General features: G+C 50.9%; 2 protein-coding genes across 3 annotated transcripts; both read right to left on the reverse strand.

Annotated features, from left to right (window-relative positions):
• Window positions 1-21157: 21157 nt before the first annotated feature.
• On the reverse strand, window positions 21158-32876 carry LOC140902221 (epididymal sperm-binding protein 1-like). 2 transcript variants are annotated; one of them, XM_073322074.1, is made up of 9 exons: window positions 32699-32876; window positions 30610-30756; window positions 29905-30069; window positions 29396-29551; window positions 27122-27286; window positions 26534-26698; window positions 24648-24812; window positions 23584-23733; window positions 21158-21365 (listed from the first exon to the last, which is right to left on the reverse strand). In XM_073322074.1, exons 1-8 carry the CDS (start codon window positions 32805-32807, stop codon window positions 23585-23587), a joined length of 1221 nt encoding a protein of 406 aa, XP_073178175.1. In that variant the 5' UTR covers window positions 32808-32876; the 3' UTR covers window positions 21158-21365; window position 23584. The 2 variants fall into 2 exon arrangements, with proteins under 2 accessions (XP_073178175.1, XP_073178174.1); XM_073322073.1 differs by having other exon boundaries at window positions 23580-23733; window positions 32699-32875.
• A 9637-nt stretch (window positions 32877-42513) lies between these two features.
• On the reverse strand, window positions 42514-51586 carry LOC140902208 (T-cell-interacting, activating receptor on myeloid cells protein 1-like). Its single transcript, XM_073322052.1, is given in 11 exon segments — window positions 42514-43687; window positions 43689-43844; window positions 44489-44526; window positions 44893-44918; window positions 45082-45109; window positions 46242-46361; window positions 47388-47453; window positions 49665-49955; window positions 50503-50775; window positions 51304-51339; window positions 51511-51586. Coding segments are annotated over 11 exon segments (1431 nt in total). The 5' UTR covers window positions 51542-51586; the 3' UTR covers window positions 42514-43321.
• Between the last annotated feature and the right edge of the window lie 19411 nt (window positions 51587-70997).

Here is a 70997-nt window from a genome sequence, read left to right on the forward strand (position 1 = left end):
CAATCAGTTTATCACCAGGAGCCACTCCTTCTTGGATCACGCCCATTACACAAGTTCCTTGCCAGAATTTGGGGCCTTGGTGCAGTTGGCACCATTCCATGGCAAACAGGCAATTCTGAGGAACATGAGCATTACCTAGGTCTGTTTACATGCCCACCCACTAATTCCTGAGTATATTTCCTTTCCACCAAGCAAACCTGGCAGCTGGTGTCTGGCAGCTGGTCCTTAGGAGGAAAGCATCTGTCACAATGAATTCATCACAGTGTATGGTTCCTGCCACCAAGGGCTGGGAAAAACAGTGCGAGGGGGCTGTGGGTCGGGATTGAGGAGCACCGATGGAGTCGGGGGAGAGGAAGGAGACCAGGACCAGGTTACCAGGGGGGTTACAAGATATAAGGAGAGACATTGCAACAGCTGGGGGTGTGGGGAGCAAGGCTAGGATAGCAGAGGCTGTAGGTTGGGATTGAAGGGCACTGGTTGTAGAGATGGCAGGGAGGAAGCAGCCCAGACACAGAGTCACCGAGATCAGGGCCCCCTCACACTGGGTGCTGCCCAGACACAGAGTCACTGAGATTAGGGCCCCCTCGCACTGGGTGTTGCCCAGACAAAGAGTCACTGAGATCGGGGCCCCGTCATGCCGGGCGCTGCCCAGACACAGAGTCACCGAGATCGGGGCCCCCTCGCACTGGGTGTGGCCCAGACACAGTCACTGAGATCGGGGCCCCGTCGTGCCGGGCGCTGCCCAGACACAGAGTCACCGAGATCGGGGCCTCATCACACTAAGTGCTGTACAGACACAGAATAAGAGACAGTCCCTGACCCCAGAATTTCACAGTTTTAATGGGCAGCACATAGGATGAAAGGAAAACTCTCCTCCCCCTACTACAGTTGAAGAACAGAGGCTATGGGGACGCAGAGGGACTTGTTCAGGTCTTGTGGTGCTGGGAGCTGAGCCCTGATCTTCTACATCACAAACCAAGAAACCAATTCTTCCTGTGGGGAAAACTGAGGCACACTGCAACCTCAAACCTCAAAGGCACTTAGGAATCTAAATCCCATTGGTTTCCATGCAATCCAGGTGCCTAATTCCCTTTGGGGATCTACAGTCTGCTCACGGTCAGACAGTGACTTGCTAGAAGAGTAGAATCAGCTGTCTTAAAGCCCACCCACATGGGGGAGCACTGCAGAGGCTGATGGGATATATATATACTGCCCCCACCTGAAGAACCTGACAGAGAACCCAGCCGGATCCATTCGGGAGGGATGGGGGGTGATGAAGTGGGGATTTCTTGTAATATTTTGTATGAATAGCCTATCTGTCTCAGTTTCCCCTGTATGCAGCATTATCTAGGTGGTGGGAAAAGGTTGGTTACTCTCTGCAGAGACCCAGGTGTGCTGGACGCCCAGGTGGCCAGGGCCTGGGCCCTGGGTCATGGAGAGTAAGCAAAGACAATGGTCAGGCCAATTGTCCAGACATTTGGTACCTAGCAACTAAGGACCATGGCCCATCCCGCTGCAGGAAGCTGGACAGGTTTCCCCGGAAGACCAAAGGACTGAGGAGGGATCAGGTGGCGGCTGTTACATGTGGGGCAGCTGGCAGATGGAAACTTTCCTGAACTTTGAGTTCGCTTGCCTATTTGATTTTTCACATGCTTACTAATATATGCAAACAAAGGACAAAGAGACTGTGTATGTTGCTTCTGCCTGGCTAGCTGGGTTTGTTACAGATAAGAGCAGTTAAAGAGTTACTGGACATGGTGGGAGTGTAATATATGAGTACACACTTGCAGATTGCCTCAGCTCTTATCTCAAGGCAAGATTAGAAAGGCCAAGGCACAAAACGAGATTAAACTATCTAGGGACATAAAGGGTAACAAGAAAACAGCCTACAAATACATTAGAAGCAAGAGGAAATCCAAGGACAGAGTTATTCAATGAGGGCAGAAAGACAATAACAGAAAATGTGGAAATGGCAGAGGTGATTAATGACTTCTTTGTTTTGGTTTTCACCAAGAAGGTTGGTGGTGATTGGACATCTAACATAGTGAATGCCAGTGAAAATGAGGTAGGATCAGAGTCTAAAATAGGGAAAGAACAAATCAAAAATTACTTATCCAAGTTAGATGTCTTCAAATCACCAGGGTCTGATGAAATGCATCCTAGAATCCTCAAGGAGCTGACTGAGGAGATATCTGAGCCATTAGCAATTATCTTTCAAAAGTCATGGAAGATGGGAGACATTCCAGAAGACTGGGAAAGGGCAAATATAGTGCCCATCTATAACAAGGGAAATAAGGACAACCTGGGGAATTACAGACCAGTCAGCTTAACTTCTGTACCTGGAAAGATAATGGGGCAAATAATCAAGAAATCAATTTGCAAACACCTGGAAGATAATGAGGTGATAAGTAACTGTCAGCTTGGATTTGTCAAGAACAAATCATGTCAGACCAACCTGATAGCTTTCTTTGACAGGGTAACCAGCCTTGTGGATGCGGGGAAGCAGTAGATGTGGTATATCTTGACTTTAGTAGGGCTTTTGATATTCTCTCACATGACCATCTCATAAACAAACTAGGGAAATACAACCTAGATGGAGCTACTATAGGGTGGGTGCATAACTAGTTGGAAAATCATTCCCAGAGAGTAGTTATCAATGGTTCACAGTCGTGCTGGAAGGACATAACGAGTGGGGTCCCACAGGGATTGGTTCTGAGTCCAGTTCTGTTCAATATTTTCATCAATGATTTAGATAATGGCATAGAGTACACTTATAAAGTTTGTGGATGATACCAAGCTGGGAGGGGTTGCAAGGAGGATAGGATTATAATTTAAAATGATCTGAACAAACTGGAGAAATGGTCTGAAGTAAATAGGATGAAATTCAGTAAGGACAAATGCAAAGTACTCCATTTAGGAAGGAACAATCAGTTGCACACATACAAAATGGGAAATGACGGCCTAGGAAGGAGTACTGCGGAAAGGGATCTGGGGGTCAGAGTGGATCACAAGCTAAATATGAGTCAACAGTGTAACACTGTTGCAAAAAAAGCAAACGTCATTCTGGGCTGTATTAGCAGGAGTGTTGTAAACCAGACAGGAGAAGTAATTCTTCCGCTCTACTCCGCACTGATTAGGCCTCAACTGGAGGGCTCACACAGAGGGGAACACTGGAGGGAAAGAAAAGCCAGTGTTCTCAGTGGTAGCTGATGACAGAACAAGGAGTAATGGTCTCAAGTTGCAGTGGGGGAGGTTTAGGTTGGATATTAGGAAAAACTTTTTCACTAGGAGGGTGGTGAAACACTGGAATGCGTTACCTAGGGAGGTGGTAGAATCTCCTTCCTTAGAAGTTTTTAAGGTCAGGCTTGACAAAGCCCTGGCTGGGATGATTTAATGGGGGATTGGTCCTGCTTTGAGCAGGGGGTTGGACTAGATGACCTCCTGAGGTCCCTTCCAACCCTGATATTCTATGATTCATTCTCTCAGCAGTTCCTGAGACCTTACCCTTTCTCTCAGGGGTCCCAGCATAAAACTCCCTCCTGCTGCAGGCAAATACTTTAACCTGAGCTCCATGGAAAAAATCATTACCAAGGAGCAGGGCAAATAGGAGGTGTTCCATTACCCCCACAGTCAAAACACTTTCCAAACCTTCCCACACCACATAGATTTTAGCTAGTGATACAAAGAATCTGCTTTCGCCCACCCCCACAATCTCTGCCATTTGGCCAGGTAACATATGGGCCTTTGGGACCACCCTCTGCCTACCCAGAGAGTTCTGGGCCCCTGTATCCTTCTGCCCCAAGTACTCCCTGCTGTTAATTTGGACAGCCTTAACAAGCTCCATATCTGGTTCTGCAGAGGCTACCCTCAGAGAACCAATATGGTAGGTTTCAATTGCTTGGGGGGGTTCTGTGGTGAGGACAGCAGGACTAACATGAGCTATTGGTTGCCTGCTTCCTCCTAGCACAGGGCATTTATTCCTCAGGTGGTCAGTGGAATTACACTGATCGCACCTTTTGGGCTCTTCTGCTTTTACAGGAGATTTGGGATGAGGGTTAGAGGAATGTTTTTGGGTAAGGGAATGTTTAGGCTCCCAACCCCCTTCTCTCTTCCCAGGGGCAAAATGGGATCCTCCCTTCCCACCAGTTTTAAACCCCCTTTTCTGTGGCCTGCCCTCAATAGATGCCTGAGTTTCTTCGAAGGCATCAGCAAGAGATGCCATCTCATCCACAGACTTTACATCCTTGTCCCATAGACACGGCTTCACATCAGCCTAACATACGCTAAGGAAATGCTCTTGAGCAACAAGATCCAACATCCCCTCAAAACTTGCCACCTCTTTGTCCCTCACCCATTTTCCAACAAATCTTTCATTTTGTTCACATATTCCCCATTACTCATCCCAATATCCCTCTTAAGGTTCCTAAATTTAACTCTATCTGTTTTAGGGGTAATCTGAAAACTTTGCAAAACAGTATCTTTAAATTTACAGGTTTCAGAGTAGCAGTGGTGTTAGTCTGTATTCACAAAAAGAACAGGAGGACTTGTGGCACCTTAGAGACTAACACATTTATTTGAGCATGAGCTTTCGTGAGCTACAGCCAATGAAGTGAGCTGCAGCTCACGAAAGCTGAAATAAATGTGTTAGTTTCTAAGGTGCCACAAGTCCTCCTTTTTTAAACTTACAATAGTCTAAGGCATCTTCACTAGGCATTCCATTGAATACATTTCGAGCTTTACCAGTTAATTTCGCAATCAGGGTAGGAACTCTCTTGTCACCGGGGATTTCATATATTACAAACAGCCTGTCGAAGGTGGTCAGATATTCAGCACTATCATCCTCTTCACTGTATGCAGGACAGACGTGTTCCCATTTGCGGATTTTTGGAGTGATGGGCGCGATTGGGGTCGGGGGGTTCTGGGTCTGCTTGTCTAGCAGGGCCAGTTGCTGTTTTCTCTCTCTTCCTCTTTCTTCTTTCATTCCCTTTTCTTCTTCCCTGGCCCTTCTCTGTGCAGCCTCCTCTCTGGCTGCCTCTTTTTCTTTTTCTTCTCTCTCTCTTTTTCCTTTAGCTCAGGTTCTTTCAGTTGCAATGCTCTCTAGTGCTCCCTCTCCTTTTCTGCCACTCAAAAAGCTCCAACTTTGCAATCGCTACACTGCTTTCCCTCATTTTCCTGCTTTACTGTTCTTACTTCCCTTTTCCCTAAATAAGCAAACAGGAAATAACAAAACTGTGACCTCTTCCTGGCTGTTCCTAGGCACTGCACTTAAGACTCACTTAAAATCACAAATATCCAGTGCTTGAAGTGTGAACTCCAGTTGGAGTAACAAGTTGCACATACACCCCGCTCGCTGCACCACTGTGACGTTCCCCTCTGGTGTTATCTGGATCGGTGATCTGCTCGGTCACTCCAATCCTTGATTCTGGGAGCCAGCCGTACCCTGCTCTGCTGTGAGAACCCCCACTCCCGGGCTGTTCACACACAGCCTCTGGCATGTAAGCTGCTTGGATTGTGCAACCGAATGACACCAGCCAATATCTCCAGTCTCAGCCCTGGTCTACACTACGAGGTTAGGTCAAATTTAGCCGCGTTAGGTTAATTTTATAAACAATGCGGCTACACAACCAACCCCATTCCATCGACCTAAAGCGCTCTTAAAATTGATGGCTGTACTCCTCCCAACCAGGGGAGTAGCGCTAAAATCGACCTGGCTGGGTTGAATTTGGGGTAGTGCAGATGCAGCATTGTGAAATTCAACAGAATTGGCTTCCAGGAGCTATCCCACAGTGCTACAGTGTGATCACTCTGGACAGCACTTTCAACTCCGATGCACTAGCCAGGTACAAAGGAAAAGCCCCGGGAACTTTTGAATTTCATTTCCTGTTTGTTCAGCATGGCGAGCTCAGCAGAAGAGGTGACCATGCAGTCCCAGAATCGCAAACGAGCTCCAGCATGGAGCGAACAGGAGACCCTGGATCTGATTGCTGTATGGGGAGAAGAATCTGTGCAGGCAGAACTCTGATCCAGCAGAAGAAATGCTGATGTATGTGCCAAAATCACACAGGGCATGGTGGAGAGAGGCTACACCAGGGACACACAGGAGTGCCGTGTGAACGTCAAGGAGCTCAGGCAAGCCTACCAAAAGACAAAGGAGGCAAATGGTTGCTCCGGGTCAGAGCCCCAGACATGCCGTTTCTATGATCAGCTGCATACCATTCTGGGGGGGACCCAACCAGTACCCCACCACTGTCCATGGACACCTGCAAGGGGGGGAGTCTCACGCAACACAGAGGAGGATTTTGTGGATGAGGAAGAGGAGGAGGAGAATGCGCAGCAGGCAAGCGGACATCAAGGGACATCATCATAGGGCCTAATCACATCAGCCACAGTATCAGAGGCTCGTTCACCTGCACATCTACCAATGTGATATACGCCATCATGTGCCAGCAATGCCCCTCTGCCATGTACATTGGTCAAACTGGACAGTCTCTACGTAAAAGAATAAATGGACACAAATCAGACGTCAAGAATTATAACATTCAAAAGCCAGTCGGAGAACACTTCAGTCTTTCTGGTCACTTGATTACAGACCTAAAAGTGGCAATACTTCAACAACTGGAAATGGCCCACCTTGTTTATCCCTACAAAAAGCTCCCCCCACCCACTCTCCTGCTGGTGATAGCTCACCTTAAGTGATCACTCTCATTACAGTGTGTGTGGTAACACCCATTGTTTCATGTTCTCTAAGGATATAAATCTCCCCACTGTATTTTCCACTGAATGCATCCAGTGAAGTGGGCTGTAGCTCAAGAAAGCTTATGCTCAAATACATTTGTTAGTCTCTAAGGTGTCACAAGTCCTCCTTTTCTTTTTGCGAATACAGACTAACACAGCTGCTATTCTGAAACCTGTCACACAAACTTAGATGCTTCTCACCACAGGCTGGCTGGTTGTCCTTCAGCCTGTTGTCCCCTTTGATCTGTCACTTGGTGGTGGTGTCTGTAGATGGAGGTGGAAGAGAGAGGAAGAGCATGGAAAACGTCTCTCCTTTTATCATGTTCTTTCTTCCCCCTTGGCTTCAACCCCCGCCCTTCAGAATCAGGTGAGCATTACCTCATTGCAGTCCCAAGCTGACCAAAGGAAGGGGGGTGACTCACTCGAGAGTCCAACAGATCCTTTTGTGCTGCCTAGGCCAGCCCCCTGTGTTCCTGTGAGGCGAGGCTGGGCTGGGTTTGTCCCATTTATGTCCTGGTGAGGGGTGAACTGTCTCTCTGTTCTTGGAGAGTTTTTTCCTGGCTTATTTTAGGTCATGAAGATACATTTTCAGCCTCATAACTATATTCATGAAATTACAGTCGGTAACATTACTTGTAACAATGATTAACATCACTATAACAACAATGCTCAGTGCATCATGAGCCTTCCGAAGACACCCAACATGACAAACTTTGCATTGGATACCACACAATCATTTTACGTGGATGAACATGGGGTGCTTGGTGTTCCCCCGAGATACAGAGTGTCACAGGGTGCATTTCAGGTACAATTAGGCCTGCTAAGGTGGCGGGGGTGGGACACTGGGAAACAAGGCTCTGTGGCGTGGGAGTTATGGGACACCTGTTTGCTGGAAACTAACCCCAATAAACATTGCATTGCCTGCACTCCTGGTCTTCTGCTTTCTGTCTGAGTGACACAAACCAGGAGAGAGGGTGAAGGGAAAGCCCTCTAACACCACCAATCAATTTCTCCCTGCCTGAAGAACTTCCTCCCTTTTGTAATCCATAGTTTGTTTATCAGCTATCAATCAATCAATCAATCTCCCAAATCAATAACCGCCCTGGGTCTGTAATCTATGAGTTCTGGGTGCACTACCCAATCAATCAATCAATCAATCAATCAATCAATCAATCCCTGACGCAGTAACCAGCTCAGGTCTTTAATCCATGGCTTCCATGTGAGCTAACATAGAATCATAGAATCATAGAATATCAGGGTTGGAAGGGACCCCAGAAGGTCATCTAGTCCAACCCCCTGCTCAAAGCAGGACCAATTCCCAGTTAAATCATCCCAGCCAGGGCTTTGTCAAGCCTGACCTTAAAAACCTCTAAGGAAGGAGATTCTACCACCTCCCTAGGTAACGCATTCCAGTGTTTCACCACCCTCTTAGTGAAAAAGTTTTTCCTAATATCCAATCTAAACCTCCCCCACTGCAACTTGAGACCATTACTCCTCGTTCTGTCATCTGCTACCATTGAGAACAGTCTAGAGCCATCCTCTTTGGAACCCCCTTTCAGGTAGTTGAAAGCAGCTATCAAATCCCCCCTCATTCTTCTCTTCTGCAGGCTAAACAATCCCAGCTCCCTCAGCCTCTCCTCATAACTCATGTGTTCCAGTCCCCTAATCATTTTTGTTGCCCTTCGCTGGACTCTCTCCAATTTATCCACATCCTTCTTGAAGTGTGGGGCCCAAAACTGGACACAGTACTCCAGATGAGGCCTCACCAATGTCGAATAGAGGGGAACGATCACGTCCCTCGATCTGCTCGCTATGCCCCTACTTATACATCCCAAAATGCCATTGGCCTTCTTGGCAACAAGGGCACACTGCTGACTCATATCCAGCTTCTCGTCCACTGTCACCCCTAGGTCCTTTTCCGCAGAACTGCTGCCTAGCCATTCGGTCCCTAGTCTGTAGCTGTGCATTGGGTTCTTCCGTCCTAAGTGCAGGACCCTGCACTTATCCTTATTGAACCTCATCAGATTTCTTTTGGCCCAATCCTCCAATTTCTCTAGGTCCTTCTGTATCCTATCCCTCCCCTCCAGCGTATCTACCACTCCTCCCAGTTTAGTATCATCCGCAAATTTGCTGAGAGTGCAATCCACACCATCCTCCAGATCATTTATGAAGATATTGAACAAAACCGGCCCCAGGACCGACCCTTGGGGTACTGCACTTGATACCGGCTGCCAACTAGATATGGAGCCATTGATCACTACCCGTTGAGCCCGACAATCTAGCCAGCTTTCTACCCACCTTATAGTGCATTCATCCAGCCCATACTTCCTTAACTTGCTGACAAGAATACTGTGGGAGACCGTGTCAAAAGCTTTGCTAAAGTCAAGAAACAATACATCCACTGCTTTCCCTTCATCCACAGAACCAGTAATCTCATCATAAAAGGTGATTAGATTAGTCAGGCATGACCTTCCCTTGGTGAATCCATGCTGGCTGTTCCTGATCACTTTCCTCTCATGCAAGTGCTTCAGGATTGATTCTTTGAGGACCTGCTCCATGATTTTTCCAGGGACTGAGGTGAGGCTGACTGGCCTGTAGTTCCCAGGATCCTCCTTCTTCCCTTTTTTAAAGATTGGCACTACATTAGCCTTTTTCCAGTCATCCGGGACTTCCCCGGTTCGTCACGAGTTTTCAAAGATGATGGCCAATGGCTCTGCAATCACAGCCGCCAATTCCTTCAGCACTCTCGGATGCAACTCGTCCAGCCCCATGGACTTGTGCATGTCCAGCTTTTCTAAATAGTCCCTAACCACCTCTATCTCCACAGAGGGCTGGCCATCTCTTCCCCATTTTGTGATGCCCAGCGCAGCAGTCTGGGAGCTGACCTTGTTAGTGAAAACAGAGGCAAAAAAAGCATTGAGTACATTAGCTTTTTCCACATCCTCTGTCACTAGGTTGCCTCCCTCATTCAGTAAGGGGCCCACACATTCCACACAGTAAGGGGCCCACACAATCAATCAATCCCCCATCAATATCCCCCTTGGGTCAGTAATCTATGGCTGCTGTAGGAGCTGCCAATCAATCGATCAATCCACCAACCAGTCCATCCCCCAGTCATTCTCCCCCGCTCCAGCCCTGTGATCTCACCAGTCCACTACAGGCTCTGCGGGGAGCCTGACTTCAGCCCTTAAACTCTGATTTCTGTTCCTCCCAACCACCCTCCTCAACCCCTGCAATGCAGGGTGGTGTCACCCAGTGGCTAGAGCCCTGGCTGTTCATCCCAAGGTTCTCCCCAGCTCTTCACAAAGGAGGCTGGGCTGGCCATTTGACAGATGGGGAAACTGAGGCATGGATCGGGGCCCTGCCCAGGGGCACGCAGCACAGCTGGGTCCATGTTGGGTGTTCAGGTGACCCTGGAGGGTCCTCTAGTACTGTGGAGGGCAGAAAATGCGTGCCTCATGTGGGCAGAAATGAGAGGGACCAAGCACCCTGGCAAGAGGCGGGCAGTGGGATTGCCCCTTTCTGAGCCACCTTTAGCAGCCATCCAGGGGGCAGTGTGGCCTAGAGGCTAAAGCCTGATTCTCAGGACTCCTGGGTTCTATTCCCTGCTGTGCCAGGCCCTTTCACTTTTTCTGCCTCAGTTTCCCTCCCTGCACAATGGGGCAAGCAGCCCTAGCCTCCCCCAACACTTGGTGTGCTGCAGTCTGGGAGAGCTGGGGAGGTGCTGTTCCATATACCCAGGGTGGGGGAAACAGGATGTCCCAGACCCACAGGGGGGCTGGTTTGGGGCAGGAGGGCCAGGCTGGAGCTGGGGAAGGCCCCATTCCCTGTGGGAGTGAGGTATGGTTGGGTCTTGGATCTTGGGGGCAGACGGTGACAGCAGAATGTTGTGGGAAGTGCAGGGGGTGGGTATGACAAGGGAAGGGGGCCAGTAGTAGGTGGTGGTGACAGGGCACAGGGCAGCGGGCTGGAGGCTCAGAGGTTTGGTCCAAGGAGGTGGAGAAGCCATGCGCTTTCCCTTAGGGACATAGTGAAGAAGGGGCCCCCCGATCTCTGGACCTGTGGCTCCGTGACTCAGGACTGTTGGCATTTGAGCCAGGATGTTTTGCTTTTTTCCTGGTAGGGTGTTAAAATGCAGGAACTTGCTCACCATGCCTGGCCAAATCTCACTGCCAAACCCACCCCCTCCCCCTGCAAAGGGCCCTGTTGGGTTTGGTTCAACCACTTCTCCTTCTCCACAAGATTATTTGCTAAAATCCCAGGGGTGGGAGTCACTGTGTATTACAGATCCATTGGCCCTCTGTGATGTTATTGACATGAACAGTGACCGTATAGATCAGTGTTGCAACCAAGATCCTATGGTTGCCCAAAATCTTGTACAAAGGAGATCAAGTAAGGTGTCTACAAAAAGGTTGCAATTTTCTGGTTATGATTATGCTGTCTGTATGTGTGTATCATTTTTGTATTTGAAGTTATGAATACTGACTATGTACTTGGGGATTGGTCCTGCTTTGAGCAGGGGGTTGGACTAGATGACCTCCTGAGGTCCCTTCCAACCCTGATATTCTATGACTCTATGACTCTGTGACTTGTATCTCAATGTGTTTGATTCTAAGGGCACGTCTACACTGGCAAAGTTACAGAGCTGGCAGTTACAGCGCTTCTCAGATAGCGCCGAAGGAAAACCGCTGTTGTGTGTTCTGTCACAGAGTGTGGGAACGTCCGGGCCCTGCACCCCTCTTCCTGGGATTCACTCTGACTCTCAGCCAGCCAGTAAAACAGAAGGTTTATTGGACAACAGGAACACAGTCCAAAACACAGCTTGTGGGTACACCCAGGACCCCCTCAGTTAAGTTCTTCTGCGGGAGCAGGGAGCTCAGACCCGAGCCCTGGGGTTCCCTGCATTCCACCACCCAGCACCAAACTGAAAATCAAACCCCGCCACTCAATATCTCCACAAGAGGCTCTCTCCTGCAGTCTCTCTCCACATTCCCCGGGCAGAGGTGTTACCTGACCCTCCCCCTCCTGGCTCAAGTGACAGGCTCTCAGGTCTCCCATCCCCAGGGCACATTCCCAGGTCAACACTCCCCCATCCCTGCTGCGTCACATGTTCACACTGGCAGCTGCCTGTGCAATAGCACGTTCACACTTGCGGCGCTATTCGGAGCGGTGCACTCTGGGCAGCAATCCCACACAGCATCTCTTTCTCTTTTGCCGCTAAGACTTGTGGGAAGGCGGAAGGGGTCGCGGGGCATCCTAGATCCTGTCCCAATTGCCCCGTGATGCATTGCTTCACATCCCAGAAATCCCTGTCCTTCCGTCCGCATTTGGCACCATCTTTCAATGGTTTGTGTACTGTGCAAGCCTCTTTCTGGCTGCAGGAATGGATCCCGAGCTGTTGACAAGAATGCTGTTCGCACTGGCCAACACGTCACGAATGGCAGTGGAGTTATTCCTTAAACTACCAAGGCAAGAAGAGTGCGACATTGATCTCACCACACGTAGTAGCTATGACATGAGAATGCTTGTGGCATTCACGGAGGTGCAGACCACAGCGGAACGCCGCTTTTGGGCTCAGGCAACAAGCACTGAGTGGCAGGATCACATCGTGATGCACATCTGGGATGATGAGCAGTGGCTGCAGAAATTTTGCAAGAGGAATGCCACATTCATGGGACAGTGTGATGAGCTCTCACCAGCCCCACGGTGCAAGGACATGAGAATGAGAGCTGCCCTGCCATTGGAGAAACACGTGGCGATTGCACTGTGGAAGCTGGCTACTCCAGGCTGCTACCGATCAGTCGCTAACCAGTTTGGAGTGGGAAAGTCGACCACTGGATTTTTGTTGATGGAAGTGTGCAGGGCCATTAATGGCATCCTGCTCCAAAAGACCGTGACTCTGGGCAACGTGCGTGAGATTGTGGATGTCTTTGCACAAATGGGCTTCCCTAACTGCGGAGGGACGACAGATTGCACGCAAATTCCAATTCTGGCACCAGACCACCTAGCCACCGAGTACATTAATCGCAAGGGGTATTTCTCAATGGTTCTCCAGTTGCTTGTGGATCACCGTAGGCATTTCAGAGACATTAACGCAGGCTGGTCTGGAAAGGTGCATGACGCACGCATCTTTCAGAACACTGGCCTGTTCAAGAAGCCGCAAGCAGGGACTTTTTCCCCAGACCAGAAGATCACCACAGGGGAAGTCGAAATGCCCATTGTGATCCTGGGAGACCCCGCCTACACCTTAATACTGTGGCTCATGAAGCCATACACAGGGCAACTTGACAGCAGTAAGGAGCAGTTCAACAACAGGCTGACCAAGTGGAGAATGATTGTGGATTGTGCATTTGGCTGTTTAAAAGGCCACTGGTGAAGTTTGTATGGGAAGCTGGACATGGCTGATGACAATATTCCTATGCTTATAGCCATGTGCTGTACGCTCCATAGTATTTGTGAAGGGAAGGGTGAAAGCTTCCCTGAGAGCTGGACCACAGAGGCTCAGCGCATGGAGGCTGAGTTTGAACAGCAAGAGACCAGGGCTATTAGAGGGGTACAGCGCGGGGCCATAAGGATCAGGGATGCTTTGAGGCAGAAATTTGAAGCTGAAAGCCACTAATATTTGTTGCTATGCTCGGGATTGCAATGCTTGTAATGCTAGGAGGTTACTGGTGCACATGATGCAAGAAGGGGCCTTAACATAACTGTATGTTGCTTTGCAGTGCTCTTTTTGCTTTCACTTAATAGAATAAAGATTGCTTTCAAACAAACACAATTCTTTTACTGAAAGACAACAACCAGAGGAGAGAGCCAAATGAAAAAATTCATCAGCAGGGAGGGGGATGGGAGAATGGAAGGAATGGGGGAATGGAAGGTCTCAAAAGGAGGAGGGGTCCCGGGATGGCTACAGATTTGTGTATGTCCAGGGATTGTACCCAACCTTCTCCTTTGGAGTATGATGCAGTGGGGCCAAACTGCAGAGGGATGGGTGTTGAGTGCAGGGGGTATTGGGAGTCCACACTGCTGGACTGTGAGGAGGGAGGAGTGGAATGCGGCGGGTAGAGAGTGGAGCCAGGAGGTCGATAACAGTGTGTTGGCGGTGTGTGGGGGGAGCTCATAGGAAAGAATTTTACAACAGCAGCTGCAGGGGAGGGCGGGCGCAGAGCTGCTCGGTTTGAAGAGCTAGTACCACCTGGAGCGTGTCCACTTGGCGCTCCATAACTGCTAAAAGCCACTCCATGGCTTCCTTCTGGTGTGCCTCATTCTCCTTTCGTTCCCTCTTCTCGCTGTTCCACCTCTCCTTCAATTCCTTTTTCTCAGCAGCAAACTGCATCCTTTTTCTCTGCATCACTGTAGAGTGGCCTGATAATCATTCCTGTTCCCACACTTTCCACAGGAGGTGATCATTATGGAAGATATCTTGCTGCTGAGGGTGAGCAGGGAATCAAGGGAGTGTCTTCTCCAAACATGCGGCTTCCGCCCTGGCCCCTATGCGGCTAGCCTGTGTGCAGCTTTGGTTCCCTCCCCCCACCCACCATGACGGCACAATGGCATAGGAAAGTTACCATTAATGGGGCAAGAAACAAAGCAGCTCTGCTGAGGAACCTGGGGAAGTGGATTGCCCAATATCTCCACAAGAGTTTCCTGGAGATCTCTGAGGGAGATTCATGTGAAGTGAGGGAGTGTATCAACAGCCAGTTCTGCTGCTCAAACTAGGCAGGAGGTGGGAGACAAGCCTGCTTTCTGCAACCCTCCCACCCCCAGCAACTTGCTTCAGCAATTCCCCAAATCAGATCCACTTACCAGGGGCCTCCTCTCCTGTTTGCGCTTCGCCAAGATCCGACTGATGTGAGTGGCTAGGCTCCTCCGGTGTAGAGAAGAGCTCCTGGCTGCATGCAATTCTGACCTCTGAGTCATCCTCTGCCTCTGGTCCCTATGAGGCTAGCCTGTGTGCAGCTAGGGGTCCCCCTCCCGCTCTTCATCCAAGAATGCCTCCTCCTGGCTCAGTCCACTCTCAGCTGGCAACGAAGTCAATAAAGTATCCACAGGGGACTTCACAGTGGAGGTGGGGTCACCACTGAGTATCACGTCCAGCTCTTTGTAGAACCGGCAGCTCATGGGTGCAGCACTGGAGTGGCAGTTTGCCTCCAACGCCTTGTGGTAGGCGTTCCGCAGCTCCTTCACTTTGACCCTGCACTGAAATGTGTCCCAGTCATGGCCCTTTTCTATCATGCACCTAGAAATTTGTCCATAGGTATGATCATTACGTTCTGTAACCTTTTGAAAACTTTGTAACTTTTAGTCATTGTTAGCATAGTCTTTTAAATTTTGTAACTTTTGCAAGCATTGTAACCTTTTCAGTGACCACTTGTATAACCTCCAAGCTTTGCAATATTCCATCACGCAATCAGGGAGAGTGTGAACAAGGGAGTGTATGTGGGACTGGGTGGAGAGGAACTGCAAGGAGAAAAGAGCCTGGAGACAGGAGCCAGGTGTGCCTGATGTAATCTGCCCTGAGAAGGCAATCACAGGGTGCTGTAAAGAAAAGAAGAACCTGGTATGCATGAAAAGAACAAGGTCTGGGAATGCTTCTTGGTGACGGACACAGAAGGAAAACTCAAGTGTACATGACAGGAGCCGCCCAATTCCAATAAAAGGAAGAGAGCATGTTCACAAGCCCCTCTTCTTGACCTGGTCGCCAGCCCAGACCTATGACCACATGCAGACATACCAGATCTACTATGCTTCGGCTTCTCAGCTTCCTCTGCTGTTTCTGGTAACTCTCCGCCTGCGTGAGTGTGTGGGTACATGAGGATATGAATGTGTTGAATGTGTACATGCATGAATCAGCTACATCCCTTTCTATTTGATCCAATAGCAGCATTTAATAAAACCAATATAAGTGTAAACCCAAGGGTTGGTTTCTAGTGAAATCTAGGTAACATTAGTGGTGGAGAATGCGGGTAACCACCGATAGGGTACACTAGAGGAAAGGGGTGACATGGAGTAGAAAGCACCTACAGGTAGCCTAGGAATCCCGGTGCACCTGCTCCCCCTTCCTGTTTTTGGGCATGATGCCACTGTTCAGAAAGGCAAAGAGGTCCCCCCCAAATCCACAATGGAGGGGAAGGTGGCAAAAATTCCCCTCCTCCTCCTCTGGGCACACTCCAAGGGTGGTGACCCATGCGTCCCAGGGTGGTTTCATCAGGTGGACATAGAAAATATGTACCAGAAATATTGTGAGTTTTATCATCTGGATTCAAAGACTAAGGATTGGGCGGTGGCATGGTTGTTGTGGCAAACTTGTTGTGCTTGGCAAACTGCTAATGCGGATTATAATTCTGAAACTATGCAAGTGAAGCAGGAGTTGGAGTGAGTGAGGGCGGGAAGGGAAATGTGGAAGGCACAAGCGCAAGTGGCAGGGGCAAGTTGTCAGCACCTAGCAATCTCAGCCGTCAAGGCTCTGGAGAGAGCTGAACAGGCCAAGGAAGAGAGGGAACAATCGAAGGAGTTGGAGGTCAAGGTGAAGTGTTTGCAGGGATTGCTGTTAGAGCAGAGAAACCATCCAGGCGGGAGAGCAGCAGGACCTCCAGGATTAGGGACAAAGATGCCGCTCCAATATGACCCTGGAGACTGGGACATAGGGTATGACCCTGACCCAGGATGGCTGCCAGATGGGGTAGAAGCTCGGCTGGCCCTGGTGGTAGCTACGCAATGGTTAACTTTCCAGCACGGTCCCCCGGCCTAGGGAGGGAGCTCCGGATCCATAACCAGGGTAACTGTGCAGGAAATAGCCTTGACCCCCCCTGAAATAACTTCTCTGACCCAGGGATTAGAGCTGGCCAAGGTAAGCAAATTCTCGGAATGGGCATATCAATTTTTGGCGGCGATAGAGGATCAAGGGTTAAACCCAGAGGAGGTTAGGAAGCTGTTGAGGACGGCATTCACAGTACCGGGGTGTGGTACGGGAATTGCACTGCGGATGCAGGTGACCAGACGGTGGTAGTCCCCGTTCGCACTGGTTCACAATTTGGCTCAAGGAGAGGCATTGCAGGAGGTCAGCCATCAGTATGCAGCAGGCTCCTCTGCTCCTGGGGAGACCCTTGCTGTCTTTGTGGAGAGAATGGTATTAGCAGGATTGTTAACTGGGCAGTATCCAACCTGTTTCCCGGGGGTGGGGAGGGGCAGGGAGCGATCCCCAGGATCCTGTTTGAGATTGTGTTTCCAACAGCCAAATTAAGGCTTATTGCAGCAATATTGCCCAAAGACATTCAGATGGCTATGGGAGTGTGGAGGTATGGAGAGTGCCTAGACATATCACACCTTAAGAAAGCAGAGCCCCAGGCCACCAGAGTGGTTGGTCAGCCCGGAGCTGGGCTCCCGCTCCTGTCGCTGTGGCCGCAGCCCCAGTGCCTTGACACAGGTGCCCCCGATCGGACACCAGTTGGTTCCGCACACAGTTGTGAATGGCCTTAAAGGACCATGGGGAACTCATGGGCCAGTGGGCTGGGAAACCCAGGGAGTCCCTAGCACTATGCTGTATTCAGCTTGGGCTGAAGCTCCTGGAGCTGTGGGGGTGACACAGGGGCCAAGAAAGCAACTTAAGATTAGGGGGGCCCCGACCCCCCAAGTCCACTGGGAGAGGAAAGCATCCAGGGATGGAGATTGGTGGGACCTCTGCAGGTGGATTCGAGAGTAAGGTTGCAGGTGCACCTTCGGGTGGGGTGGGGCCACATGAGAGCCCTGAGACATCTGAACTAGATTTTGTGGTGCTGGTGGACACCAGCACGGCTATCTCATTGCTTCCCTGCCCCGTGCTGAGATTGCCAGTCCAGGGAACTATTGAGATCCAGGAATTTGACAGCACCTCGGTGCAGGGGCAAGTATTGGGATGACTGGTCACCCAGGTGGGGAATCTTACCCAAAGATGGTCCTGGATTTATAGCCCAATAACTACAGAACCAATATTGGGCATAGATTGCTTGCGGGAGGGAGGAATAGTGGTTGATTGTGTTAACAAAGGTTTATGGAGGACCCCAAAGAAAGACTGGACCCCTGAAGTAAGGAAGGGAGATACCAGATTGCTGACACTTAGTATGTTGGAAGTGGCAGCAGTGACTGGAGATAGCAAGGAGGAATGGAGGAAGCGTTTTCCCCAGGCATGGGTGGCCCACAAGTTGGACTGTGGTAAATGGACTGGAGAACCAGTGAAAATAGAAGGACCAGCGGTCACCCCACAGAAACAATATTCTATCCCCACTGTGGCACGCTGGGCTGTAGCAGAGATAGTTAAAGAGTTGGAAGAGCAGGAAGTAGTGAAAAGAACGACTTCCTTCCTTAACTCCCCCGTATGGCCTGTGAGGAAAGCTGATGGTGTTTCATGAAGACTGACTGTTGACTATCGGAGAATCAATGTGATGACCCCGCAATGGGTGCCAATAGTTGCAGATATGACCCAGGTGTTGCAAGACATACCAAGGGAAGCGGAAAGTAAATGATGAAGAGGACATCATTGAGAAAGTGACCTGGATCGGTTGGCAAACTGGGCACAAGTGAACAATACACATTTTAAAATGGCAAAATGTAAAGTCATGTATCGAGGAACAAAGAAAATTGGCCATACTTACAGACTGGGGGACTCTCTCCTGGGAAGTAGCGGGTCTGAGAAAGATTTGAGGGTCATGGTGGATAATCCCAGTGTGATGCTGTGGGCAAAAAGGGCTAATGTGATCCTGGGATGAGCAAATCTGGGAATCTTGAGTAGGAGCAGAGAGGTTATTTTACCTCTGCATTTGGCCCTGGGGTGGCCACTGCTGGGATCCTGTGTCCAGTCCTGGTGGCCACTATTCTAAGGGAAACAAGGATACTGAGAAGTTGGAAAATGTTCAGAGAAGAGCTGCAAGCATGATGGAAGAATTGGAAAACTTTGACTCCAGGAGCTGAGTTGGTTTATTTTAACACAGAGGAGGTGGAGGGGGGAGGATCAGGACCTACACGAGGAACAAATATTAAATAATGGACTTGCCAGTCTAGCCGACAAAGCTCTAACAAGATCCAATGCCTGGAAGTTGAATTAAACGAATTCAGACTGGAAATAAGGCGTACATTTTTAACAGGGAAGGTAATTAACCCTTGGAATGATTTACCAGGGGTCACGGTGGGTTCCCCATCACTGGGGATTTTTATAACAAACCTGAATGTTTTTTCTAAAAGATCTGTGGTAGCTCAGACAGGAATTGTTTCGGGGAAGTTCTCTGGCCTGCGTTGTACAGGAGGTCAGACTAGATGATCACAATGGCCCCTTCTGGCCTTCCAATCTATGGGATCTATGAACATTTGGACTTAAACCAGCTGCAGCTGCATTGGAGTCAATAGGGCCAGATCCCCGGCTGGTGGCAATCGGCCACAGCTCCATCAGCGTCAATGGGGAGAGCCCCCAGCTGGTATGAACCAGCCATTGCTCCATTGGAGTCAATGGGGCAGGCCCCCAGCTGCTGTCAATGGGTGCTGTTCCATTACTGCCATCAAGTCGGCATCACTCCATCATTTAAATACTGACCCACACCCACTAAGGCCAGCTGGGGATCTGGCCCCCTTGCCATTTGCAAACACGGAAATGATCAGTTAAGGCACCTAAAGATTCATGACAGGACCTGAGCGCTGCTGAAAACTCAGATTGTGTGTTATTGTCACCTTTGAAATAAGAGGTGAAAACTTGACCAGAGCTTTGCCATTGATGTCACTGGAGCCAGGACTTCACCCAACCTCAGGAAGAACAAGGAGCCATTTCCACTGGGCATTTTGGGTAATTTCCCTCCAATGCATCAACCATGGACATAAAACTGGTCAGACCAGGCCAGACCCAAGATCTGTCTAGTTCAGTATCTCTGGCAATGGAAGCATGACAAGCTTCAGAGAAAGCACTGGAGAAATGTGGGGTAATCTGTCTCCCAGGATGTTCCCTTCCTGATTGTGACAGGCTGGGTCACAGAAACCCCCTTGGGACCGCCACCTGATGTGCTGAAACTACCTCTGAGCCCATTTTCCCTGGCAGCTTGGGACTTCAGTACCCTGCCTTGTTGAGCCAGACACGCTTTCCTGCTGCAAACACAGACCCAGGTCTGAACCATGTCCCCCAAAAGCTGCCGACTTAACTGAAAATAGCTTAGAAAGTGCTCCTGTCTCTAGCAGCCAGATACCCAGTTCCCCATGGGATTCAAACCCCAAATAAATCGGTTTTATTCTGTATAAAGCTTATACATATATGCACAGCTGTTTGCTCCCCCAGGTATTAAGTACTTACTCTGGGATAATTAATAAGCAAAAAGTGATTTTATTAAGTATAAAATGTAGGATTTAAGTGGTTCCAAGTAATAGCAGAGAGAACAAAGTAAGTCACCAAGCAAAATAAAACAAAAATATGCAAGTCTAAGCCTAATACAGTAAGAAACTGATTACAGATGAAACCTCACCCTCAGAGATGTTTCAATAAGCTTCTTTCACAGACTAGACTCCTTTCTAGTCTGGGCCCAATCCTTTCCCCTGGTACAGTCTTTGTTCCAGCTCAGATGGTAGCTAGGGGATTTCTCATGACTGCAGCCTCCTTTGTTCTGTTCCACCCCCTTTTATAGCTTTGGCAAAAGGTGGGAATCTTTTGTCTCTCTGGATCCCCCACCCCCCCTTCTAAATGGAAAAGCACCAGGTTTAAGATGGATTCCAGTTCCAGGTGACATGGTCACATGTTCTGTGAGACCCGAAACCTTCATTTTTCCTGGCTTGACTCACAGGAAGGCTTGCAAGTAAACAGAGCCATTTACAACCAATTGTCCTGGTAAATGGGAGCCATCAAGATTCCAAACCACCATTAATGGCCCACACTTCGCATAATTACAATAGGACCTCAGAGTTATATTTCATACTTCTAAAAAGAAAAGGAGTACTTGTGGCACCTTAGAGACTAACCAATTTATTTGAGCATGAGCTTAAGGTGCCACAAGTACTCCTTTTCTTTTTGCGAATACAGACTAACATGGCTGTTACTCTGAAACCTGTCTTCATACTTCTAGTTTCAGATACAAGAATGATATTCATACAAATAGGATGACCACACTCAGTAGATTATAAGCCTTGTAATGATACCTTACAAGAGACCTTTTGCATGAAGCATATTCCAGTTACATTATATTCACACTCATTAGCATATTTCCATAAAATCATATGGAGTGCAACATCACACTGACCACTAAGAGCGATCACCTTCAACCCTGAAGCAGGAGGATTTATAACCCTTCCAATAAGCCATGTTCATTGGGAAATGCCCAATATGCATCAGAAGCAAAAGCCATCGCACTGTCCTCATCCCAGGGAAATGGATAGGTCATTGATTGCCTTCTGCCTGGACACAGAACTCACAGACACCGTGTTTCAAAAGGTGCTTTATTTGAATTTACTAAAATCAACTAGAGAAATGAGCACATTTGGATTTGGATTCAACGGTGATTATGCCACCGGCATCTGTTGATCAGAAGCAATCTTTGTTGGGAGGGCAGAGGTGTCCAGAGCGGGGCTCATTCCTTTCATTTAATTTCAATTTTCATCATTCTGTCTCCTCCCAGCACTGGGGCGGTCACCTGAAAAGGACAGAAGGACAGACATTCAGCACCACTTCATTAGCTATACAGCAGGACGGCAGAAAAGGATCTAGGGGTTAGGGTGGATCAAAAATTGAATGAGTCGACAGCATGGTGAGGTTGTGAAAAAGGCAAATATAATTCTGAGGTGTATTAACGGAAGCATCATATGTCAGACATGGGAAGTCATTGTCCTGCTGTAGTAGGCATTGGTGAGGTCTCAGCTGGAGGACAGTGTCTAGTTTCAGGTACTGCATTTGAAGAAAGATGTGGGCAAATTGGAGAGAGTCCAGAGAAGAGTGACCGAAATGATCAGAGGTTTAGAAAACCTGACCTAGGAGGGAGATTGAAAAAATTGGGCAGGTTGAGTCTTGAGAAAAGAAGGCTGAGTGGGGAACCTGATAACAGTCTTCAAATATGCAAAAGGTTGCTAGAAAGAGGATGGAGAACAATTGTTCTCCATGGCTACCGAGGGAAAGACAAGGAGGAATTAGCTGAGTTTGCAGTTAGGTTAGATACTGGGAAAAACTTGCTAGCTCTACGGATAGTTCGGCTCTGGAGCAGGTTACCTAGGGGAGGTTGTGGCATCCTCATCATTGGAGGTTGGACAAATACCTGTCAGGGATGGTTTAGGTATATTTGGTCCTGCCTCAGCATGGGGGGCAGGAGCTGGGCTCTTCAGGTTCCTTCCAGCCCTATATCACTATGATTCCATAGTTGGGTGGTTGGTGGATGTGTATGTTGGATGGGTGACTGTGGATAGAGATGTATGAGTGCGTGGATGGATGCATATGGGAATGTATGGATGGGTGTGTATGGTGATGGATAGATGGATGCATATGATGAAAGATGGATGGACACAGAGTTGCCAGATTGGGGCCCTCTTGCGCCAGGCGCTGCCCAATCACAGAGTCACTGAGATTGGGGGCCCCTTGAACCGGGTGCTGCAGATGGTCCCTGCCTGGAAGAGTTCCCAGTGTAAATAGACAAAGGAAGGAGGATCACCCTGTGACGTTGCGCTCCACATACTTTATGGAAATACGCTTATGAATATGACATAACTGGAATATGCTAAATACCCCTTATATGGTGTCATTAGAAAGCTTGTAATCTACTAAGTGTGTTCATCCTATTTGTTTGCATGTATTATTTCTATATCTGGAGTTAGGAGAATAAGATATAAACTTGTATCACTGATGTAAACATATTAAGTGGAGGCCATTAAAGGTGCTCCAGAAACAATCAGTTGTAAATGGCCTTAGTTACTTGAAAGCCTTCCTGTGTACGTGTGGGCCAGCCCATGTGGGATGGAGACTAGGGGTCTTTTAGTGACATGTGACAATATATCACCTGATAACGAAATCCATCTTTAATCTGGTACTTTTCTATTTAGAAGGAGGGGTGGGGATCCAGAGAGACAAAAGATTCCCGCCTTGTGCCAAAGCTATAAAAGGGGGTGGAGGAGGACAAAAGAGGCTGCAAGTCATGAGAAGACCCCTGCTTACCACCTGAGATGTCTGCTGGAACTAACAAAGACTGTACCAGGGGAAAGGATTGGGCCCAGACTAGGAAGGAGTCTAGTCTGTGAAAGAAGCTTATTGGAACATCTCTGAGGGTGAGATATTACCTGCAGTCAGTTTCTTAATGTATTAAGCTTAGAGTTGCATGTTTTTGCTTTATTTTGCTTGGTGACTTACTTTGTTCTCTCTCTTATAACTTGAAACCACCTAAATCCTACTTTTTATACTTAATAAAATCATTTTTTTCATTAATAAACCCAGTGTAAGTAATTAATACCTGAGGGAGCAAACAGCTCTGCATATCTCTCTACCAGTGATACAGAGGGCGAACAATTTATGAATTTACCCTGTATAAGCTTTATACAGAGTAAAACGGATTTATTTGGGGTTTGGAGCCCATTTGGAGCTGGGTGTCTGGGTGCTGGAGACAAGTACCTGCTGAGCTGTTTTCATTTAAGTCTGCAGCTTTGGGGGTATGGCCCAGACCCTGAGTCTGTGTTGCAGCCAGCTAGCATGTCTGGCTCACCAAGGCAGGGTTCTTGTAGTCCCAAGTTGGCAAGGAAAACGGGCTCAGAGGTAATTTCAGCACATCAGGTGACAGTCCAAGGGGATCTCTGTGACCGAACCTGTCACACACACCCCTAGTCCAGATGGGAATGCTATAAACAGAAACCATCCCATTGCCCTGTCCTACCTGCCTCAGGCAGGACAGTAGCTCCACTGATGGTCCCGGTCATAGTTGTCTGTGCTGGAACACCAGAACTTCCCGCTAGACGCCCCCAGGTTGGTGCAGGTGTGGAATTTAAACTTCTTGTAGATGAAGGGAAAGACACAGGGCTTGTCATAGTCTGCAGACCAAACACACCGACAGCGGGTGAGCACTGTGACCAGAATCACAGGTAACGCATAGCAAATACAAGTGGCATCAGACCACGAGCAAACACTTTGTTAGATAGTTCCCCAGGCAGCTCAAGGCTAGGGGGGAGAGTGTGGCCCTGTGACAGGGGCGCCAGGCTGAGCAATGAGAGACTTGGGTGCTATACCTGGCTCTGCTGGGTGACCTTTCGGAAGGCACGGCCCAGCTCCATGCCTCTGTTTCCCCACTTCTGCAACATGGGGCTAATGAGCCAAAGATGCCAAGGGGACAGGCAAAAAATGTCTGTGCTGTTGGAGGTTGCATATGCAAAATGTGGTAGGTGGTTTGTGGGTCCGTGAGAAGTTCATTTAGCCATCTTATATATGCACAGGTGGTTAGACACAGCCACACCTCAGATGTGTTTTAGGAGTACATCCTCTGTGGTTATTACATGCATTAGTCAAGGCCTTTAGATACTAGTGTGAGAACTGGGGCCCCTTTTGCTGAGATTGGGGCACTGAGTGTCACCCAGACACAGAGTCTCTGAGATCGGGGCCCTGTCACACCGGGCGCTGCCCAGACACAGAGTCACTGAGATCGGGGTTGTGCCAGGCTCTGCCCAGACAGACAGAGACCGACAGTCCCTGTCTCAGAGCACTGACAATCTAAACAGCCAATAGAAGGAGTCCCTCTGCTCGAGGGCGATTTGGGGGATGGTTTTAAGAACTGCTCCCCATGAACTTCAGCTTGCTCAGCTTTTCCTAAGGGGCGGGGGATGGGGACCAAAAAACCAACCAACCAGTTCCTAATTGACTCACCCAAGGAGTCTATGACAGAATTGAACCAGGTCTCAGTGAGCTGAACACCTTAACCGCAAGGCTCAGCTTCCTCTGCCCCCTGCCTTACCTGGCGTGGAGCAATAAGTCCACTTCTTGTCCACGTCGTAATTCCTGGTGGTGCTGCACCACAGTTTCCCTGAGCTCTCCCCGTCGCTGGTGCAGGTGTGGTGCATTTGTTTTTTGTAGAGGAAGGGGAACGCACAGCTCTTTCCTGCCGCGTTCCCACCCAGGACTAGGGAGGCAAAGATAGTTATAGGTGGTTATAGACTCCGCCAACACGCCCACCTGCCTATGGACTAACAGCTGCTGCATCCCACAATGATCCGGCCACCCATCACCAACAGCCAAGAAATCTCAAGTAGGCTTTCATAGATTCCAAGGCCAGAAGGAGTAATGGTCTCAAGTTGCAGTGGGGGAGATTTAGGTTGGATATTAGGAAAAACTTTTTCACTAGGAGGGTGGTGAAACACTGGAATGCGTTACCTAGGGAGGTGGTGGAATCTCCTTCCTTAGAAGTTTTTAAGGTCAGGCTTGACAAAGCCCTGGCTGGGATGATTTAGTCGGGGATCTGTCCTGCTTTGAGCAGGGGGTTGGACTAGATGACCTCCTGAGGTCCCTTCCAACCCTGATATTCTATGATTGTGATCATGTAGTCTGACTTGTGGAACACAGGCCAGTGACTGTCCCCCGGTTCTCTCTGTGTTGAACCCAATAACTTGGGTTTCACTTAAGTATCTTCTAGGACAGCATCCAGTCTGGATTTTATGACATTGTCATGGCTAAAGTATCTTCCAGGAAAGCCAACACAGGGCTGGGACAGGAACCTGGATTTCCAAATCCCACTGGGGTCAGACCCTCCATCAGTTCTGGATCTGATTCTATGGCTGTTCCGAGACCCTGGCCTTGAACCTTTCCTGAAAGAATCCTTAGCTGCTGGGAGGGGCGTGTTGTAAGCCACTATCCCACCCACCAATCAAATAGACACCCACTGCCCAACTCGCATTGGCATCCAAGTGTCACAACTTCTCACTGGCTCGGGGCACAGCAGAGATGTGATGAGATTATACAGGAGATCTGGAGGCCCCTGAACAATTCGGTAAATAGAGGTGGATGAAACTTTTCAGATGAAATGTTTTGGTGAAAAGTATGGACTCAGTGAAGCCAAAATGTGTTGTGAATTTGTGTCAGTTTTGTGGGATTGTTCGTGTCGGAAAAATGACCAAAAAGTCAGAAAAAGTCTATTCTTCAATTTGAAACAACTTCTGCTTTCAAAATCTCCTTCTATTTTATTAAAACCAACATTTAGAAAGTTTTTTAAATGCTCAAAATTGAAATGAAATGTTTCATTCCACCCAAGGGTATTTTCAGTTCAATGAAAATTTAAAACAAATAGTTTTTGGGATCCACCCAAATCAATTTTGTTTCCTGATTTTTTAATTCACAAAAAGCATCAAAGAAAATTTCAATTCCAGTATCCACCCAAAATGTTTTTTTCCCTGATCTTACAAATGATGGAAAATTTTGAACAAGTTTGTTTCCGGGATCCTCCCAAAACACATTGTCCCCCGATTTTTTTGATTAATTAAAAACTGTGAAATATTTCGTTTTCTGGACAACCTGAGACAAATGTTTTTCTAATTTTTTGACTCACTGAAAATGTCAGACATTTCATCTTAGGAATGCACTTGAAACCATTTTTCTGACTTTGCAATGCAATGACAATTTTTAAAAAAAAGATCTTTCATGATCCACCTGAAATAATTCCCCCCCTCCCCGATTTTTTGATTCAATGACAATTTCAAAAAATTCATTTTCATGGCAATCCATGAGAAGCTCCTCCCCCCACCCCGATTTTTCAGAATCACTACAAATTAATTATTTGCCCAGCTGTATGGGAAAAGACAGAGTCAGATCTGCCCCAAAGGGAACATATGAAGAGACTGGATACATTACTGGTATCGGGGCAGTAGCTCCACAGCTTATCCTGGTCGTAGTTGTGAGTTGTGGCGCACCAGAAATTTCCCATCTTGTCTCCAGCGTTGCTGCAGCTGTAAAATAGCTGGTTTTTGTAGACAAAAGGAAATGTGCAGCGCTGGCCATTGGAGTTCCCCCCGTAGGCTACAAAGGCAATGAGCAAAGCAGAATGAACAGCAGGAATGCCAAAGAGAGCGACCGTCGTGGCTGTTTTCTTAGCAAAAAAGAAAAGCCTGGGTGGGGGTGTCTCGTCTCACTGCTGCAGCAAAAGCCAAAGATAATTTTTTACAGTGGGTGAATGACGTTGTGTCTAGGAGCACGGGATCATCCCAGGGGCCCATCTAGCCTGGTATCCCGTCTCTGACAGCCGCATCACAAGGAGATGCCATGCAATCTGGCTGCACAGGGGAAGCCATTTGTGGCATGCAGCTCCTCCAGCGAGCTCATTTGGCCCGCAAGACTGGGTGACAGCCCTAACTATGCTAGAGCTCCATGTACCGGCACGTCCTCCACAAACCCGTTACTTCTGTGCCGACACAGAGCACTCTGGTCGTGACCGGGACTCACCCTTGCTCAAGCAGAAGCGCCAGAGATGGTCTTTGTCATAGTTGGGAGTGGTAGCACACCAAGGCCTTCCCATCTGGTCATCGACGGCCGTACAGCTGTGGTAGGTGTTGCCCTTATAGATGAAAGGGAAAACGCAAGGGGAGCTGTCTGAATTTCCCCCTGCCACTGGTGGAGAAAGAGGCAAGGGAGGAAAGGGTTAAAAACAGGGCAGAAGGTAGGACACAGGGTGGGCGATTTGCGGGAGAACTGGGTGCGAATTTTCCCAACAAAACTATTTTTTTAAAGTTGAAAAAATGCCAATTCATGGGAATTGAAAGTGTTTGAGCATTTTGATGAAAGTTGCTGGTTTTGACGCATTTCCCGACTTGAAAAACATGTAGGAGGGAAAAAAGCGTGGAAACGTTTAGACGTGTTCGAAATGGGGGAAAAAGATCTGGGTTCCCGGTTGGGAGCACCTTTTTGCTTTGAAATGTAAGCAGAGTCTGAATGAGCTCTCCCCTGACATCTAGTGGTGAGCTGTGGAAGAGGATTTCAGAACCTGATCTCACTTGCATGGGCACACCCACCCTGCCTAGGTGCTCAGCAAGATGGGATTGCTTGCCCAAATGGTCACTTTTGGCTGGTGTGGGATCCCCAATCTCCTTGTTAGTGGGGCAGGAGTAATAAAGCGTTGCTATTCTTGTTGTGTGAATCATGGGCAGCAGAACTGTACTTGGCATATCCCAATAGAGGGACCCACCCTCAACTGAATGACACTCGCCAGGCAGGGGACATGGGTTCCAAAGCCTAGTGAACTGAGGGAGGGTGGGGCAGATGTTTATGGGTGGTGGTGTGGGCTGTGCCCAAGGGCCCCAGACACTCTTTGACCCTTCCTCTCTCTATTGTGTAATAATTTAAACTTAACTGAGAGTCTTGTTACATGCTGTAAAGCTGAAATCACTGATATCTAGGTCTAAGTATTAGACCTGCTTTGGGACAGTGCCTCTGATGCAAGAGATTGACCTGTGTGCACGAGCAGTGAGGTTCCCCCACTAACAGCTGAAATCATTGAGAGCTGTATTAAGTGATGGGCCCTGAAGACATCTTAGTGAGTGGCCAGCAGGGCAGCTGGTGGAGAGGGTCAGAGCAGAGCCCTGCAGAGAGGGGTGGCAAGTGAATTCCTGAGCAGTGGAGCGAGTAAGGTGCCTCCTTACCCACCCTCCCTCCACCCATGGTGGAAGGTGAACTCTGCAGATGTGCCTCTGAAATCTAGGTCTGCACTGACCAAGGACAACAACTGTGAGTGGGGTGCAGAGAAGGGATGGGCATGTTAAAGGAACTTTTGGTTGCTGGACTTAAGACCCTGAGTGGAAAGGGACATGCCCAACTTACTTGGGGTGGGTCTTTTGCTCATGGCTTATGCTTATGAACCCTGTTTGTGGCGTTTTCCCAAATTAATGCAGAGTTACTTCCCTCCTTTTATTAAAAGTTTCTATTCTACACTCAGACCCTGTGCTTGCAAGTGGGGAAGTATTGCCTCTTAGAGGTGCCCAGAAGGTGTTGTGTAATTGTCCCAGCTCACTGGGTGGGGGCTCGAGCTGGTTCTCTGTTATATTGTTGAAAAGGAACCCTAGATACTGAACCCTGCCCTTGTTGCTGTCAGCTCTGACTGGCAGAAGGGTTACAGAAATGTAAGCTAATTAGAGTAAAAAAAACATTTAAAAAAGAAAAAAAGGTTGAAATGGAAACAGAAAGTTTCAAAACAAAACTTTTCAACTGAGCTGAACTGAAAGAGTTTGGCTTTTCAGTTCATGTATATTTTTGAGGTTTCATTTTTTCCCCCTCCAATCCCAGAGGGGAAAATTTTTGAATTCCCAAAAATATTTCTCGGCTTTTTGACACCTTGGAAGAAAATCCAAGGTGTCGATCGGCAGCACTGGGCAAAATTTTGGTTTGGTTTGGTTCAATATGGGTACTGAGGTGTTCCTTGCTCCTACAGGACCTATATACAAATGAATGTTTCTTGCCCACTCATTTTGTTTGACCGTTCAGATACCACAGTAATGGAGACAGTAAAAACCCCTGGAGTAGAATAGAGCATTGCCCAGACACACAGTCACTGAGATTAGGCCCTGCCATGCCGGGTGCTGCCCAGACACACAGTCAAAACCAGGAATGGAACCCATGTGTCCTGATTCCCTTTCCTGTGCTCTCTCCACTGGGCCATGCTGCCTCTTGCCCCCATAGTCTGTGTCATGCCCACCTACCCCTTAAGCCTCTCCTGGCCCCACGTACCTGCCGTGCCGCAGTACCTCCATTTACGGTCCGCTTCGTAGTTGCTCGTGGTGGCACACCAGGGCCGCTTGCTGTCATCTGTGGTGCAAGCCGTGTACACCCTGCCTTTGTAGCTGAACGGGAATGTGCAGGGGCCCTCCGAGTTCCCGCCAAGCACTGGGAGAGATGGGACGGGGGAGACAAAGAGCATGCTGGGTAATGTGGCTCATACTCAAACCAGAATTGCCCCAAGTTGAGCCTGTTTTCAGGTAAATAAAACCCCTCACCTCCCCAAGCCCCCCAGCAACCTGGTCAATGTCCCCCATCCACTGTGGGATAGTGCAGGGAATGGGGGACTAGGTTATGGGGCACTGGCAGAGCTGAGTTGGAGGGAAGCCCAGGGCTAGGCTAGAAGGGGCTGTGGGTCAGGAGTGAAGGGCACCAACAGGGCTGGGTGAGTGGGGGGACGTTGGGTGTGGCCGTGTTCCCTACCCATGCCCCCGGCTGGGGAGCCCCCAGAGGCACCGTACTTGTGTCAGGACAGTAGCTCCAGCGCTGGTCCGTGTCGTAGTTTGCTGTGGTGGCGCACCAGGGCAGGGCCCCTTGGCTCCGCTCCGTGGTGCAGGTGCGGAAGGTGCGGCCCTGGTCCACGAAGGGGAAGAAGCAGGGCTGGCCGCCCGTGTTCCCGCCATAGGCTGGGGGGAGACACAGGCAGGGACCGTCAGGGGGTGGGAAGCCCTGGGGGCAGCGCAGATGGGTGCGGACCCCTCACCCCACCCTGGACAGAGCCTGGAGGGGAGGGTAAGGACCACCAGAGTTGGGGACCCTGCTGCCACCGTGCAAGGGTCTGACCCATAGTCAGACAGACAGATGGGCAGAGGTGTATTGGGCTAGACAGACAGACAGAGTAGGGTATATGGGGCTAGACAGACAGACCAACTGGGTGGCTCTGCCCTGCCCAGCTCTGGAGATGTCACTAGGGCAGGTGCCAGGAAGACGGTGGCCGAGTGCCTGGACATGGGCCAGACTCATCAGCTCCAGGCGTGTGGGATCACAAATGGGGAACATGACGCTCCTCCGTGCTGCCCCCCATCCCCATCCCAACCCCGGGCTGCCCCACATCTCCATCCCTTCCCCCCGGCTGCCTCTGTCCCACTCTCGTCCCCTGGCTTCTCTCCTGTCCTGTCCCCCAGCTGTCCCCCCGTCCTGTCCCTGTCCCACCCTTGGGCGCTCACCCTCCTCAGAGCAGAACCTGTAGGCCTTGTCCCGGTCGTAGCTGGCCGTGGTGGCGCACCAGGGCCGGCTGCTGTCTTCGGTCGTGCAGGACGTGTAGACCTTGCCCTTGTAGGTGAAGGGGAAGATGCAGGGGGCAGGGTCCGCACCTGGCCATGAACAAGGGGCAGAGATCAGAAAAGGGGCAGATGGCCACCAGGGGGCCCCTCCAAGCCCAGCAGGGAGAGCCCTGGGCCGGGAGTCAGGAAGCCTGGGTTCTAGCCACGGCTCAGGGAGGGGGAGGGGTCTAGTGGTTGGCGGGGGCGTTGGGAGCCAGGACTCCTGCTGTCCATCTCTGACCCCCTACCAGGCTGGTATGTCTCGCACTGCTTCACAAAACACTGCGCTACTCTATACAACGACAGCGCGTCCCTCAACACCCACTGCACTACACATGCCCACTGCCACCCAGCATCCACTACGCCACAACCGCCACACCACGATACTAATCAAAAACACACTGCTCCATAACACACAGCGTATTACACTCCACAACAAAACAGTCCCCTGAACAGTACCATACGGCTCCACAACACAACATGCTGCTCCACAACATGGTCTGTTACACTTTACATCACACAGCTACACAACGACAGACTGCTCCTCGGCACACACTCTTCTACACTGCACACCAACACGCTGCTGAAGAACAACACAATCTACTACACTACAACCCACTGCTCCACAACAGAGACTTTATTACACAACACAACAGCACACTGCTCCACAACATGCACTCTCCTCCACTACACAACACACCATTCCACTGCATTACAACACACTGCTCTACAACACGTACTTTACTAAACACAACACACTGCTTCACAACATGTACTGTACTACATAACACAACAACCTACTCCACAACACAACCCATTGCTCCACAACACAGAGTGTATTACACCCCACTGCACAACAAAACAGTCCCCTGAACAGCACCATATGGCTCTACTGCACAACATGCTGCTTCACAATATAGAAAAAGAATAAATGGACACAAATCAGACGTCAAGAATTATAAAACATGCACAAATAAGTCAGAGAACACTTCAGCCTCCCTGGACACTCAATTACAGACCTAAAAGTGGCAATTCTTCAACAAAAAAACTTCAGAAACAGACTCCAAAGAGAAACAGCAAAACTGGAATTAACCTGCAAAACTAGACACCATTAAATTAGGCTTGAATAAAGCCTGGGAGTGGATGAGTCATTACACTAACTAAAAACTATTTCCCCATGCTAATTTTTCCCCTGCTGTTACTTACACCTTCTTGTCAACTGTTTGAAATGGGTCATCCTGATTATCACGACAAATGTTTGGTTTTTTTCCTTCCTGCTGATAATAGTCCATCTTAATCGATTGGTCTCGTTATAGTGGGTATGGCAACATCCATTTTTTCATGTTCTCTGTATATATATCTTCCTTCTGTATTTTCCACTACATGCATCTGATGAAGTGGGTTCTAGCCCACGAAAGCTTATGCCCAAATAAATTTGTTAGTCTCTAAAGTGCCACAAGTACTCCTCGTTCTTTCTGCTGATACAGACTAACACGGCTACCACTCTGAAACTTGTCACAATATAGTCTGTTACACTTCACACCACACAGCTTCACAACAGACTGCTCCTCAGTGCACACTCTCCGACACTGCAGACCAACACTCTGCTGCAGAGCCACACAATCTATTACACCCACCATGCACTGCTCCACAACACAGACTCTACTACACTACACAACATACTGCTCCACAACATGCATTCTACTACACAACACAACATGCACTCCACTGCACAAGAACACACTGATCCACAACTTGCATTCTACTACACAACAGCCTGCTCCACAACACAACAGCACACTGCTCCACAACGTGCACACTACAGCACTACCCAACAACACACCACTTCAGAACATGCACTCCACTATAACACACTGCTCCACGACATGTACTTTACTACACAACATAAAACAACACCCTGCTGCATAGCCACACACTCTACCACACTACACACCAACACACACCGACCCAAGACAGCCCCTGCCTCCCTTACCCTGGGTCCCCTCGCAGAGCAGTGCCAAAGCCCAGGCCAGGACGCACGTAGCTGCAGGTGAAGCCATTGTCCTGTCCCCACTGTCCCAGCCCCGAAGCCCCAGACCCATATATACAGCCTCCCTTGGGGGCTCCACCCCTTGGCTGCCCCCCAGGAGATTCCCTGCTTGCAAGATGGTTTGCTGCCTAACCACTCTGCTATGCCCATGGCAAATCATTAGCCCTTTGCTTCCTGAAACCTGAGCTCCCTGGATGCCAGAATCTTCCCCACCCTGCTGGCTTGGGAGCACACCCTGCGCACCTCACTCCTTGGTCATATCGAGGACTTGAATCCCAGACGGCACGGTTCGTTGTCTGACCGGAGAGAGACAGGCAACACCAGCAAGGTCCAAACACAAAGCTCTTTATTGAAGAGTGCACACAACAATAGAGAGCAGCCCGTCTCCAAAGAGAACCAGCAGCCTCTAAGTAAAACTAATAGGTTTTTATAAACAGTTTCTTCGCGTCACAAATTTATTCATAAAGCAGCCCACCCCTCCCCTATGTTAGTTAAAATCCTCTTTCTCTATAGGCATGCACATCTACCCCCTGTCATAAATATAAAGGGAAGGGTAAACCCCTTTGAAATCCCTCCTGGCCAGGGGAAAGCTCCTCTCACCTGTAAAGGGTTAAGAAGCTAAAGGTAACCTCGCTGGCACCTGACCAAAATGACCAATGAGGAGACAAGATACTTTCAAAAGCTGGGAGGAGGGAGAGAAACAAAGGGTCTGTGTCTGTCTATATGCTGGTTTCTGCAGGGGATAGACCAGGAATGGAGTCTTAGAACTTTTAGTAAGTAATCTAGCTAGGTATGTGTTAGATTATGATTTCTTTAAATGGCTGAGAAAAGAATTGTGCTGAATAGAATAACTATTTCTGTCTGTGTATCTTTTTTGTAACTTAAGGTTTTGCCTAGAGGGGTTCTCTATGTTTTTGAATCTAATTACCCTGTAAGATATCTACCATCCTGATTTTACAGGGGGGATTTCTTCATTTCTATTTACTTCTATTTTTATTAAAAGTCTTCTTGTAAGAAACTGAATGCTTTTTCATTGTTCTCAGATCCAAGGGTTTGGGTCTGTGGTCACCTATGCAAATTGGTGAGGCTTTTTATCCAACATTTCCCAGGAAAGGGGGGGTGCAAGTGTTGGGAAGATTGTTCATTGTTCTTAAGATCCAAGGGTCTGGGTCTGTAGTCACCTAGGCAAATTGAGGCTTTTTACCAAACCTTGTCCAGGAAGTGGGGTGCAAGGTTTTGGGAAGTATTTTGGGGGGAAAGACGCGTCCAAACAGCTCTTCCCCAGTAACCAGTATTAGTTTGGTGGTGGTAGCGGCCAGTCCAAGGACAACGGGTGGAATATTTTGTACCTTGGGGAAGTTTTGACCTAAGCTGGTAAAGATAAGCTTAGGAGGTTTTTCATGCAGGTCCCCACATCTGTACCCTAGAGTTCAGAGTAGGGGAGGAACCTTGACAGAGTGGAAAACAGCGCCTCTGTATCTCAAGGACTGTTCCCAGCACATCTGGTACAAAAATGCAGGAATGCAGGCCTCCCCTTTTTTCTCACCCTCTGTAACTTAAACACATATTCCTTCATTCTACTTTCAGAGACTTTCCCAGCAGCCTCTCTTAGCCTGACTTTGGTTTGGTTGGCATAACTGCCTCCTGTTTAGCTTTTCTCACCTAACAGTCCCCCCTTTGTCCCCAGAGTGCCATAGGGGAACTCTTGGGACATACTGGTCTCTGTGTGGAGTGACTTAAAAATATTCACTGGTTGGTAGGGCACAGCTTGGTACCCATCTAACAGCCACATCTTAACATAACATACAAAACTATTAGGCCACAAACAATTACAACGGCACTGCAAAGCAAGTTATGTAACCAGCCACCTATATCTGGAACCCAATTGAACAAATTGCCCCACCATGAGTTGACTTGCTCTCCTCCATGGTCTTTTGCAACTTGCATAAGGTGGTTTGCTCTTTCCCAGGTGGTGCTATAAACGTCCGGAACATATACACAGCATTCTTGCCCAATTAACGTACATGTTTCTCCCTGAGAGGCCAGCAAAATATCTAATGCCAAGCGGTTTTGGAGAACCATCTGCCTTAATTTTTTTTGTTCGGTTGCCAAGTCTACCAAGGCATCGGTAGTAGTATTTGCCATCATCTCCAACACTCCCTGAAGTCTCATGACTCCTTCCCCAATATTCCAAGTGGCACCTCCACAGGCGAAGACAAATCCTGCACAAGCACCCGTCCAGTCATTGAGGGCACACCAAGTAAGGGGGCGAGAGTCATTTGCATCTTCCTCAGCCCCTCTTACATTTCTGATTTTCCCTTTAGGGTGACATGTGCGATATACTACAGGTGGTTCTAACCAAGCCAAGTAGCAGGATCCACTCCATGAAGGAGGGAGGGCTAAGTATGCCTTGTTACCACACACCCAGTATACTCCAAAAAGGGTAGGAGTGACTTTGGACCAGGTATTATTAATACGTTCGTACCATCCGGTCCAAGATGGGAGGAGGGAGAATTTAGCCGCGGAGGCGTTAGAGGAACATAAACACAAAGTATGAGTTGGCAGGTTATACCCAAGCGTACAATTTATAACGTAATGCTCAATCAACTTATGATCTTTATACAAAAAATGTTTTTCCCCATGCAGACTGCACTTGTTACCTGCAAATCTATATCACGCGGAGATGCAAGAGGTTGCCCCATCCAGGAGAGAGATATTAGGACCTCTTTTACTCCCGAAATGAGTGCCATTAAAGTAGGCTGTGCACTCACTATTACCCAAAGTTATTTTCCCTTCTCTTAAGAGGCACCATTGACCAACTCGTTTCCAAACTATTAGATACCTGCTTTCAGAGATGCCGGTATCAGCCCAGGTAATATTTCAATTGCCTGAAGAATTTTTTCAGGACGGGGTCCAGGTCATATTCATTGCACTAAGGGGAATAGGAACCATGGGAAGACTTTTTTGGCTATCTGCTGGTACTAATGGGCACACCCAGCATGAAGTGTTTTGTAGGGCTGGCATACGAGATTTCATTTCATGGGCAAGACGTATAAATGTGTTAGAACTGTGTGATTCTATAGTCTCAACTCCCCATACCACCAAAAAAAAAAAAAAAATAACAAATAACAAACAGATTAAAAACACAAGAACCCAGTTTAGAGAACGGGGCCATCCTTCCCTGAGAGGGCACCACCAACTCAAGGTTTTTTTTAGCTGCAGCCGGAGCTTCAGGTCGCCCAAAGGGGTAGCAGTCCATTTGTCTTGAGCACAGATGTCGTCTGCTTCTGATTCACCCAGTTCATGGTGGGATGAATGTGCGTAGCTTCCTCAAAGTCCGACGCCAACTGCTTCTGGGGAATCTTTTTACAGGTCAGGTTCCCTAGCGGTGCTCCTCTTGACTCTGGTATGATGGATCCAGGTGGGTAGCTCCTTCAGTCGGATAGCGGTAGGGCTCACCAGAAGGGTTTCAAAGAGTCCCAGCCACTGTGGTTGAAGCGGAGTCTTCTGATATGCTTTTATCCACACAGGATCACCTGGTAAAAAAGAATGAACAGATTCCCACAAAGGTAAGGACTGGGAGTGGGCAGAGTATTGTTGCAATGTCAGTAGATGTCTCTGCAATTCTTTCACATAAGTCTCTGTGGCTTTGGTCATATCAGTATCATTGGGAACTGATATCAAAGGAGCGAAGGTTGGGGGTATATATCCAAACAGGATTTCGTAAGGTGTCAGTTTAGTTCTGGCACTCGGAGTTGTTTGAATGGTGTAGAGAGCTAGAGGAAGGACTTTAGTCCATCTCATATTGACTTCCCGGCATAATTTTGTCAAAAGATTTTTTAGAGTTCCGTTCATCCACTCCACCTGGCCCATTTTGTTCCTACCGGTCAGTTCGTTACAAATTTTTGCAGTAAAATGAGTACCTTGGTCTGAGTCAATTATTTCGGGGGGGGGGGGGGGGGACAAATCTTGGTATAATTTCGTTAAGTAATACCTTACATACAGCAGTTGCAGTCGCTCGAGTGGTGGAATAAGCTTCCAACGGTCTATTATGACTAATAAATGCCGCTTTCCTTCAGAGGGAGGTAAATCAGTAAAATCAATCTGTACATGCTGCATAGGTCTGTGAGCCCACCTGCACCCCTAGGTGGTGCTTGCTTATTTACACCCCTTGGGCTACACTGCTGACACAGAGCACACTTTTCTACTGTCCTTCTGACTAGTTCGTAAAGTCCTGAGGAAACAAACTGTCTTAACATAATCTGGGCCATTTTATTTGCTCCCAAGTGCGTATTTTTGTGGATCTGTTCCATCACTGCACTCTGTTGGTTTTTAGGTAAAACAAAATGACCATTACACTTCCACATTCCCATGGAATTGGGCTTAGCTCCCCATTTTTCCCAGATTATTTTTTTACTATCTGGGGCTTGCTGTTGCCAGGTTAAAAGAGGTGAACGTAAATCTAATTGAGTATTTTGTAAGGCAGCGGTTCTAGCAGCCTCATCGGCCAAGCGGTTACCTATTGATACAGGATCAGTGTTTTACAGATCTCACAGATGCTTGGGCACATTCAAGCCCCCTTCTTTCTTGGCTGTTAGCAAAATCCCAGCTGAGAGTAGTGTCCTTGGGCAGGCCAGCGTCTTATCTTTGGACCGAGCCTGCCAGTTACTGCGTTGAAGTAGCTCGTCCTCCGTTTGTTCTTTTTCTTCTCCCCTTCTTGGCTTCTATTAACCTGCAAAGGAAACTTTCACTTTCCACTCACACACCTTTGTTCAAAAATGAACACATATACATTGCCCATTATACAGCACTTTAGTCTTATTGTTCAATGTATACCACATACACCCTTCTAGTAAAATGACTTTATTATGGAGCTTTGGAGCAACAAGCCAGGACAAGCACACCTACTTTTGAGGAGTCCACTTGGTACAACCTCTGGCGTCCAATAGCTTTCCTCCCTCCCCAGCCCTCTGGCTAGCAATTTGAGGTAGCCAGAAGGATCCCATGTATAATACGGGGAGTGGGTTAACCTTTCATGTCCTTGCTTCCAAAGACTGTTGGTGTGTGAATTTTAACAACAATTTTTTTTCCAATTAAAAGATCTGGCCAATGAAATTTATTTTTCTTTCTTAAGCAAATGTATTCAACTTTAGTATATTACATTTTCCTGATATTATCCAAACACTTTTTATTCCAAATTGAATAAAACAAGTATCTGCATTTTAATTTAACCCTTCTATTTAGTTTTAAACTAAACTGTCCTATGAAAAATTAAACACAGCAATTCTGGCCACAAGACAAACACCACAAGACAGGACATAGAACACAGAACAGAATTCCTACTGTGCCAGTAAATTGATATGTTGAATTGCTTTTCATCTGGCATCAGTTTTCTCTGATTTTCTGAAAGACAAAAAGAACATAGATCTACCCCTTCTGGGCAGTCAGTCATTCTTAAAATATTTCCTTTTTATACAAATACCCTTGTTAATTGCAGGCAAAACAGAGGAATTACCCATATTTTCTTGTATTTGTTTCATAGGCAGCCCAGGTTTCAGTGGCTTTTACCTTATCAGTTAGGTAATTTACATTAAAACAAATGCTTTTCGGCTTGCTTTTGGACCCACAACTTAAAGATTTTTACTTTAAAAAGGGCACAATAAACTTTACCAGACTTTTACTTTTACCTCCTGTTTTCACAACACACAACTCTAAAAAGGAAAACACCAACTATTGTAGCCCCTTAGAGTCTAATAGGATCTTAATTAAATAGCATTATATATTTACATTCCTTTATACATTTGGGCGGTTAAGTTCCAGTAAAACCCCTTATGTTCTTTTAGCTAATTTGACTAAATTTTTCATAGCCAAATTATTTCAATCATATAGTCTCTTTGCCTGGATTTATTTACAGACATTTCTTTGAAAAAAAGGCCCATTTTCCCTTCAGAATGGCTGCAAAGAAACCAAAAATTCTTTTTCTTTAGCATAATTCCCTCCAGCAACTACAGAGTTAATGTCTCACTTTCTTTCCTTAAATCACTTGCTTATTCTCCAAAACGACACCCCAATCAACTCAGATTTTAACATTCCAAGTATTATTCCGGGATTTACGTTTTCCATTCCTGTAATTATTTACTCCTCTTTTTTCACTATGCCCTCCAAGTTTCCAACCTGTTTTCCAATCTCTCTATCTGTTGCTTGCCCGCTTGGGCCCGATCCTGTTTTTCTCTCTGAACTGTCCCTTCCATGAGCACCAGCTTTGTTCCACTACCAATTTCACAAGGAGGCTGGGCTTCTTAACTACCCCAGCCCTCCTGGTCTCTTCTCTTAAATATTCTCACTCACAAGGGCTACCCGAGTCCTCCCCCATGAGGCTTGTCACCTGGACAGAACACACGGCCAATTGGCGGTTTAACTATTTAATTTCCTCTTATGGCAGACACACTGTTGTTACGGCATATCCTGAGCACAAATGGTTACATTTTGACAAGTCTCTGAAGGACTGGTACTTGCTTAGCCAGTGCTTCCTTTTCTGCCTGGAAGTCCTGGTTTAAGGCTTGCAACTGGTCCTGGGCATAGGTCAGAAAGCCGAGGGTAAGCCGGAGGAGGGGCAGAAGCAGGCATAGCACAGAGCGGGGCTGGAGACCCCTGAGATGAATAAGAAAAGGAGGAGGAAAGAGGACGTCCTTGACTCTTCCATACAAACAGCTTTGAAAGCCATACGTCCTTCTTTTGGCTTATAATTATACCATACAAACAAATAATCCATTTGTCCCGGTCTAAGATCAACCAGAATATCTTTTAAGGAATCCATCCTGTCTGCGGAAAAAGTTCCGCAGGCCGGCCAGTCCTTAGTCGGGGACAAATGAGTGGTGAAAGCTGGCCATTGAACCTGACATAAATTATTCATCTTTGATTTAGTTAACCCAGTAGTTCCAGAGATTCCCTTCCAATCTCTGAGTATCAGAAACAACGGGGCATCCCCCAGGCATTTACTGCCAAATTGTCCCATCCTAGGTGGAAAGGGGACTCAAACCCACAATCCCCAACTCTTATTATCAAGCGATTATTATCACGGTTCGTTGTCTGACCGGAGAGAGACAGGCAACACCAGCAAGGTCTGAACACAAAGCTCTTTATTGAAGAGTGCACACAACAATAGAGAGCGGCCCGTCTCCAAAGAGAACCAGCAGCCTCTAAGTAAAACTAATAGGTTTTTATAAACAGTTCCGTCGCGTCACAAATTTGTTCATAAAGCAGCCCACCCCTCCCTTATATTAGTTAAAATCCTCTTTCTCTATAGGCATGCTCATCTACCCCCCTTATTGTAGATAACTTTTAGCAAATCATAGTGCTTCACTAACTTTTTTATCGGTATGGGTGTCAACTACGAGACGAGGAGTTAAAACAGACATAACACAAGAGCAGGGAGTGGAACCTCTTACACAACAACCTTTGTACAATATTTGCTGCAAATATATAACAGTGGTTGCAACAATGATCTATACCGTCACAGGTTATGTGAATAACCTCACCCCCCTACTCCCACTCCCCAACGCAAAATTGATGCAAGAAGGGATGACACAAACATCACTGACTGCATCCCAAGAGCTCCCCACCCTTGGTTCTGTTTTACTACAGCTAGTATTGGGTTAGAAGCCGTACCAGCGTATAATAGAAATGATTTATCAAAGTCATGTTCAATAACATGATTGAATCTCTTTACAAACTCAAGGTAGAACAATAGTGGATTGGATCTGCTCTTGCAGCATGGTTCCTGTGTGTCTAGTGATTTTCCCAAGAGCTAAAGAACATAGCAACTTTATCCATACAAGCTCTGGCAAATGTTTGGAACCCAATTAATATCAAGACAATGTAGATATTAATGTTGTCCATACAATAGGAATCTTGGCATTTAGCCATGAAAGTAATCTGGTAGTGTGCCTCAGTCTCCCTTTTCATACAGCACATCAGGTCTGGAATGTCTTTTCCCCTGTGAAAAGTTTCAATAACATTTACAGGTATTAACTGTGAAACATCAGTATAACAAGGCCTTTTAACAAAGTGTGTTTTCATGTATTTCTTTTAACATGTTCAAGGTTTTTTTTCAAAAGATTAGGCACATTGGACATTTTTACAGTTCTTGGTAATAGCAACACATTAGTTACAAAAATTACCATTAGCAACAACAACAAATTCATTGCAAGTATCCATCTACAATCATGTTTGTCTTGCCACACCTTTGGCTCAATACCACTGGGGTTTGGGCCTTTTAGGGTTAACTCATGGCTCTCCCTTGCAAAATTAAGGTCTCTCCTTTTCTCCTTGTCCTGAAGGATCAAACCCTGACTTCTCTTGCTTAAGAGAATTCACTGTCTGATTGGGTGTGCTCTCTTTGCTAACAGCTATTAGCAAGTGTCAAGGTTCCTTCCCCACTCTGAACTCTAGGGTACAGATGTGGGGACCTGCATGAAACCCCCCTAAGCTTATTTTTACCAGCTTAGGTTAAAACTTCCCCAAGGTACAAACTATTTTCCTTTTTTCCTTGGACTTTGTTGCTGCCACCACCAAGCGTCTAACAGATATATAACCGGGAAAGAGCCCGCTTGGAAACGTCTTTCCCCCCAAAATCCTCCCCAAACTCTACACCCCCTTTCCTGGGGAAGGCTTGAAAAAAATCCTCACCAATTTGCATAGGTGAACACAGACCCAAACCCTGGGATCTTAAGAACAATGAAAAAGCAATCAGGTTCTTAAAAGAAGAATTTTAATTGAAGAAGAAAAGTAAAAGAATCACCTCTGTAAAATCAGGATGGTAAATACCTTACAGGGTAATCAGATTCAAAACATAGAGAATCCCTCTAGGCAAAACCTTAAGTTACAAAAAGACACAAAAACAGGAATCTACATTCCATTCAGCTCAGCTTATTTTCTCAGCCATTTAAACAAACAGAATCTAACGCATATCTAGCTAGATTACTTACTAAGTTCTAAGACTCTATTCCTGTTCTGTCCCCGGCAAAAGCATCACACAGACAAAGAAAGCTTTGTTTCTCCCCACTCCAGATTTGAAAGTATCTTGTCTCCTCATTGGTCATTTGGGTCAGGTGCCAGCGAGGTTATCCTAGCTTCTTAACCCTTTACAGGTGAAAGGGTTTTTCCTCTGGCCAGGAGGGATTTTAAAGATGTTTACCCTTCCCTTTATATTTATGACAACATCATATGTTGACGTGGGTACTGGCTGGAGGCCTGAGGCTGGGCACTTTAAGGGAACTGTGTTGTTTGGACTTCTGAGTAACCAGGGAGGTGATATTGAAGCTGTTTTGTGCTGGCTTGGGAAATCTAAATCTTGGAATATCCACCAGCTTGTGGGGTTTGTCCGCCCCGTTCTGTTTGCAGTTCACCCTGATGGAGTGACCTCAGCTAGCTCCCACCGGGACCACCGCTACAGAGGAGAAGGGGTGACTGTGTGGGGAGAACACTGAGGGGACAGAAAAGAAAATGGGGGACCCTGAGGCTGAGGAGGCTGGAATGGGGGGGAGGCTGAGCAGGGGGCAGTGACAGGGGAGACTGCTGGGGGTAGAAGTGGCAGCTCAGAGGGTACTCAGGGGGTGCTGCCTTCCCCTCCTCCTCAGACCCTCCAACAATCCTGCCCCCCACAGCTCTGACCTTCTGCAGGGGGAGCCTGTCTGCCCTCAAACTCCTGTCCCCCATCCCAGCCCCTCTGCCCTCAGCCCCCCTCCCAATACCCTCAACCTACTTCCCTCAAACTCCTGGCTCTCCCGCACCTGGCTCCCCACAAACGCCGGCCATGGGGGGGCCCAGAAGAGCCAGAGGCTAAATCGCTCTCTGTCCTGTTGTGTTCATGGAAATGCAATAAAGAGCCAAGGTGCGAACACGCCCCAGACCCTGCCCCACACTGAACAGGGTTAAACACGAGCCAGGGGCAGGGTCCAGAGCCCGCAGCCTGCTCAGCTCCACGGCAAACCCCCATTGACCCCTGGGACTGGCTGTTACAGCAGAGCAGGAACCAGGGGAGCCATGGCAGGCACCGTGTGAAACGCGGGGTTTGTTCCAGCCCCAACCTCGTTCGCTGGAGCGAGTCTCTAGCTGGAAAATCCCCCAGGTTTGGGCGTCTCCCCGCTGGCCCCAGAGACGCTAGCGACTTGTCCTGGGGGGCAGAGGAGCCGGCGGAGCTGGGCTGGAGCCGGTATCGCTGCGGCTGCTGTTAAAGTCTGACCCGGTTTCCTCCCGGGTTGGGGGTTCAGCCGGGGGAGGGGCGATGGCATTGGGGTCCCTCTCTCCAGCCGCTCTGCTCAGGATGTCTCTGAGGAGCAGGGTCCAGACGGCCCGGGGGGCCCAGGAGACAGGGGTTGGCAGCCAGGATGTTGAAGTGAGTCTCTTTCTTTAAGGCCCCCAAAGGGTGGTGGATGGCACAGCCCATCCCCGCAATATTTTATCCACCAATGAAGCTTCATTTCCGACAACCCCAATTTTAGGTCACAAGTTTCCGTTTCCCCACTTCTCCCATGTCCCAGGCAGGCCCCTAACCCAGCCCTCAAGTTATATCCAGCACCTGGGTAAGGGGCACGCCTGGAAAATGGGAGAAGCGATCCTGTCTGCCCCAGGTGTGACACACACTGCCAGTGCGGAGACAGGGGGGTTGTGGGGTACCTGAGGGGGGCAGTTTGTGGTTCTGTGTTTATTACAAATCTGGAGATTAACAGGATGCAAAATAACACAAACAGCCTCCTTGCTGCGTCCTGTCCCTCCCCTGGTGGTGAACCTCCATGACCCTCCACATGTGGGGCTGGGTGGGGCAGCACCAGCTGTTGGAGGGTTTCCGGGGGGGCTATACACGTAATCTGTTCTCTGTGTGAGGTGACTCCCCCCCAGGATCACACTATGGGGGTGGGGGGAGGGTGCCCCCTGCGTCCCGGGGGTGCTGCCCGTGGGGGCCCCAGCTCACGTTGATGGCGGCATATAGGACAGGCTCGGGGGCACGGGCCGGCCCCCCCTGCTTGACCTGCAGCATCTGGCAGTCCAGCTCAGCGTAGGTGAGTCCCTCGGTCCCAGGCTCCTGGGGCTGGGAGGGGAGAGAGTCACTGTGTGTAGTGTGTGTGTGTGTGTGCCAACACCAACACACACAGAGCCACACTGCACATAGCGATGTGCGCACACACAGAGATTTGCACACACACACAGGTGAACTTACGCCAGCGTAGCACACAGATGTGTGTGCTCCCCCCACCTCCCTGAGGGAGCAGGTGTACACAGCAGCAGAGCAGTCCCAACCCCTCCACCAGGGGGCAGCGACGTTCACACACGCGCACAGCTGCTCTGACACGCTCTGTCCTGTCCAGCGGTGGGCTCTGGAGAGCAGCGCTTCCTCCCACCCCCTCTCCACGGACACTCCAGCCCATAGAGCCCCATGGGACAGAGATCAGGGAAATCCTCCCTGGCCCGTGCCGCACCTGCCCGCCCTGGAATTCTGCTGACCCTCTGCAAACCTCAGACAAATGCAAACATTTGGGGGGAAGGTTTGCGGGGGGGGGTGAGTTTGTGGGATGCAAGATCAGCCTCTTATTCTCAGTGTTCTGGGTCTCCCCCCTCCCTTCTGTCCCCCGATCCCGGGGGGAGCCCTGTTGCTGATCCCTGTTGCTCTAGTGGGGCCCACAAAGGGCCAGATTGGTGGGGCGGTGGATATCTTGGGGAGTGGGGAGCGCTTACCAGGACATCCAGCTGCTTCCCTTGGCACATAAGGGTGTCTGTGGAACAGAGACAGTCCCAGTGAGGGACTGGGTCCAGATCAGGGCCCGGGGCCTGGCCTCCCACCCCACATCTCAGCCCTTTGCAGAGTGGCCCACCTTCCCCCCAGCACACTGGGCTGGGGCAGGGTCACTAGCTTCATGGTGCAGCAGGGGAAACTGAGGAAACAGAGCAAGGCAGGGGCACCCCCAAGGGGATGCAGTGAGACAGGGCAGAGATGCCTCGTCCCACAGCAACACACAGGCTGCACCCCACATCAGCGTGTCCTCCCCCGCTCAGGACACAGCCCCCACCAGGGGACACCCACCTCTCCCCTCTTCTCCCCTTCCCTCCTCCCCATGGCTGCCCCCTCGTGTGTGACTTACCGACTGTGGCTGCAGCCTTGGACTCTCTACAGGGACAAAGAGAGAGAGATCATAACAAACCCAGGAGTCCTGTCTCCCAGCCCCCCTGCTCCAACCCACTAGACCCCACTCCCCTGCCCGAGCCAGGGAGAGAACCAGGAGTCCTGTGTCCTGGAACAGGTAGATTGAGGGGAGCAGAGGGGGTCTCACCTGCTCTCTCTTGGTGTTGGTCCTTTCCCTGCAGAGACAGGAAGCAGAATCGTCCATAAGTCGACCTGGATCCCCATGTACCAGCCCTGCCCCTCAGCCCCATAGGGCAGCCAGGACAGGGGGCTCAGGAGGGAGGGAATCCCCCTCATCACTCTGCCTGGATACCCTAGAGACAGGCTGAGACTCGCCCCCTGCAGCACAGCACCCCCTATGGAGCCCCCCACTCCCTGCAGCACAGCACCCCCTATGGAGTCCTCCGCCCCCTGCAGCACAGCACCCCCTATGGAGCCCCCCACTCCCTGCAGCACAGCACCCCCTATGGAGCCCCCCACTGCCTGCAGCACAGCACCCCCTATGGAGTCCTCCGCCCCCTGCAGCACAGCGCCCCCTATGGAGCCCCCCACTCCCTGCAGCACAGCGCCCCCTATGGAGCCCCTCACTCCCTGCAGCACAGCACCCCCTATGGAGCCCCTCACTCCCTGCAGCACAGTGCCCCCTATGGAGCCCCCCACTGCCTGCAGCACAGCACCCCCTATGGAGTCCTCCGCCCCCTGCAGCACAGTGCCCACTATGGAGCCCCCCACTACCTGCAGCACAGCACCCCCTATGGAGCCCCCCACTCCCTGCAGCACAGCACCCCCTATGGAGCCCCCCACTGCCTGCAGCACAGCACCCCCTATGGAGTCCTCCGCCCCCTGCAGCACAGCACCCCCTATGGAGCCCCCCACTGCCTGCAGCACAGCACCCCCTATGGAGTCCTCCGCCCCCTGCAGCACAGCACCCCCTATGGAGCCCCCCACTCCCTGCAGCACAGCACCCCCTATGGAGCCCCTCACTCCCTGCAGCACAGCACCCCCTATGGAGTCCTCCGCCCCCTGCAGCACAGCACCCCCTATGGAGCCCCCCACTCCCTGCAGCACAGCACCCCCTATGGAGCCCCCCACTGCCTGCAGCACAGCACCCCCTATGGAGTCCTCCGCCCCCTGCAGCACAGTGCCCCCTAGGGGCGCCAGCTCTCTCTGCCAGGGGAGAGTGCCCCCTGCTGGGCCCCCTGCTCCACCCCCTTGGTTTCCTGGCCTGTCTCCCACCCAAGCGGTGACCCCTTTCCAGCCCGGCTTAGCAGCGGGTTTAACCCTTCCCTCGCTGGGCCGGGCACTCACTTCCTCGGGTTCTTCTGTGGCAGAGGATGCCCAGGAGAACGAGGAGGCTGGCGGCCGCTGCGCTCACCCCGGCGATGACAGGGCTGCTCAGCTCCGGTGCTGCGCTTGGTTCCGTTCCACCTGGGAAGAAGAGCGGCTGGTTCATTACCTGCTACCCCAGCCCCGCCCCCTCAAGGCCTCAGGGACCCACAGCAGAATATGCTATGGAGCTGGGAGGGGCAGGAGCAGAGGGGATGCTGGGTAATAGTGGTTGGGGGGGTGTTCACTGCCAATGACAAAGGGTTGTCTTGGGGAGAGGGCAGAGTGTGTGTAGGGGGATGAACCCCAGGCCCCATGTACCCAGTGAAGCCAGCTGGGCCCGAATCCCACACCCCGGCTCCCTGGGTCCCGCCCCTGTCCCGGGAATTTCCCTGCAGCTTCAGCTCACTTCTGCGTAGCAATCATGTGGGTGGGGCGACGGCAGTGGGTGGAGCTTGTGGCTGGGGAGGGTGCTTTGAGATCATTGGAAGAATTATGCTCCGCTGAAGCGATCATCAGCGGAAAACGTAACGGTGCTGTCATCGCAACAGCCGTCATTAGGTTCCAGAGTCAACAACGTGTCACTCTGAATGGATGGGTTCAAGTGTTAACACCATGTCTATCTGAATTGATAGGTGCCAGAGTTAACCCCCCTGCTGGGCAGAACCCTGCAAAGGGAGAGCCCTGCTTCTGAGCCGTTCCCCCAGGCTATCTGCAGACACAGGCAGACAGATGGGATGCATGGGACTGTTATCCCGGCTCTCTGTCCCCGGTCCTGTTCTCCCAGGGGGATATGCACCGAGTTGTGCCCCACATGGGTGGCTTTGTGGTGCCAGGGGGTAGCACAGCATCCCGGTCTGTGGGGCCCCCGGGGTGGGGCTGTGCATTGTGGGGAAGCTCTCCTGGGCTCTGCCCTCACCAAGCCAATCTGGTATCTGTCCCGTGATATCCCCCCAGCATATGAAATGAGTTGGGGGGCTGTCAGCCCAGATAGGGCATTCGCTGTGGAGATCTTCGCCCATCACACCCAAACAGCCCTTTGTGGCTCCCCCTGGGGGCGGCTGCTAGGACAGCACAAACCTGTTTCTGGGGGAGTTGATGGTGATTTCCTGCCCCCAGCCCCAGTACCTGGCCACGCACTGCCTGGGTGAGTCGGAGCCGGCACCATTATCAGCTGAGTCAGGTTGGTTCCCCCTGCGGGAGTAGAACCAGCGTCTGTCAGGGTCTGGGGCGCAGGGGTGAGAAAGCTGGAGCCCTGGTGTCTGGGGTTAGTTATACAGGGAAACCAGTGATGGGGGCTTTTCCCTGAGCTGAGGGAGAAGATGGGACCCAGGGATTCAGGCTGGCTCAGTGCCCCAGGGATCGCAGGAGGGGAGGATCAGCCCAGCGAGACCCTCAGCACAGATACAGCCCCTGCCTGGCTCCACAGAACTGGAACTGCAATCATTAATTACTAGTATTAATTACCAGGAGCCCCTGTCCTGGGCCCCGTGTGCTCAGAGCTGTACGGACACCAGACACAGAGACGGTCACTGCTCCACTCAGATGCCATTCACACCTGGAGTCACTGCAGAGCAGCTCTGGGCACGGCTGTTCCTATTTCGGAGGAGGACGCCCCTGTGTCTATAGAGCTAAAGGGGAGCTCGTCTGCCAAACAGGGCTGTATCAAACCAGGGGGCGCGAATTCCAACAGCCCAGACATGCTCTGAGATCACCAGCGGAGATTGGGAATGACACTGGATTCATCATTTTGGGTCCAGTTTTCATGTAGACAAGGTCTTCGTCCATCTTTCTATCCCTCATCAGACGCACTCCCATCTGTCCACCACCCTACCTTCCCACAGACCCACATTCCCACAGACTGGTGACCATAGGGCCCCATGGATCAATCCACCATCCTCTGTGTAGAAGACTTGAACCCATCAGTTCTGTCTTCTGGGACTGTCCCCCTCCAAACAGCCTGAATGGCCCCGTGGGTGTCTGATCCGGGAACCCTGTTCCCTGGGGGATGAAATGTTCCATTTCTCCCACCCACCTTCTCCCTCCAGCTCCATTGGGGGGGGGAGGGGGAGGGGAGGGATCTGGCTGCCAGGGCCCAGCTGGGTCAGTTCCCTCTGTGGGATTAAACCAGCACCCAGGCCTGGGGTGGGAAGGGGCTGAAATGGTGACTCAGTGACTGGGCCACTCACCCCATCACCCAGCGTATGTTATGGGTTCAATTGTCCGGGCAGGTGGGGGGTGAATTCAGCGCTGGGGCAAGTGCTGGCTGCACAGCCCCTTGGCCCTGGCTCCTTTGTGCATCCCTAGAGCAGGGCAGCCGGGGGAGCATCCCCCTGGAAGAGGTCCCTGCTCTGCAGTTCCCCCTGGGGGCAGAGATCCTCCCTCTCTTGGCCCCGAACCTCCAGCAGCTGTTGCTCCCCCCTGGCTGGGAACCTCCCAGTGACTCCGTCCCAGCTCCCCAGCCGGGTGTCCCCTCTGCTGGGCCCAGGGTTCAGGGCAGAGCCGGCTCTGAGCATCCCATTGGGACAGGCACCCCCTGAGCGTCTAGCTGGGTGTGGGGCTGTGATGGGAGAGTGGATTCCCTTCAGTGTGGGTCCCCTAAGGACTATCGCAGAGAGAGCATTGACCCACCTCTAGCAGAAGATCTTCCCAGTAAGCTGGAAGAAGCTATAAAGAGGGGAAGTGACAACATCCCTTGGCCTCACTCCCCGCACAACTCAGCCCCTGGAAACACGTCTGGAGGACAAAGACTTTGAACTGGGGAGGGTGGTCCCGGCAGGAAGGCAGTTCCAGTCTGTGTACTGAAGATCTGTGACCTGTGGGTACCAGCTACCAGGGGGAGACACTGTTTGATTCAAATCCTGGTTAGTTTGTAGAACTCAGACTGCCAGTTTATTTTTGTTTCGTAAGTAACTGACTCTGATCTCTGCTTGCTAGTTATAATCACTTCAACTCTATCTCTCTGGAGTTAATAAATCTCTTTTCTATTTGATCTCAAACAGTGTGTTTCGGTTGAAGTGCCTGGGAAATCTCAGCTCAGGTTACAAAGGCTGGTGCGTGTCCTCTCCCCATCGAGGGAGGGGCGGACTGGGTAATGAACAGACACTGGCCAGGCTTCTGACCAGTGCAGGATGGTACCAGGCCCGGGATCTGGGAGGGACTTGGCTGGCGCGACCCTATTAAGGGTTCGTGAGAGGCTGGGAGATCATTCCTGTAACTCCAGTGGGTGTGTCCCTGGCTGTGGATGGCTGGGTAAGTGCAGGACCTGCCAGAGGTTTGTAGCTTGACATCAGCATCACAGTTGTGAGGGATACCACAGGTTGGTGGGACAGAGGGTCCAGCGGTTCCATAGACCCACCCTGGGAACCCTCTCACAGAGCGAAGATACTGAGCTGGGCCCCTCACCTGCTACCATCAGCTCCACGGGGTCGCTGGGATGTGACCAGACGGAGGGGTCCAATTTGGTGCCATATTGGCAGCTGTAGCTCCCTGTGTGTCTCTGGCTCACGTTGTGGATGGTAAACTCAGCCACGTCCCCAGCAGTCTCTGCCCAGCGCCGTACGTCCGGGTTTCCAAGTTTATACATGAGGAACGTCGCTTTCTGGCATCGACACTCACACCGGATGGTCACAGTTCTCCCCAGTGTGACTCCCCTGCTGGGGCTCAGGGAGATGGAGGGTTTGGGGTAGCTGAGCTCTGCAGTGAGAAGGAGACAGGCCGTGAGACAGGACCTGGCACAGTCACTGCGCCCTGTCCTCGCCGCACGGTCCCAGACCCGGGGCCCCTGGGAGAAAACCCAGCCAGAGGAACCTCTCCGAGATCCCAGAGATTTCTTGGAGCTATGACCGAAACTGCCTGAGGACCTAAATCCAGAGCACCCTCTGTACCTGTCTATCCACTTAATAGTCCCCCCGAGCCTGGGAGCCAGGACGCCTGGGTTCTGTCCCTGGCTCTGGGAAGGGAGTGGCGTCTAGTGGTTAGAGCTGGGGGGGCCTGGCAGTCAGAGGTGCTGGGAGCTGCACAGGCACAGTGAGAAAAAGCCCCCACCCTAAAGCCAACCTCGACTCTGTAACCAGACACAAGGTGCAGGGAGGATGATTCATACAAGGGGAAATGGAAGCCCGGGGAAGTAAGTGACACCCCAAGGACCCCTGGGGGCAGGGATCCCCCCCGCGTCAGTCCTGAATCTACAGCGGCTGGGAACCCCCCCCATGACTCTGTCCCCGCTCCCCGGGACCCTCACCTGCTACAACAATCCGCAGGTAATCATGGGGCTCCGGCTCCGATCTGGAGCGAGATCTGCAGTGGTAGAACCCTGCGTCTTCCCGTCTGGCGCTGGGGATGGTGAATTCACCCCCGTCCCCAGCAGCGTCCAGCTCCTGGATTTGGATTCCATCCTTATACAGAAATAACCTCCTGGCCTCGCACCGACACTGACAGCAGATGGTGACGGCTGCCCCCGGGACGATCACCCCGCTGGGGCTGGCGGAGATGGAGGGTCTGGGCGCAGGGAGCTCTGCGTTCACAGGAGTGAGATGGGGAGACACAAACTACTCCCCACGTGTCTTAGTGCCCAGCCCCAGGGATAGCGCCAGGGCTAACAGACACCTGCATCCGATGAAGTGAGCTGTAGCTCACAAAAGCTTATGCTCAGATAAATTTGTTAGACACCTCACTGCATCTACAGGGAACCTGTGGGATGGATTCTGATCTCAGCGCCCCCAGGGTCAATCCGGAGTCACCCCTGACTGAACTGGGGGCAGGGCTGGATTCTGATCTCAGTGCCCCCAGGGTCGATCCAGAGTCACCCCTGACTTCACTTAGGGCAAAGCCGGGTTCTGATCTCAGCCCCCCAGGATCAATCTGGAGTTACCCCTGACTGCACTGCAGGCAGGGCTGGGTTCTGATCTCAGTCCCCTGGGATCAATCCAGAGTCAACTCCAACTGAGTTTTGGGGGAAGGTTCAGGTCTCAGCTGCTCTTTTCCCCTCCACCTTCCCCCCCCCCATCCTTAACACTTAGCATTGAGCAGCACAGATACTCACCTCTAGACACTTTGCTCTGCCCGGCCAGCCAGCAGCCTGGAGAGGAGACATCTTGTTAGGGACCAGATCCCAGAGCGACTGGATCCTACACTCTGGTCTCAGATCCCACCATGGGCACACTCCCAGGTCTCAGATTCCCCCATGGGCACACGCCTGATCTCAGATTCCCCCCCATGGGCACACGCCCTGGCTGTCTCCAAGACTCACCGAGGAAGAGGACGGTGAGAGCAGACACCATGATGGGGCAGTGAGGGGGCCCCTCAGCGCTGCCACCAAAGCCGCAGTGCCTGGCTCCACCAAGCCCCAAATAAGGAACTCAGCCGGTGGCTGCAGCTGGAGGAAGTTGATGATGTCTTGTCTCTTCCTGCATCCATCACATCTTGTCTTTAATCTGCAGGCGAAATCTAACGCAGCCAAAGTAAGCAGCAGTCATTGCAAAACCAAGGAAACCCTGAGACCTTCAGCCTGGCCAATCACCATGCAGCTCGCAGCTTGTTTGTGTCTGTGGGGAGCGGGGACAGGTCACCCTCAATTTCTCCTGCAGCCTTGGGGAAGGTGCAACAGGCTGGGAGCCAGGAGACCACAGGGTCTAGTCTTCAATCTTCGCCTGACCACGATTTCCATGCAGATTCCCCCCTCCCATCCTGTCCTTTCTTACATTCTGGAATCAAACCTCACCGGTGACCCATGTAGGTAAAATTAATACGTGATCATGCAATTAAAGGCTGGCTTCGTAATGCATGTGCATGGGAGGGTGGAGTTTAGGTTGTATCTGTTGCATTTCCCGGTGCTGGAGGGTTTGACTCTGCAGCCTTCCTGCTCAGCCTGCAAACCTACCCACACGCACAACACCTGCCCTGGCACCGTGTGAGGAGCGGGCGTGATGGGGAACACCTGGGTTTGCTGCCCCTTGCACCATAACTGAGCAGGGAGGACGGCTTTACGCTGTAACGCCTGGTTCAAAGGGTCTTTTCTCAGCGTGTGAATTAAATAAACCGGGTTGAAAGGAAAACTGGAGCAAGAGAAATTCCATCCCGTGCACCCAGCTGGGAGAGACCCAGGGACCTTCTAATGCCCCTGCAGAGACCCTACCCCCGAGCTGGAGGAGACACTGTCAGTGGTTATGTGCCCAGGCCCCTAGAGAGGGACGTGACACAGGCTTTGTTTATACGCCATTGGCTAGAGGGCAGGAGGAAGCTGGGGGTCATGACTCAGTTCTGGGCTCTGGCAGAGGAGTGGGGACTAGTGGTTAGAGCCGGGGGGTGGAGCTGGGGCCAGGACTCCTGGTGTAACAGTCGTGGTGTCGCCCCTCCAGGGCTCGCACACAGCACTGGGCCAGGCCAGGGCTGCATTAAAAGTGCTTCAGCTTCCCGGCCAACGGGTTCCCATGAGCCTCCTTCAATCAGCCCCCTCGTCACAGGACCCCGACCCCCCTGCTCAACAGACCCCCGGGAGCCTTCACCCCCAGCCCCGGAGAAGAAGGGAGACGAGCAGCAGATTCATTGCAAAGCAGGGTCATTCCCCACAACCCATGGCCTGACCGCCTCCCTTCAGCATGACCCCCCCCAGGCCTGACCCCTCCGAGTCTCCCAGTTTAGCTTATGTCACCCCACACCCCTCCTCCTCGCATTGTGCCCCCTGGCCCATGTCCCCTCACAGACCACTGGCCCCTTCCCCCCCCACAGCCCAGCATCTCCAACCTGTCCCCCCTCACAGCGAGCCCCGCACTAGCTATGGCTGCCATCTCCCATTGCTCCCCAAGAGAAGGGACCCCAGCTGCCCTCAGTTAACATGGCCGCCCCGTCACCCCCTGCAGCCCTTGCAGGGCGGCCAGGCTGCTCCCTGGCTAAGATGGCCAATGCCTCAGCCTGGGCGAGGGGAACAATCCTGCCCCCCCTGGAGTGTCTATAGGGGCAGGGAGGGGTGACTGTGGGGCTGGGGGCATTACGGGTCATGGAATGTGGGGCGGGGGGATGTGGGGGGGGGAAACTGAGGGGACAGAAAAAATGGGGAACCCTGGGGCTGAGGGGGCTGGAGCTGGGGTGGGGCTGAGCAGGGGGCAGTGAAAGGGGAGGCTACTGGGGGTAGAAATGGGAGCCTGGGGGAACTTGGGGGCACCTTCTCCCTCCTCACTCCTCAACCCCCCCCCAAATCCTGCCCCCCAGCTCTGACCTTGTGAGGAGGGGAGCCTGGCTGCTCTCAAACTCCATCCTGGCCCCTCTCCCCTCAGCCCCCTCCCGACTAACTTCCCTCAAACTCCAGGCTCCCCGCATCCGGTTCCCCCCAAACACCCGCCATACAGGGCCCAGAATGCCAGAGGCTAAATCCCTCTGCACCCTGTTGTGTTCATGGAGATGCTTCTATGGGCACAATGTTCTGAAGATTCAGAGCAGGCTGCACTGCGGGGACAGGAGGACGGTGAAGAAATTTGGCAGCATGTGACCTCCAGAAGAAGAAAGGGGAGCATTCATGTACCAGCAACGCAGATACAGGTAAGCAACCGTTTTCATGTTCTCTCCACAGGTACTAATGCGGAGAGTGGACTAGATGATACATCTGGGGGAAGGGAGCAGAAGGAGACTCCGCTGACTGGAAGGCATGAAATGCACTGTCCTAGGGATAGGGGTTCCATGACCACCGCTCCCAAGAGAAGGAGGAGGGTGGTGGTGGTCGGGGACTCTCTTCTCAGCGGGACTGAGTCATCTATCTGCCATCCCGACCAGGAAAACCAAGAAGTCTGCTGCTTGCCAGGAGCTAGGATTCACGATGTGACGGAGAGACTGCTGAGACTCATCAAGCCCTCGGATCGCTACCCCTTCCTGCTTCTCCACGTGGGCACCAATGATACTGCCAAGAATGACCTTGAGCGGATCACTGCGGACTACGTGGCTCTGGGAAGAAGGATAAAGGAGTTTGAGGTGCAAGTGGTGTTCTCGTCCATCCTCCCCGTGGAAGGAAAAGGCCTGGGTAGAGACCGTCGAATCATGGAAGTCAACGAATGGCTATGCAAGTGGTGTCGGAGAGAAGGCTTTGGATTCTTTGACCATGGGATGGTGTTCCAAGAAGGAGGAGTGCTAGGCAGAGACGGGCTCCACCTAACGAAGAGAGGGAAGAGCATCTTTGCAAGCAGGCTGGCTAACCTAGTGAGGAGGGCTTTAAACTAGGTTCACCGGGGAAAGGAGACCAAAGCCCTGAGGTAAGTGGGCAAGCGGGATACCAGGAGGAAGCACGAGCAAGAGCATGCGAGAGGGCAGGGCTCCTGCCTCATACTGAGAAAGAGGGACGATCAGCGAGTTATCTCAAGTGCCTATACACAAATGCAAGAAGCCTGGGAAACAAGCAGGGAGAACGGAAGTCCTGGCACAGTCAAGGAATTATGATGTGATTGGAATAACAGAGACTTGGTGGGATAACTCACATGACTGGAGTACTGTCATGGATGGATATAAACTGTTCAGGAAGGACAAGCAGGGCAAAAAAGGTGGGGGAGTTGCATTGCATGTAAGGGAATAGTATGACTGCTCAGAGCTCAAGTATGAAACTGCAGAAAAACCTGAGTGTCTCTGGATTAAGTTTAGAAGTGTGAGCAACAAGGGTGATGTAGTGGTGGGAGTCTGCTATAGACCACCGGACCAGGGGGATGAGGTGGATGAGGCTTTCTTCCAGCAACTCACGGAAGTTACTAGATCGCAGGCCCTGGTTCTCATGGGAGACTTCAATCACCCTGATATCTGCTGGGAGAGCAATACAGCGGTGCACAGACAATCCAGGAAGTTTTTGGAAACTGTAGGGGACAATTTCCTGGTGCAAGTGCTGGAGGAACCAACTAGAGGCAGAGCTCTTCTTGACCTGCTGTTCACAAACTGGGAAGAATTAGTAGGGGAAGCTAAAGTGGATGGGAACCTGGGAGGCAGTGACCATGAGATAGTCGAGTTCAGGATCCTGACACAAGGAAGAAAGGAGAGCAGCAGAATATGGACCCTGGACTTCAGAAAAGCAGACTTTGACTCCCTCAGAGAACTGATGGGCAGGATCCCCTGGGAGAATAACGAGGGGGAAAGGAGTCCAGGAGAGCTGGCTGTATTTTAAAGAATCTTTATTGAGGTTACAGGGACAAACCATCCTGAAGTGTAGAAAGAATAGTAAATATGGCAGGCGACCAGCTTGGCTTAACAGTGAAATCCTTGCTGATCTTGAACACAAAAAAGAAGCTTACAAGAAGTGGAAGATTGGACAAATGACCAGGGAAGAGTATAAAAATATTGCTCGGGGATGCAGGAGTGAAATCTGGAAGGCCAAATCACACATGGAGTTGCAGCTAGCAAGAGATGTTAAGAGTAATAAGAAGGGTTTCTTCAGGTATGTTAGCAGCAAGAAGAAAGTCAAGGAAAGTGTGGGCCCCTTACTGAATGAGGGAGGCAATCTCGTGACAGAGAATGTGGAAAAAGCTAATGTACTCAATGCTTTTTTTGCCTCTCTCTTCATGAACAAGGTCAGCTCCCAGACTACTGCACTGGGCAGCACAGCATGGGGAGGAGGTGACCAGCCCTCTGTGGAGAAAGAAGTTGTTCGGGACTATTGAGAAAAGCTGGACGAGCACAAGTCCATGGGGCCGGATGTGCTGCATCCGAGAGTGCTAAAGGAGTTGGCGGATGTGATTGCAGAGCCATTGGCCATTATCTTTGAAAACTCATGGCGATCGGGGGAAGTCCTGGACGACTGGAAAAAGGCTAATGTAGTGCCCATCTTTAAAAAAGGGAAGAAGGAGGATCCTAGGAAATACAGGCCAGTCAGCCTCACCTCAGTCCCTGGAAAAATCATGGAGCAGGTCCTCAAGGAATCAATTCTGAAGCACTTAGAGGAGAGGAAAGTGATCAGGAACAGTCAGCATGGATTCACCAAGGGCAAGTCATGCCTGACTAATCTATTTGCCTTCTATGACGAGATAACTGGCTCTGTGGATGAGGGGAAAGCGATGGACGTGTTGTTCCTTGACTTTACCAAAGCTTTTGACATGGTCCCCCACAGTATTCTTGCCAGCAAGTTAAAGAAGTATGGGCTGGATGAATGAACTATAAGGTGGATAGAAAGTTGGCTAGATTGTCGGGCTCAACGGGTAGTGATCAATGGCTCCGTGTCTAGTTGGCAGCCAGTCTCAAGTGGAGTACCCCAAGGGTCGGTCCTCGGGCTGGTATTGTTCAATATCTTCATAAATGATCTGGAGGATTGTGTGGATTGCACCCTCAGCAAGTTTGCAGATGACACTAAACTGGGAGGAGAGGTAGATACACTGGAGGGTAGGGATAGGATACAGAGGGCCCTAGACAAATTAGAGCATTGGGCCAAAAGAAATCTGATGAGGTTCAACAAGGACAAGTGCAGAGTCCTGCACTTAGGATGGAAGAATCCCATGTACCGCTACAGACTAGGGACCGAAGGGCTCGGCAGCAGTTCTGCAGAAAAGGACCTAGGGGTTACAGTGGACAAAAAGCTGGATATGAGTCAACAGTGTGCCCTTGTTGCCAAAAAGGCCAATGGCATTTTGGGATGTATGCGTAGGGGCATTGCCAGCAGATCGAGGGACGTGATCGTTCCCCTCTATTCGGCATTGGTGAGGCCTCATCTGGAGTACTGTGTCCAGGTTTGGGCCCCACACTACAAGAAGGATGTGGAAAAATTGGAAAACGTCCAGCGGAGGGCAACAAAAATGATTAGGGGACTGGAACACATGAGTTATGAGGAGAGGCTGAGGGAACTGGGATTGTTTAGTCTGCAGAAGAGAAGAATGAGGGGGGATTTGATAGCTGCTTTCAACTACCTGAAAGGGGGTTCCAAAGAGGATGGCTCTAGACTGTTCTCAATGGTAGCAGATGACAGAACGAGGAGTAATGGTCTCAAGTTGCAGTGGGGGAGCTTTAGGTTAGATGTTAGGAAAAACTTTTTCACTATGGGGGTGGTGAAACACTGGAATGCGTTACCTAGGGAGGTGGTGGAATCTCCTTGCTCAGATATTTTTAAAGTCAGGCTTGACAAAGCCCTGGCTGGGATGATTTAATTGGGGATTGGTGCTGCTTTGAGCAGGGGGTTGGACTAGATGACCTCCTGAGGTCCCTTCCAACCCTGATATTCTAAGATTCTATGAAATAAAGGGCCCAAGGTGCAAACATGCCCCAGCCCCCGCCCCACACTGAACAGGGTTAAACACGGGCCGGGGGCAGGGTCCAAAGCCTGCAGCCTGCTCAGCCCCGCGGCAACCGCCCCATTGACCCCTGGGACCAGCTGTTACAGACACAGCAGAGCAGGAACCAGGGGAGCCATGGCAGGCACCGTGTGAAATGAGGGGTTTGTTCCAGCCCATTCCCTGGAGCGAGTCTCTAGCCGGAAAATCCCCCTGTCTGGGCGTCTCCCCACTGGCCCCAGAGACGCTAGCGACTGTCCTGTGGGGGCAGAGGAGCCGGCGGAGCTGGGCTGGAGCCGGTGTCGCCGCAGCTGCTGTTAAAGTCTGACCCCGTTTCCTCCCGGGTTGGGGGTACAGCCGGGGGAGGGGCGATGGCGTCGGGGTCCCTCTCTCCAGCCGCTCTGCTCAGGACGCCTCCACGGAGCAGGGTCCGGACGGCCCAGGGTACAGAGGGTGGCAGCCCAAGGGTGAAGCCAATTTCCCTCCCCTCGTCTCTTTAAGGGCCAAGTCCAGAGAAGGGGCCCATGAACCTCGTGGCAGGCGGCACCTGGGTGGGAGTTGGGGCCGATCAACTCTGAATTGATGATGATGCCGGGCTGAGCACGGGGCAGGCTGAAGCCTGAAAAGCAGGAGCTAGGCAGGGGTTGGTGGTGAAGGTCTCTCGGTCTAGAGAGGGGAGGGGGAAATCGAGGAGAACAGATGCCCTGGATGCCGGCCCCGAGGGAAGGGGCTCCGGAGGAGGGCGGAGAGGGACCCTGATGGAGAGGAAGCAGCCCAGGTTTGGGATGGGACACAGGTTGGCTGCTGGTTGTAGGTCTCTGGGCTGGACCCTGGAGTGGCAGGCGGGCCGGGGTTCCCCTACCAGCCAGGGGGGCAGTGGCACAGAGCGGGCAGAGGAGCAGGAGCCTGCCTGGACCAGTCACCCAGTGGGAGTTTGATACCCCAGATGGGGAGGACCAGAGCGACCGGCCAGAGGCCAAGCCCCAGAGAGGGGGCACCCAGAGTGATGCAAAGGAAGCAGCCGGGGTCTAGGCAGTGAGTGCGAGACCCCAGGGTGAGAGACCGAAGGAGGGGGCGTCGGACAGGATATGAGCTAATCCCCAGACGCGGCTGCAAGGAGGCTCCCTGGTGGTAAGTATAACACACCTAAGCCCTTTTGTTCTCACTTTAAACTGATTTTTATGGAAAAAATCCCGGGTTTTATAAAAATTCAGTTTATTGCAGTTTTCACCCTTCATTTGTATCATTCAAATATATCAAAAATAACTTGTTTTATTAGGAAAATACAATTAACATTGCCTGAGAGATCTGTATTATGCTAAAATGCTAGTCTGTGTGGATATGCAGAGCTGCCTGTTGAAGGAAAGCTACGGATTAGCCTGGAAGATACACCCAATAACCAAAGAGGTGCGCATGCAAACACTGACACGAGTGCGCATCTGAACGTACCAATGAATCTCACACGCCCACCACGTACACATTTCAAGCTGCCAGCAGAGGACGGGTTAAAGATCTGACACACTAAAATAGGAAGAAAACGACCATCTGTCTCAGAACACTGTTCAGGACACAAGGCATCAAAGTTATCGGCTAATAGTTCTAACTCTACAACAGGAAACTGTTTATTCAAATGAAAAGTTTTATTTGGGGCACACGCCCTGGTTTCAGATTCCCCCCTCCCACTGACACACGGCCTGGCTGTCTCAGATACTCACTGAGGAAGAGGATGAGAGCAGATGCCCCTCACCCAGCTCCACCAAGCCCCAAATAAGGAACTCAGATGGTGGCTCCAGCTACAGGAAGCTGACGATGGCTCATCTCTTCCTTAGAGACTAACAAATTTATTAGAGCATAAGCTTTCGTGAGCTACAGCTCACTACATCGGATGCGTACAGTGGAAAATATAGTGGGGGCATTTTAGATACACAGAGAACATGAAAGAATGAGTGTTACCATACAGACTGTAACAAGAGTGACCAGGAAAGGTGAGCTATTACCAGCAGGAGAGCGGGGCCGGGGGCCGGGGGGGAACGGACCTTTTGTAGTGAAGACCTAAAAGTGGCAATTCTTCAACAAAAAAACTTCAAAAACAGACTCCAACAACAGACTGCTGAGTTGGAATTAATTTACAAACTGGATACAATTAATTTAGGCTTGAATAGAGACTGGGAGTGGATGGGTCATTACACAAAGTAAAGTTATTTCCCCTTGTTTATTTCCCCTCCTACTGTTCTTGTAAAGTGCTGGAAATGGCCCACCTTGATTATCACTACAAAAGGTTCCATACCCCCCCTCCACCCGTTCCCCGCTCTCCTGCTGGTAATAGCTCACCTTTTCTGGTCACTCTTGTTACAGTCTGTAATGCAGCTTATGCTTATGCTCTAATAAATTTGTTAGTCTCTAAGGTGCCACAAGTCCTCCTTTTCTTTTTACGGATACAGACTAACACGGCTGCTACTCTGAAACCTGTCATCTCTTCCTGTGGCACCTTAGAGACTAACAAATTTATCAGAGCATAAGTTTCGTGAGCTACAGCTCACTTCATCGGATGCATTCAGTTGATAAAATCTCCCCACTATATTTTCCACGGTATGCATCCAATGAAGTGAGCTGTAGCTCACGAAAGCTTATGCTCAAATAAATTGGTTAGTCTCTAAGGTGCCACAAGTCCTCCTTTTCTTTTTACGGATACAGACTAACACGGCTGCTACTCTGAAACATCTCTTCCTGCGGCCGACACACCTTGTCTCTAATCTGCAGGTGAAATCTAGTGCAGTCAAAGCAAGCAGAGGTCTTTGCAAACCTCAGAAAACCTTGGGACCATCAGCCTGGCCAATCATCATGCAGCTTGCAGCTTGTCAATGTCTCTGTGCGGAGGAGGGACAGGCCACCCTCAGTGTACCCTGCAGCCTTGGGGAAGGTGCACTGGGATGGGATCCTGAAAACCAAAGGGTCTGGTCTTCCATCTTCGACTAACCACGATTTCCATAAAACTTCCACCCTCTTTTCAATGTGGGTTCAAGTGGCTGGTGATCCATGTGGGTAAAATTAACATGTATTAACATGATCATGCAATTAAAGGATGGCATCGTAATGGATGTGCACAAGGGGACAGAGTTAATGTTGTTCAGGAAACCATAACTGTCACATTTCCTGGCACTGGAGGGTTTGATTCTGCAGCCTTTTCTCGCAGCCTGGGAGGGAGGGCTCTGGCCTGGGGAAGAGGGTTGGGTGCAGGCTCTGGGAGGGAGTTTGGGTGCAGGAGGGAGCTCCAGGCTGGAGCAGAGGGTTGGGGTGCGAGAGGGAGTGAGGGATGTGGGCTCCGGCTTGGCAGCACTTACTTCGAGTGGCTTCTGATTGGCAGCAAGGCAGGGCTAAGGCAGGCTCACTTCCTGCTCTGATCCCTGTGGCCCCTGGGGGGTGAGCAGGGGGCTTCGCACACTGCCCCTGCTCTGAGCACCAGCTCCGCAGCTCCCATTGGCCACAGTTCCTGGCCACCATGTTTCGTCCCCAGCATGGAGCATCAGCAATGGGGCAGAGACAGGGTCAGGGTCTCCCTGGGATCCAGGGGACCAAGGCATCAGATGAGATCTTTCACCTCCCTGCTCCCACATCCAGGGGGCTGAGATCTCCCCCCCGCACAAACTTCACTGGCTGGACTTCCTGTCTGTTGGGTGCCAGGACTCACGGAGCCCCCCTGGAGTCTTGCTGGGTGTGGGGCTGGGAGCCGAGGTGCCGGGCTGGGCACCTCACCTGCTACAATGATCTGCACAGGGTCGCTGGGCTCCGAGTAGGCATCTTCTCCTGATCTGTCACTGTAACGGCAGGGTGTAGCTGCCTCCCTGTTCCCGTCTGGCGCTGGTGATGGGAAATTCAGCCTCAGAGCCAGCAGGGCCTGTGTAAATCAGCTAGGTCCCATCTCCATCCTTGTAGAGGAGGAACCTCATTTCCTGGTAATGATGCCGACACCGGATGGTGACATTTCCCCCCATGGGGATCACCCCACCGGGGCGGATGGAGATGGAGGGTTTGGGGAGGGACCCCTCTGGATTCACAACCAAGCAGGCAGTAAATGGGGGTGACACAAACTGCGCCCGTCTGATTCAGTGCTCTGACCGTCTGTCCCTCCAACATTTTACCCCTCACCCATCCCTAGGGTGCAGGCCCAGACCCATGGCTCACAGCCGGGGAGAGACACAGGAAAGGGAAAGGTTTCAGAGTAACAGCCGTGTTAGTCTGTATTCGCAAAAAGAAAAGGAGTACTTGTGGCACCTTAGAGACTAACCAATTTATTTGAGCATGAGCTTTCGTGAGCTACAGCATCCGATGAAGTGAAAGCTCATGCTCAAATAAATTGGTTAGTCTCTAAGGTGCCACAAGTACTCCTTTTCTTTTAGGAAAGGGAAAGATTTCCAATCTTGGATTCCTTCAGTTCTCCAGGGTCAATTCAGCCTTGCCCGAGCAACAATCACGGGTGACTCCAGATTGACCACAGGGGGGCTGAGATCACAATCCGGCTCTGTCCCCATTACAGTTGAGGGTGAATTGAGATCTGCCCTGGAAGGATTCATGGGACAAATCTGGGTCTTTTGAGCAAGCGGCTCCCAGGACAGGCCCCCCAAAACAACATGTTTGCAAAATCCCCCGGTTGTTCTAACAATTTCCTGTCCACACCTGGGACTCAAAGTGTGGCTCTGCTCCTTTGCCCCAAACCGCTCTCAGCCATTGGGGATTTAGTTCCGCTCTGCACGGTGCCAGCAGCCCCTTCGGGGTCAGGATATTGCCAGAACTATTCAGGGGGACCTTGAGAAGGCTGGGTCGGGGTGAACCTGACCCACAAGCAAAGCAGTGAAACACACGTGGACAGCAAGCCGAGGGCTGAGAAACAACGGTGCATTGCTCCAGTCCCTCTGCGTGTCCACTTCTTAGAGCCCTGACCTGTTCCCTGGATCCACTGCCAGCTCCCTGGGCCGAGTTCAGGTCACTGCGGGGAGGCTGGTGCCTATTTGCTGGGAGGCAGAGCTTTGAGTGCAGGTGAATTCATCCTGTGTGGGGCCCATCCCTGTAATGAGTGGGGTGAGGTCTCAGTCCCCCCATCCAGGTGTGGAAGGGAGCAGATGTCTGACAGGATCATCCCTTTGGGTGACCTGTGCCCCTCACCCCCCACCCACATCCCTCATCCTTAATTCGGAAATTCCCCCAGCTTCCCCATTCCTCACAGATACTCATGTCCTGACACTCTGTTTCGCCCAGCCAGTCAGCAGCCTGGGGAGGAGACGGGTCATTAGGGACCAGATCCCAGAGCAACTGGATCCTACACCCTGGTCTCAGATCCAGCCCCCCAACACACACCCTGGCCTCAGATCCCCGCCATGGGCAGAGGTGAAAGTAAGTTAGAGGACTTACCGGTACAACAGAGTCCTGAACAGGGTGAGTGGCCTTAACCAGAAGAGGCAGGACCTTAAATCCCCAGGCCCTTTAGGGCCAGGGCTCCAGCTGCTGCTACCCTTTAAATCACTGAGGAGCCCTGGGGGCTCCTGGCTGCCACCACTACCCCAGGACTCTGGGCTCTGGCAGGGCTTTAAAGGGCCCAGGGCTCTGCTGTGGTAGCGGCTGCCAGAGCTCGGAGCCCTTTAAATTCCCGCCTGAGCCCTGCTGCTGAGCCTGGGGTAGCAGCTTTGGGGCTCCATCGGGGATTTAAAGGGCCCCGGGGCTCCAGCCGCTGCTACCACCCCAGCCCTTTAAATCCCCGCCAGAGACCCCCAACCCCTACCCCAGGGCTTCGGCAGCAGGGCTCAGGGGATTTAAAGGGCCCCGGGGCAGTAGCAGTGGCTGGAGCTCCGGGGCCCTTTAAATCCCTGCCTGAGCCCTGCTGCCTGAGCCCTGGGGTAGGGGTGGGGGGGCTCTGGCGGGGATTTAAAGGGCCACGGAGCTCCAGCTGCCACTTCCGCCCGACCCTTTAAATCCCCGCCACAGCCCTGCCACCACTACCCCAGGGCTTTAAATTGCTCTCTGGGAAAGCTGGCCCCAGTAAGGCACACTGGCTCTTACCGGTATGCCGTACCAGGGCGTACCGGCTTACTTTCACCTCTGCCCATGGGCCCACGCCCTGGTCTCAGATCTCCCCTCCCATGGGCCCACACCCTGGTCTCAGATCCCCCCCATGGGCACAAGCCCTGGTCTCATATCCTCCCCCATGGGCACACACCCTGGCTGTCTCCAATACTCACTGGGGAGGAGGACCATCAGAGCAGATGCCATGATGGGGCAGCAGGGGGCTCCTCAGCTCTGCCACCAATGACCTGGCGCCCAGCTCCACCTGCGAATCCACTTCTTGCATATCCACCGAGCCTGAGGCCCGAGTGCGAGCGGAATGAGGAACTGCGCCTGGGGCTGCAGCCCCAGGAAGCCCATGATGCGCTCGGCCCCTTTCTTCCCCATCAGATGGTTTCTCTGCCAAATCTACCGCAGCCAGAGCAAAGCCAGCTCCCTGAAGCTCCCAGCAAACCACATCCCAGCAGTCGGTCTCCAGTGAGCAAGATGCAGCTGAAGACCTTTTTGAGTCGATGCTGCTCGGTTATAGGACGTACAGGTGTCCTTTGCTCTGTATACTGTAGAAGTGGGTGAAGGGATGGAAATGTGCAAGGCTAGCTGGGTTTGAGTTGCTCCACATTCCCCTGTGCAGATAAGCAGTGTGTTAATGCACACCAAGATTTCACGGGAATCCTCCAGAGAGCTCTCTGGGAAACGTTCCCGGAGGTACTGGCCATTCCTCTGCTGGAGATTCCTGGGCAGAGCTGCTTTGTTCCTTCCCCATTGTAGGAAACTTTCCCGTGCCACTTGGCAATCGCTTGTGCAATGCAGCACACCGGTGAGCAGCATAGGGACTGGGACTGAAACCACACGCAAGTAGTAGATGCATCCTTGCTTCCCGTCAGCAGTGAGAGATCTGCTTTAATGACCCCCGCCTGTGGAAAATGGTGGCAGAATTTACAATCTTGTCCCTACTCACCTGCACTGTTCCCCTGGAAACATCGCCTGCACTCTTTGCCCCAGTTTGAACGCCCGCCAGTGAAGACACACAAAAAGCTTGAAAAGTTTCTGGAGGGGATGGGACGACGAGACATCCCACAACAGGGTAGAACAGGACATGGTTAGCATAGAAATCAGTGACTTTCAGACAAGTCCATATTGGGGGAAGGGAAGCCCAGAGCCATGGCTCTGGCCCTCTCCTTATGCTCCCAGCCAGCCCAGACTGACCCGCTTCGAGCTGCCTGGCCCCAGACCCCCCCATTGCCCCTCCTTCAGCCTTTGTCTCACACGGGGCCCAGCGTCACCTGGTCGCATACCCCTCCTAGGCTCAGGTTACGAAGGGGTCGGCCATAGCATACATGTAGATAGCTGGAGCAACCCCCACAGAAGTCACACACCCTTATTCCCACCACTTAGACATTGGTGCAATACACAGGGAAACTGAGGCACACACAGTATTCATGCAAAACAGTAGGACTCACATACAAGTGGAAAATCCCCACTTCATCACAGGGACATTAACCATTAAGACAGCTATCTAGTGATATGGTGGATTCTCCATCACTTGAAGTCCTCAGCTCAAGACAGGACCTTTTCGAAGTGGAAAGTTGTGGGCTTGATGCAGAAACCACTGTGGGGAGGTTCTCTGGCCTGTGTTAGCCATCACTATGGTCCTTCTGTCCTTGAGATCTATGAAACTATCAACACATCTACAAAGTAAGTCCGTGTGGATCCATACGGCTGGGAACATGGGAAGCAAAACCTCTGTCCTATTCCACATAGGTGGAAAATTCCCTTCCACCCAATGGAAACACCAGATGAAGCTCCGCCTCTGACTTCACACTCACAGTGCTTCTTGCTATGTCTCCCTCTTTGCATTATCCCCCCCTGGCCCCGATGCTGCCGAACATTTAAGCATGTGCTTTGCTGATGCCTCTCTTTTAGCTCTGTACCTATTGGTTGGGCACGTGGGAGGGTGGTGAGTGTGAGGCGTTACTGTACCTTTAAGGTCTAACATGATACTTGGCAGAACGCCATCAATTTGTCAGTCCTGGGGACCTAGGAACAGAACAGACAAGACACAATTTATTGCATGGACCCACTTGTATGATGCGTTTACCGTATTTTCTTGCTGCTGTCATTCTGACCCAATTAGAGCCACTGTAGACCCAATTGGTTGAATTTGGGAGGCAGAGAATGGTATTAACCTTAATAATAGCACCGAGCTTTTATTTGTTTCTCCAAGTGACAGTTAAGAGATGACTTTGCCCCAGTGTACAAGTCCCGGCACTGTGCGAAGGCATCATTAGCTCCGTGTTACAGATTGGGAAACTGAGGCAGGGAGAAAGGAAAGCCTGCCTCCTGCTGGCAGTAATGGCCTCCAACCCACTGCAATACACCCTCTTCATGAGCGACAGGGTCTGCGCCCAACTGACAGCCACGCCATGGAGCAGAGCTTTCCTGCTATGCGCTTCCCATCCAGGTTCACTTTCGTCGGCCAAGCTTCATCATCCGTTCAACCTGCAGGTTCCAGGCCATGTTGAGACTGGCCTGTTTGGACACCCAGATTGTGATGTTCTCCACCAGCATCTTCACCCTTCTTTGCCCTTGTGATGTACGTCTGCATCATTGTGGCTGTGCTGAGGATCCACTCCACCCAGGGCAGGGCCAAGGCTTTCTCCACCTGCGCCTCCCACCTCACCATGGTCCCGCATCTTCTACAGGATGGCCACGGTCACGTACCTTCTCCGGATGGGCATTGCCGTGTTTTATACGGTCGTGGCTCCCAGGCCGAACTCGTTGAGCTACAGCCTGAAGAAGAAAATAGACAAAGGGTGCTCCGAGGAAGTTAGCGGGTGGGAAAGTTCATTCCTGAGGGCCACTGATAGCTTCCATTGGAGTGTTATGGTCACTATCCTCCAGGATGGGCACCTCCACGCTTGCTGCATTCTGCTCGTGGAAACTTCCCTTTGGCCAGTCACACTTTGCTGTATTGGAGGACGGGCGGTGCCCTCAGTATAATTGTGCCTGTTTCTAAAGCGGCTTTACAAAGAAATAAAATGAAAACAAAAGCAAAAGGTGTCCCCATTTCATTCTGTTAAGCCACAAGGACCACAGGTGTTGACTTTATGATTTCCCCGGGGGTGCACGAACCCTGCTTCTCCCCACTCCTCCACGCCACCCATTCCCTCAAGGCCCCACTCCTGCTCTGCCTCTTCCTGCCCCATTCCGCCCCCTCCCCCGAGCGTGCCCCACCCTTGCTCCGTGTCTTCCTGCCCCCACTCCTTCCTTATCCCCCCAGTGCCTCCTGCCCGCCGCTGAACAGCTATTTGTTCCCCAAGAGTGCTCCAGCCCAAAAGCCAGCGCCTATGGTCGGTAGGTGACCAACTTTTCAAAAAGCAAAAGTGGGACACGTGCAGGAGCCCCGCCCACCCATCTGTGGCCCCGTCCTAGCTCCACCTCTTCCCTGAGGTCACAGCCCCTGCTCCTCCTCTACCCCCAAGACTACAACCCCTGGCCAGGCCAGGCTGGAAGCTGGAACTGGGCCATGGTAAGAGCTGCCCAGGGAGCCCAGGCCACTATGGAGGAGCCCTGGACCTTCCAGCTGCCCTGGGGTGCCAAAGAGCAGCCCCCGGCCTGTGTCCCCACCCTCTGGGGCCCTGAGATACCTCAAAATTCTCAACTTTTTTCTCAGCTTTAAAATGTGGAATTTTCTTGTTGTTTGGTTTTAAATATTCCCCTGTGGGAACTGACACTCAGTCACTGTAGTGTTCTGTTTAAAAGCCTTCCAGAAAGTAACTAGCCTTGAAACAGAAGTGAAAGCAGGGTTCCCAACTCTCATGATTTTGTCGTGAGTCACACGATACTGATTGTTTTCCTTAAAGCTCCAGCTCCTGGAGTCAAGTGGATCTGTGCTGATTTCAGCCTTGATTCTTAAAGAAAAACGAAGTTTCTAGCCCTCATGGCTGTGGAGAAAGCTTCAAAATGTGACCCCAGGGCACCCTAATGGCTCAAAAACCAGAAGGCAAATAAGAAGAACCCCACATCTATTATTTGTACATAATTTCAGGCTTTTAGAGACAATCTCATGATTTTTGGTGAGCCTGATTCATGATTTTTGACAATTTGGGGTTGGCAGTACTGTGAAAGTGTTATTTTCATGCCTGGTTAAAGTCACTTTCTCGTCAATTATTTGTAGTGGGGTAACACCCCCTAGAGCCCCAGGCAGGTGCAGTATAAACTCACAGAGCCTTGCCCAAGTAGGATGTTTCCAAAATTAAATGATCTAGTCCAAGCTTGGGGAACTGCAAAAAGTGATAGAAAGTACTCTAATGACAAGTTTCAGAGTAGCAGCTGTGTTAGTCTGTATTCGCAAAAAGAAAAGGAGTACTTGTGGCACCTTAGAGACTAACAAATTTATTTGAGCATAAGCTTTCGTGAACTACAGCTCACTTCATCGGATGCATGCAGTGGAGAATACAGTGGGGAGATTTTATATACAGAGAGAACGCAGTTTCCCTGGGTGTTGCTGGTTTAACAAGGTGTTGGGAGAGGGAGTTTGTTGTTACAGAGGACCCGCGAGGGAACTTGGGACCCCGGCCAATGGCCTGGAGAATGGAGACCCCAGTGACTGGTGACCTGGTGACCAGGAGGCCCAGCTCAGGAGTCACAGCTGGTTCTGGCCAGTGGGAGGACAATGGGCTGTGAAGAGAGGACCCCGGTGACCTGACCAGCCGGTTCCAGCCAGAGGGAGCCAGAGGACAGAAGAGAGGAAAGGAGGCCCAGATGACCCTGTTTACCTGGGTAGAAGACAATGGACAGAGGGGGGCTTGGGGCCGGTGATATCAGATGCCCAGCTGGGAAGCAGGGGGGCTCTGGGTTGGAGAGAGGGAGCAGGCAGAGCCCACCTGGATGCAGGGGAGACTTGGATGTGCTGAGGGAGGCCAGGCCTGAGGTCCTGAGAGTTTCCTAAGCTGTTTTCAGATGATCAGTAAACCCTCTTGTTTTACACTGGCTGAGAGTCGCTCCAGTCTAGAGAACAGGGTTGCATTACTTCCTCTGGAAGTGGAGGCCCTGGGGGTCCAGAGCAAGTGGACTCCCTGAGGGGGCCCACGGCGAGAGACAGGTATGCTAAGGCTCACAAAGGTGTGGCTCCAGAAGGCATAGGGGCTTAACCCCCAAGAAAGAGTGGACCCCCAAGAAGGGCTGTCTTACTGAAGGAGGTTCCCCCCAGGGACTGTTCGGGGCAAGAGTGGGCACAACCTGTGAGTCCATGACACCGGGACATTTTGGGCCCGTTCACTTGCCGAACACGTGGCCCCCAAATAGCAGATCTCTCGTGGGGGGGGGGTCCACTGTCTCACCCCTGCCTTGGACCCTCAGGTACCTCACAATGCCTTGCCGAAATAATTCCCAAGCAGGCCACTCACGAACAGCCTGAGTTCCAAGCTCCACCCTGAGTGTCCGTGTGTAACTACAGCCTGCCAGCAACACCCTGGCTCTCACCAGCCCTGGTTATACTGCAGGGTGACCCCGACACACCCCCAGTGCCATATTTCCCCCATAAAGCTATGTCCTGTGCTGGCCAGCCCTCTCCTGGACAGCACAAGTTCTATTCAGTCCATTGTTTCTGTCAGAGAATAATATGCACACAACTGGATCCGCTAAAACAATACAACAAGTTTATTAACTACAAAGAGAGAGATGTTAAGTGAATACTAGTCAGAAATGGATAAAAGAAAACTAAAAATAAGACATTTACTAATCCCTAACTTAACAAACTACATCCGGTTCCAGCAAAGTTTCTCCCTGCATGTGTTCGGCAGTCTTACTGACCCAAACGCCGGTCAGGACACCTCTCCCAGAGTCCAACAAATGCTTCCTTTGTTGCTTCCGGTGCAGTGAATGTGATGGGCAGGGAGAGAGAGCGGGGTCCTTGGGATATTTGTCCCTCCTTTTTGTAGTTTCTGTCCCCCTCTTGAAAAACATTCCAAGATGGGCACTAGGAGACAAAAAGTCTGTAAGGAAGGACGTTCCTTCTGGATTTTTCACCTGTTTGGGCTGTCTTTGTCGTCCCTTCCTGCTTGATGATTCTGTTTACCCATCCACACAGACATGGTGCCTCCTAAACCTCAGCTGGGGATTCATCTTGAAGAAGGGAAAGAGCTGTAAGAAGGAAGGGCCGAAGCCACAAATCATTCCTCCCTTTCGCTCTGCCCACGTCACCCATGACACCTGAAGAACAAAGGGAGCAGCACTGGACTGGGGGAGGGATCCTGACTGAACGAAGTTCAGCCTGTAGGACCTGCTGGAACATGTGGTGAGAGAGACCTGGCTTTGGATTCACTCTAGTTTGTTAAGTTGGGCCCTTGTTTTTTTTTTTAATTTTATTTTTCTTGTAACCAATTCTGACTTCTATGCCTCAGAAATTTGTGTTCACTTAAAATTGATCTCGTTGTAGTTAATAAACTTATATCATTGTTTTATCTAAACCAGCGTGTGCTTGGATTGAAGCGTTTGGGATACTCCATTTGAGAGAACAGGATTGGTGCATTTCATTTTCTATTGATAAAATGACAGACTTTATACAAGCTTGTGTTGTCCAGAAGCGAGCCGGGCAGTACAAGACACACAGTTCTGGGGAAAGTCTGGGACTGGGAGTGTGCTGGTGTCTCCCTCCAGTGTAATCCAGGAGTGGCTGGCAGCACTCACACAATATAACTGGGCGTGACTTACCTGCTGGAGGCTGGGTGTGAGCAGACCAGGAGTGGTTGCTACCACAGCGCAGCCGTGTCAAAGGCACCTGGGATGCTGTAGGATTGAATATGACCATTTATCCATTGATATTATCACCGTTATACAATTGCAGCAAATTTTGTACAAAGTACATCATGTGAGGTGTCACTGTAAAAGTGACACTCTATCAAGGCATTCGGAGCATGAGGGGCAGCAGTCTGGGGTGGGGCAGTTACACTGCCTGCAGAGAGGTGATCCCAGGGGAGCCGGCGCCTCTGTGGAGGAAGGAGACAAACACACGGACCGAGACATGAAGCCAAGAGCTGCTCTGAAGCTTTATTGGTGTCCATCAGAGAATGACCAAAACTGAGTTTGCCATGCACAGAGTTAGCCAAACCTGACCCCCAGCATGGGCCCTGGCATCTGCCCTGGTACAATCACCCCCACCCCCACACCCCACACCTGTGTCCTGCATGCCATGCTCCAGACCGGAATCCCACCCCCTACTCCATTACTGGAGGAGGGAGTGTGTCTGCTGAACTGGAAAGGGGGGCAAACCTGCAGGGGAAACCCAGGGCCCAGATCCCAGGGGTGTGGGCACCCTGGAAATGAGATACAGAGAGAGAGGGAGGGGAGATCACAGGGCAATCCCAGTGCCCAGATAGCCGGGGGATGGGCACTTTGAAATGAGAGAGAGAAATAGAAGGAGAGGTATATGAGAGGCATGGACAGATGGGCTGAGAGATGG

This window comes from Lepidochelys kempii, chromosome 23 (genome assembly GCF_965140265.1).
Source record: "Lepidochelys kempii isolate rLepKem1 chromosome 23, rLepKem1.hap2, whole genome shotgun sequence".
Lineage (NCBI taxonomy): Eukaryota > Metazoa > Chordata > Testudines > Cheloniidae > Lepidochelys > Lepidochelys kempii.

Bases quoted from the DNA above. Each gene is read 5' to 3' on its own strand.
- LOC140902221 (XM_073322074.1), bottom strand. From the start codon at position 32,807: ATGGGTCTGGGGCTTCGGGGCTGGGACAGTGGGGACAGGACAATGGCT. The intron at 30,757-32,698 runs GTAAGGGAGGCA...GTTCATGGCCAG, and splicing joins GCTCTGCGAGGGGACCCAGG to GTGCGGACCCTGCCCCCTGC. The intron at 24,813-26,533 runs GTAATGTATCCA...TTGCCTCCCTAG, and splicing joins GAGCTACTGCCCCGATACCA to TCCTGGGTGGGAACGCGGCA.